The sequence below is a fragment of the Sorghum bicolor genome, chromosome 5, assembly GCF_000003195.3.
Source record: "Sorghum bicolor cultivar BTx623 chromosome 5, Sorghum_bicolor_NCBIv3, whole genome shotgun sequence".
Lineage (NCBI taxonomy): Eukaryota > Viridiplantae > Streptophyta > Magnoliopsida > Poales > Poaceae > Sorghum > Sorghum bicolor.
The window spans coordinates 65,952,727-66,024,029 of NC_012874.2; the positions used below are offsets into that span (position 1 = coordinate 65,952,727).

General features: G+C 42.5%; 5 protein-coding genes and 2 long non-coding RNA genes across 11 annotated transcripts; 3 read left to right on the plus strand and 4 right to left on the minus strand.

Moving 5' to 3' along the window:
- Window positions 4,476–5,770, minus strand: LOC8074355 (xylanase inhibitor protein 2). The gene has a single exon (XM_002451023.2). It carries the CDS (start codon window positions 5,551–5,553, stop codon window positions 4,645–4,647), a length of 909 nt encoding a protein of 302 aa, XP_002451068.1. The 5' UTR covers window positions 5,554–5,770; the 3' UTR covers window positions 4,476–4,644.
- Window positions 9,330–17,308, plus strand: LOC8074356 (vacuole membrane protein KMS1). 2 transcript variants are annotated; one of them, XM_021461425.1, is made up of 8 exons: window positions 9,330–9,688; window positions 11,156–11,367; window positions 11,609–11,678; window positions 12,926–13,228; window positions 14,983–15,140; window positions 15,414–15,530; window positions 16,380–16,565; window positions 16,660–17,308. In XM_021461425.1, the coding sequence occupies exons 1-8, from the start codon at window positions 9,613–9,615 to the stop codon at window positions 16,828–16,830; spliced, it is 1,293 nt and encodes a 430-aa protein (XP_021317100.1). In that variant the 5' UTR covers window positions 9,330–9,612; the 3' UTR covers window positions 16,831–17,308. The 2 variants fall into 2 exon arrangements, with proteins under 2 accessions (XP_021317100.1, XP_002449809.1); XM_002449764.2 differs by having other exon boundaries at window positions 9,331–9,688; window positions 11,600–11,678.
- LOC8066689 (transcription factor bHLH11) lies at window positions 18,058–23,227 on the minus strand. 3 transcript variants are annotated; one of them, XM_021461465.1, is made up of 5 exons: window positions 22,968–23,227; window positions 21,922–22,023; window positions 20,724–20,839; window positions 19,522–19,649; window positions 18,058–19,101 (listed from the first exon to the last, which is right to left on the minus strand). In XM_021461465.1, the coding sequence occupies exons 2-5, from the start codon at window positions 22,005–22,007 to the stop codon at window positions 18,598–18,600; spliced, it is 834 nt and encodes a 277-aa protein (XP_021317140.1). In that variant the 5' UTR covers window positions 22,008–22,023; window positions 22,968–23,227; the 3' UTR covers window positions 18,058–18,597. The 3 variants fall into 3 exon arrangements, with proteins under 3 accessions (XP_021317140.1, XP_002451069.1, XP_021317141.1); XM_002451024.2 differs by having other exon boundaries at window positions 21,934–22,023; window positions 22,973–23,226; XM_021461466.1 differs by having other exon boundaries at window positions 21,934–22,023; window positions 22,968–23,226.
- Window positions 46,027–50,108, plus strand: LOC8074357 (HVA22-like protein a). 2 transcript variants are annotated; one of them, XM_021460700.1, is made up of 7 exons: window positions 46,027–46,365; window positions 47,563–47,659; window positions 47,789–47,815; window positions 47,901–48,023; window positions 48,548–48,791; window positions 49,192–49,700; window positions 49,783–50,108. In XM_021460700.1, the coding sequence occupies exons 2-7, from the start codon at window positions 47,649–47,651 to the stop codon at window positions 49,784–49,786; spliced, it is 918 nt and encodes a 305-aa protein (XP_021316375.1). In that variant the 5' UTR covers window positions 46,027–46,365; window positions 47,563–47,648; the 3' UTR covers window positions 49,787–50,108. The 2 variants fall into 2 exon arrangements, with proteins under 2 accessions (XP_021316375.1, XP_002449810.1); XM_002449765.2 differs by lacking the exon at window positions 47,563–47,659.
- On the plus strand, window positions 52,133–56,734 carry LOC110435596. Its single transcript, XR_002453370.1, has 3 exons — window positions 52,133–52,441; window positions 52,593–54,752; window positions 55,218–56,734. It is a non-coding gene; the product is annotated as an uncharacterized LOC110435596 (long non-coding RNA).
- LOC110435595 lies at window positions 57,246–58,159 on the minus strand. Its single transcript, XR_002453369.1, has 2 exons — window positions 57,671–58,159; window positions 57,246–57,564 (listed from the first exon to the last, which is right to left on the minus strand). It is a non-coding gene; the product is annotated as an uncharacterized LOC110435595 (long non-coding RNA).
- LOC8066690 (F-box/kelch-repeat protein At1g26930) lies at window positions 61,423–63,755 on the minus strand. Its single transcript, XM_002451025.2, has 2 exons — window positions 63,547–63,755; window positions 61,423–63,381 (listed from the first exon to the last, which is right to left on the minus strand). The coding sequence occupies exon 2, from the start codon at window positions 63,237–63,239 to the stop codon at window positions 61,899–61,901; it is 1,341 nt and encodes a 446-aa protein (XP_002451070.1). The 5' UTR covers window positions 63,240–63,381; window positions 63,547–63,755; the 3' UTR covers window positions 61,423–61,898.

Here is a 71,303-nt window from a genome sequence, read left to right on the forward strand (position 1 = left end):
ACAAGTTAACTTGGATGCAGCGAAGAGATCCAACTTTATCAAGAAGCTACATGATGAGACAAGAAGAAATATTGAGAAGAAATCAGCACAATATGCAAAGCAAGCGAACAAAGGTAAGAAGAAGGTTACATTTCAGCCCGGTGACGTCGTGTGGTTGCATCTACGCAAGGATCGATTTCCCCAACAACGTAAGAGTAAGTTATCACCTAGAGGTGATGGTCCATTCAAGGTTCTAAAAAAGATAAATGATAATGCATACAAAATTGAGCTGCCACCTGAATATTCCAATGTTAGTCCAACATTCAATGTCAAAGACTTGCTTCCATTTGTTGGTGAGCCTGAGTCGAGGACGACTCCTTCTCAAGAGGGGGAGGCTGATGAGGACATCCCTAGCATTCATTCATCTTCAAATGAAACTCCACTTGATATAAGTGGTCCAATTACAAGAAGTAGAGCTAAACAATTGGAGAAGGAAATTCATTCTCAGGTGAACGCTAACCTTATGTTTAATAATCAGTTTATGTTGAATGATCCTATACTTTTGAGTTCTTGTTTCAATGTCCTTAGGAATGATGGAGGGTATGAACCAGCATGGGATGAAGATGGATTCAAGCCTTTGGACATCTGAACCAAGAAGCCTATCGTGTGCATAAATAAAATGGTGGTTCATTACTTCTGCATGAGAAGGCAACCAGAAGCTAGATGGCTGACCCATGGTACAAATTCCAAGCATCACCACGGACAGAATACAAGGAGTTACGTGGCATTCTACAGGTGGATGAAAGCATCTTTAAGTCTATGTTGCAGCCCATCAAACGGTTCATTATTTAGACTTCCCAATAAAGAGTTATGCTCATTTTAGTAACTGCTGCCAGAAGCTGAGAAGACGCGCGAACCAGCCACGAAATCCACTAGTGGATGTGCATGCTGTCATGTATTCAAAGCTGAACGCCCCTATCTATATATATCTCTTGTACTAGACAATGAAAGGACACATCTTGCTTGGTTAAAATTCAGAATACACAAACTCGTGGAGTTTTGTTTATGCGTGAGTCTTGAGAGGCTTGCAAAACTTGTTCTTTCGATTCCTGAGGGAGTTGTAGAACGCCGAACTGCGGTTCATCCAGTTTGTGCCTTCACGTCTATACGGCGTGATTGCGTGGGCTGTTCGTCGGTACGTGGAAGGGTGATTGTCTCGGTAGTTCGTCGCGTGGACAGCCTCGCGGTGCACTGCCTCTTCACCAGGTCACGCAGCGACAAGTTATCAAGTTCGCGAATCCTACGAGAAGATCGGGCCACAACGACTTGTCTCACGCTATCCCTAGGCGTGAGCTTATCAATGTGTTTGTTGCCTTCCGGGCAAATATGAGGGCCAGGTTCAAAACAACAAGTGGAGGCTTACCATCTATTGTCCAAATATAAAAAGATAATATCAAATATCAATATATTATAAAGGCAATATATAAAAAAATAACTAAATAAAATAGTGATTGTGCATGGAATTTATACCAGGCAATGATCTTCGTCTGGCGTCCTAATCTGGGTCCGATTGTCTAGGATTGCTACTAGGTCTCGACTCTTGAGCGACGAACAACACCAAGGGCGAGGAACAAGTCCAAAAGACGAAGCCACAAACTCACGAAGGGTTACAAACTTATGTGAAGAAGAATTACCGGCCATAGACTTTTCTAACTCACGACCTTGGACTTAATGTGCTTTCTCTCGAAGAAACTAGCAGACCACGTTTATTGAGTCTCTGTGACTATTTTACTAATGAAAATAAACCTAAAGTTATTATATATACTTAGAACAGTTAGTAAATATTGTGATCGATAAATTTTAGGGGCTCAGTTCAGTCGCACGGTCCGCACGGGCTCTGGAACGCCCCTGGTTCTTCAATAATGCAAACTAGCCTTGAGGAACTGGGTCGTTGAGTGCCGGTAATACAATAAGGGCAATACTACAGAGTCACTTTCCAAAGACAACCAAAACAGTTTCCAGAGACGGACAGCATGCCCCCGAGCTGGCATCACTGTTAATCAAAATTTCCAAGGGCAGAGTGCCCATTTCCTGAAATTAATCACCAAAAACAAAAACGGGCCCACTGACAAGCCCGAGCCAACAACCATAGCCGCCGCTACCACATCCTGTGCCGCCAACGGATCTCGACTCGCTGCTGCCATGCTTGTCGGATCTAGACCAACCGTCGTTGGATCGATGCCATGCCGCCGTGCACTGGCCTCCTCCAGCCCACATCTGTCAATCAATTTCAAGAGGCGGTCATGTTTAAGTGTCTGCTAAAATGAATAGACCGTCTCTAAGTTTAGAATCTATATTTCTAGAGACGCTATGTAGTTTTGCCTGCCTTTGTAAATAAAACTATCAGTCTCTCCCAAAACCTTTTAAGTAGTAGTGGGAGGAGAACCCATGGAGGGTAAATTTTTTTTTCAACCAATATTACAAATATAGGGTGAGACAGAGACACTGAGAGACCGAGAGATGAAAGAGCAGAGGGAGATCAAGAGAAGAGAGTGAGAACATGCGCTACGAGAGGGGAAATCTTGGGGTTTGACCTATATAATGGGCCAGCTAGGGATCCATGCACACTTGCCATATGGAATGAGTGGGAGGCCCGATCTAAGTCGCTTTGGAAATCCATGAGATGCTGAGGACGCCGAAGCAGTTGCCATCTACTCTCTATACTCATTTTTTAATACACTATAAATTTCTCATTTTATCAACAAAAATAATTAAAAAACTCTAAAATTCACTATGGCTCTAAACAATGAAGTGTGCTATTCATGCTACAAATTAACGGTGAATACTAGTTTTTAATAGATAATTTAAGCTTTCTTTATCCAATTATGCAAGCTTTAAGTGATTTTGACCTCAAATTGCTTACAAATAAAAAAACAATAAAACACCATATATATTGTATATCACAAAATGAGATAAGCCAATGAGAAAATATGAGAGCATCAAGTTGGTAACCTTTAGAACTGAAGAATCGATGGAGAAATCGATGGATGAATCGAAGAATGGATGGAGGAAGCAAGAACACTGGCTTGAAATTTGAATGAAAGCTCGGGGAGGAAGAAGCTGGCTGGGATATATAGGGTGGAGCTTTAGTGCTGGTCAGTGAACATAACTGAGACTAAAGGTCCATTTCTAACCACGGGTCCAAACACCAGCCGAGACAATAGCTTTACTCCCGGTTTGAGCCAAGGAGCGGGACTAAAAGTTGACCTTTAGTCCCGGTTATTGGTTCCACCCGGAACTAAAGGTCCCCCTGCCACACCATCATGGCACAGTAGTTGTTGGGCTTCAGCCTTTAGTCCCGATTAGCGGACCTAACCGGGACTAAAGGTTCTTCTAGTCTCGGACGCACAGAATTTTGGGACTAAAGTCAATTTTGGCAGAGGGATCAAAGGTCATTTCTCTATTAGTGGAGACATACTAGGTTCTCATGGAAGCCCAGCTTGATGATGATGCTATGGAGATAGCTTCACTCGACACGGTCGTAAGCTTTAACCATGTCCAATTTCACTGCACAGACACCAGTTTTGCCCTTCTTTTTCTTCAAATAATGAATATTATCAAATGCACCAATACATTATCTGAGATAAGTTGCCCCAAAACAAAGGCCAAGTGCTCTTTGGAAATTATCTCGTTGAACACCATCCTCAATCGGTTAGCGATCACCTTAGAAAGAATTTTATAAAGGAAATTGCACAAAGCTATATATTGGCCTGAATTGCGAAAGCTCCTGTGGGGTTTTCACTTTAGGGATCAGCACGAGCATTGTCTCATTCACAACAGACGGCATATCACCGCCATTGAGAAAAGCAATCACCGCCTTGCATATATATCGTCACCCAATAAGCACCAATGCTTATGATAGAAACCAGCCGTGAAGCCATCTAGCCCCGTATTTTGTTTACTTTCAATTCACCATGAATAGTGCTGATTTCACTTTTGTCACTGTGAAAGGAGATGTTTTAGAAGTGGGCCACTCAGAAAGTCAGGAGTCAGAAGGCTTGCCTCCATAATCAATTTACACAAACGAAACTGTCTTCTAAAATGGTTGATTGCCTTTTTTTTTGAAAGTAGCTAGACAGTTTAGGAGACAAAAAAAAAGACCGTACCATATCTCTGTTAATAAAATAGCATGTTTCTCCTAAAATTATTTTTTATTTTTATCATAATGTTAGTTAAATTAGATAATTTTAACTATAAATTGTGACGTGAAGGGAGTGGCTATAGCTAGGTAAGAGAAAAACAAGCAAAGTTAAAACTCAAAGACTATATATAATAAGTGAACAGCATCATCAGTCACTGATATTTTTACATTAATTGAATTTGTACTAGTGTGCATAGTGCATACACACTAGTTACTGTCGCACTGTTTCTGTGGTCAACTAATCAGTAAAAGTAATCAGCTCACAAGTCACTGTACATTTACCGACAGTAAACACTGAAGAGCACAAACACATGGAACCTGTCTCTTAATTATTTCATATATCAATCACAGACCATTATTTGTGGATCACATTATTATATTACAGTTTAAAAAAACAAGCATGAAGCTTATTATTAGGTGATCAACTGATCATAAACCGGGTAGAGATCGGGAAGATTAATTAATTAGCTGCTGCTGATGTAGTGGTTCATCTTGTCGTAGTACCTATCCCAGATCATCAGTCCTCCATAGTTGGGCACCTTCTGCGCGAACTGCAGCACGTTGTAATACAGGTCCTTCTGGAACATGTACGCGTCCTTGTCCGCCTCCGGCGACGCCACGACGCCGACGAACGCGCGGCTGGCCGGGTACGCCGCCGCCCACTTCTCCCACGCCTCCCTGTCGGACCAGGTGCACTTGAGGTCGCCGTAGAGCCGGACGTGGACGCGCGAGAAGAGCCCCGTCGCGAGCGCCGCCTGCACGCCCGGCCGGTCCGGGTACGCGCACCGCACCGTCGCCGTCAGCGTGACGCCGAGCCGGCCGCGGTGGTAGCGGCTGTTGTAGGCGTACAGGCGCCTCGCCAGCTCGTCGTAGTGGTCGTGGTCGCCGGAGGTCGACTGGTCGATGTAGAAGTCGACGCCGTCCAGCGCCGCGTCGTCGCCGAACGGGCGGCGTAGTCCGGGGCGGGAGCCGCCGAGGTAGGCGTCCCACAGGTACGCGGCGAGGTCGGCCGCGGATTGAGCGGACGGGAGGGAGTAGTTGGCGGCGGCGCCGGCCGCGGCGATGGAGAGGAGCACGAGGATGCCTTTGGACTGGCAGTGCTTGACGTCGTCGCCGACGCCGGCGAGCGGGTGGCCCGAGAGGTCGAGCGTGTAGGCGCCGTGGCCGCCGAAGCCGCGGAGGAAGGAGATGATGACGGTGGTGTAGGTGCCGGTGTCGCAGGCCTCGCGCAGCGTGCCCTCGGCCTTGTTCCGGCCCCAGAACACGGCGATGTCGCCCGGGCCGGTGGCCGCCAGCGTGCGGCCGGATGCCAGCAGGGAGAGGAGGGCGAGTGCTAGGGGGAGGAGGATGGACGGACGCCGTGTGAACGCCATTGCAGCCTAGCCTTGTAGGGTACTTACGGACTACGGACGTACGGTGGTGTGTGCACTGTGCGATGGGTGAAGAACTGAAGATTGCGAGCGCGCAGCACGTATTTATGCATGACGCATGATGATTATCCGGTAGCTAATCCACACGTTAGTGTTGTAGTCACACACTCACACATGTGTTCTTCTTCGTTGATGATATTATTGTAAAAAAAAAAAAGGTTTGCAGAAGCATCGTCAAGAGTGAGAGAGTGGAGGACAGGACGGACAGCACCGCAGATAAGGTTGCACATGCTGACCCATGTGTAATGATATGTCGGTGATCGACGACGACGATGACGTTGACCAAAAGGCGGCGGCTTTGCCAGATAGCCGGCGTGGTTTGACTTTGACTCCTGCGGCGGCCTTCTATGATATGATGATGCAGGACAGCCTGGAACACAACCATTTCCGACTACTGTGCCATTCTTGTAACGAGAGGTTGTGGGGAAAAGGAATGCTTGACACAAATAATGGGGAAAAAAATCAGTAAGCACAGTCGGAACAACCATCGCGATAATATGCATGCATATCAGATTGATTTTGTGTGACAGAGGTGGATACCAAATTCAACTGCCTTCAAAAAAGCAAGACATTAACGGAGGCGGACACTTTTTATTTACCGGACATATTCACTCGCCTCCAAAATTTTGATTTATCGAGGCAGACTCATTTAAACAACCGTCTTAAAAATAATCTATTTATAGAGATAGTTGTCCTAACGCAACCGCCTTCGTAAATCAAATTTTAGAGGCAGTCGCAATATAAAAGCTCACCTCCTCAAATACTGAGGCTCAAATAAGTTCAGAAGGCCCGTTACCAACACTCAAACCCTATCTTACCCCTTCATCCACCCGCGGACTCGCCTAAAGCCTCGTGTGGCGCTCTCACTCGAACGACTCTGCTCCATCTTGGGCAGTGCCCCTTCCCACTCCTCTTTGTCGTGTCGCTCGCCCCTTCCACTCCTCTTCCTCGCACCCCCTCTCCTCTAGATCATGGCGTCGGCAGGCAGCAGGCATGGCGAGCTCCCTCTCCACTCTAGCCTCCCTTCCCCCCCCCCCCCCGATGGCTAGCGCCTCTCCTCCCTCGATAGCGCACGGGGGCAAGCCCTATCGGCGGCAGTGGCGCATGGGGTACAGTGCGGCGGTGGCTCCGCGCCTCTACTGCATCCATCGTTGTGCAAGCGGCACATCCGGTTGGGCCGGGGCGCCACCACCTCCCTCCTCCCTTCCTCGTCAGCGGCGTAGCGGGCATGGTGGCAACCTCCTCACCCATGTAGCGTTGCAGCAAGCTCGAGCGGCGCCCTTTTCCCTTATGTGCTTGGATCTGGCGGAGGCGCTCCTCCTGGTGATCGATCTGGTGGTACAGCGGCCCGATCCCCTGACGACGTTCCTCCTAGTGGCAAATCCGGTGGTGCAGCAGCCCGATCCGCGCGGCAACGCTCCTCCTGGTGGCGGATCCGGTGGTGGATTGGTCGAATCCTGCAATGTTGTTCCTCCTGGTGGTGGATCCGGTGGTGGATCGGCTAGATCCAGTGGCGGCGCTGCAGGCATGGATGGGCTCGTCGTTGGGCTCAGGAACGGGCTCACAGTAGGCTCATTAACTTTTTTTTGTTTGGTCGATTGATTTACCGAGGCGGCCGTTTCTATGGTATCCGCCTTTGTAAACAGATTAACTGAAGCAATCAAGACAACTGCCTCCATTATTCCGCTATTAACCATGACCATTCATTGAAGACAGATGACCTTGCATACCTCAAAAAAAATAAAATATGCCCGCATATCAAAAACACCCGCCTCTGCAGAAAATTTATGCAGTAGTATATATGCATCTAATGTACTGTATTAGAGAAATATACTTTTGTTTCTAAGTATTCCTCCTAAATTTAAGCAACAGTTTTTGTGTGTAAGCCCTTGTTTAGTTCACCCTCAAAACCAAAAACTTTTCAAGATTCCTGTCACATCAAATCTTGAAGCACATGCATAAAGCATTAGATATAGACAAAAATAAAAACTAATTGCACAGTTTGTCTGTAAATCACGAGATGAATCTTTTGAGCCTAATTAATTCATAATTGGATAATATTTGTCAAATAAAAACGAAAATGCTACAGTGCCGAAATCCGAAATTTTTACGGAACTAAACAAGGCCTAAGATGCATACACCTGGCACATGTCAAGAATCTACAGGTGGAGGCGGTGGCGGTTGTTGCCGGCAGTGATTCCAACCTCAGATCCAAGGGCGTCAATAGATGGGAGCAGTAGTACGTCAAAGCCAAGCCTAAAGAATGGGAATATTAACATGTTTGCAAAAACATAATTACTATTTTCTAATTTATTATAAAAGAAAAATATTGTTGGCTGATAGAAAAAGTACGACTTAATATGCGAACGCGCTGTTAAATTTCAAACCAAATAAACCTAGATTCCAATTCTTCCAAAATAAAGGATTCAAACAATCCCTTATTATTTTTCTTTATATATACTTCCTTGTGGTTTAAAGAAAGTAAAAATATCGGATACGAATAATCTCAAATCTCAAATCTAACTAGATTTCAATTTCTCCCTTAACTAGATCTATTACAATAATATATTACTGTTGACACCGTTTTTGGACACGTATCCAGGATCGGTAGAGTGTAGGTCGGTAAGATACAGTGGCAGTACTTGATCTGCGGGAGAAGCTGCCGATGAGGATGGTTGCTGATGAAGGGATAGTCGAATATGACTAAGTTCATAGGTGATGATGTGTTTGTGCCGATGGTCGGTGTTAGCTTGTGCCGATAGCTGTGATAGGGAGGTCTGCCGGTGATGTGGAAGAAAAGCCTGAAGGTTGCCGATTGGCTAGTGGAGGTATCCTAGTTTGTCACGGAAGGATAGTTTTATGTTTTCCTTAGTTATTTAAATTGTTTTGTACACGGATTCTGTTTTAATTTGGAATTCGAGTTCTAGTCGTGTCTGGTTGTAGCTCTTTGAGCAGGGTATAAATGTAGACCCTAGGGCATTGTAATACACACATCTATCAATCAATCAAACACAAGTTTCTACTCATATTCTAGTATCTACTTTTTCGACGACTTCGTCATATTTTCCTTTTTATTACGAGTTCTTAGGAGTTCGTCGACTTAAGCTCGGCGTATTCTCAAGTTCCGCGTGAATACCTCTTGACCGTGGCATCCGGGCGCATCGCTGTTGTCGGGACCAAAGTATTCGAGTTATCACCTTTGCCGATAGTAAGGTCAAATCGGCTAGCACGCCTTAACGTTTAAATCGAGTATTAGCCCTTTGTGTTTGCAGATCAGCTTTTGCATCAACAATTACAGAATTAATAATCTAATAACATTTATTAGGGATTATATATATATTGACAGAGAAAATAATAATTTTCTCTTTTTTAGACTATGATTATATAATATTTTATAAGCTACTCCAATCACTGTCAGTTTCATATTTTACACAGAAAACTGAAAACGAAATACGGAATGCTGCCGGTAACTCAAATCAAGAGCACATAGTCGAATATGCATTAAAAATAACTGATATAAGTTCAAAAAAAACTGATATTTTTTTTTCTCGTCGGTACATAATTTTCCATCCGTTACTAGCACAAGTGGCGGGCCCCACCAAACAACCAGCGTCCAAACGAGGAGGCGTGAAACAAAAATAGAAACCGGTTTCTCATCATTCATTAATTAAAAATAATAATTAATAATAAATAAAAAAGGGTGCGGCTTTGTCATATCCGTTGCTCGCAAAACGCCCCCACGCCCCACACGCCGCCGCCGCCGGCGACCGTTGCGAGGGAGCGGAAGGAAACCGCCACGCCACGCCACCGTCCCGGCGCCTGCCTCTCCGATCTCGAACGCGATCCGTCTCCTCCCTGCGGGGGCCGCTCGGGAGTCGTCCTACCTAGGAGCTCCCCGTGTCAGATCCGGGCGGGGGCGGGGCGGCCCATGGTGGTGGCTCTGGCGCCGTTGGTACGCGAGATCTAGGGTTGTCGAGCGCCGCGGGGGTGGGAGGCGGAAGGATGGGCCGCCGGAAGATGTCCGCGGCGGCGCCGCCGTCCCGGAGCTGGTCCAACGTCGGCGGGAGCGTCATCCCCGGTGAGATCCGTGTCTTGGTTTATAATTTAATAATGCGCGTGGCGGCGTTACGGTGTCGTGGATCGAAGCTTGGTAGCTTATGTTTTTATTGATTGGATTGGAATCGGTGTGTAATTGGTGGGGGTAGGGGAATGAATAGGCATGTTGAGATCGGGGATAGGGTAACCTTGGAAGGGGTTTCATTGGTGTGTGCATGGTGATGCTTGTGTTGGGGACGAGGACGACAATGATTTGCTTGTGTATTCAAACGCGGATCACTGCATTGTGCGTACTTTATATACCACGGCATATCATTGTGCTGTTGCTTTTCAACGTGCACGCCAGTTCAGTTTGATGTTTATGTAAGGTCAGGAGCTGTGCTACTAATCAGTTATATAGTAGAGAGAATTGAGTTACAGGGGAGTTTATTATTGCTATGGAAGGCCATTCTTTTGCTTGGTAATAATTGTGGACAGTGCATATCAGCGTATATGTTTGTGAAAAGTTTGTAGTTTCTGCATGGCCATTCTGCAAGTAATATCTCCTATACCATCACTTGAGGTGAACTTGTCATTGCCAATGGCCTGTTGCAAATGACATGCAGGATCAGACCCCAAATGCCATTGGCTAGCTTAGTGGTATAGATGAAAAGTATGCTTCAAATTAGGATGGAAATTCCATTATGTAAATGTCTTCCATTTGATACATGTGAATTTGTATTAGAGGGAATGCATTAATTTAGTATTGATCAAAACACATATTTGATGTCATTGTAGCAAATATTCTTGTTCTCTTTTTTTTGTGAATTGCGAGTCTGTATTGATGAATAGCTTAGTTAGTTATTTATGATAGTATTTATGATAGTATTTATGATAGATGAATTGATTGCTGAAAAGAACTGAGTAGCATACCAGTCACTATGAATTAGCAGCAAAATTGGCTGTTAAAAGGATTTTATATCTGCTATATAGCATGGTGTGCGCACAACTCAAACTATGAAGGGACATAATAGCTCATCAATTTGTCTGTGGTGCACTGTGAATTCATGACCAAAGTGTAAATGTTCATCATGTTAATGAGCCTGACCACCCTGTTTCGTAGCTGCAGCTGTGTAAAATATAACTTTCATGCTGTCACTTTCCCAGCCATCAGTGACTCAAAATAGTGTGGAAAAATTCCTCCTTTTATCACCTAATTCCAGCCATCAGCCATCAGTAAGTTTGCAAAATATTGTCTAACCGTTGCCAATGTAAACCATACAGGTCCTAACTGCTTGCCTACACTAAACCTCTGTTCCCTCCAGATCAAGGCAACTTGCAGCAACAAACAATCTATGTTCTCATTTTTCAGTGACAAGATGAATTTTGTTCTTGATAACCAGACATATTACTAGAGTTTAAGTAATTTAGTTTTTTTTTTGGCATTTAGCTGATGACTGGTGCTGTTGCTCTGTTTTTCTTTTATCTCATGTATTTATTTATTTTGCAGAACTCCGAGCAAAACACAAAATGGACTTGGAAAATTTAACGCTGACAAAACAACCACTCAGAACATTACATCTTTTCCTGTTAGCCATGTTACAATACTTGAAAAGAGTAGCAAAATATATCCTGAGTAAGGGTGGCTTGTTCTTTCTCTTAATTGTTTTGGTGGTAGCTCCTGGAATCTTACTCGCTATTTCAGACGGCGTGCATAAGAAGGTGTGCTCTCATTCAGTCATTCTAATGCTCTTTTTATTAATCTGTGGGATAGGCTACTCATTTTCATAAGAACACCTGTTAATTTTTTTTGTCATAGAGTTTGCCCTATAATGCCTAAATATTCAAGGAAGATACATACTCTGAAGATCTGTATCTTTGTGAGATAATATTTTTTTATAGTATCTTGTTATTGTTTTTGAACACTAATTTAGTTTCTCTGACATGTATGCAGCATGTGCAGGAGTTCCTTAATTATGCTAAATTTGTGTTGTGGTGGGTTTCATTAGGTGTGGCTTCGTCAATTGGACTAGGCAAGGTTTTTGCACCTCTCAACATGTTGGAGTAGTTACTTATAAAAGAAATAAAACAAAATTAATTAAATGTTGCTGGAGTTTATTCATCAATCTCTTCGGTTATCATGTCTTAACTGTACAGTCTTTGGTATGCTTGAAGACTTGAAACATATGTATTTCAATAAATTTGTAATCAGGCAGAAAAAAAAAGTACTTTATTTTTGTCTTCATTACTGAATCTAGTGTTTTCAAGGAATGTTATGAACCATCCTGTTCCACTTAGTTCATGTTTGCAACCTTATTAGGACTTGAAAATAAAAACAGTTGAAGGTGACAAGTGAGCATCAAGTGCCAGATTATATATATCTAGTACAGATAACATAAGAAATAACTGGCACACGCTTAAAGCAAATAGTGATTTTACTGTTTGCCTTTTTTATGCCCTTTTTTTTTTGCTTCTCAATATATTGTCATGTGATCCTTGCCAGTTTGCAGATTTGTTTTCTTTTTGGTCTATGTTTTGAGTGATCCTTTCATCCAATTACCCCCTCTATCTCAGCATATAGGTGCGATTTGACTTGGTGCGGTCTTTAAGAACATATTTTGACCTATAATTTCTCTTATAATATATAATTTATAGGAACAAAAGTTTTATCATTAGAAAGTATTTCTAAATACAAATCTAATGTAACTACTTTTGTAATACAAACTTTTGATATAATTAGGCTAATTGTTAGTCAAAGATAACAATACGTGCATGCCTTATATTCGAGGACGGAGGGAGTATTAAAATTTGTGACCATGGAGTTTGTTCATTTGCACCAGATCCTTCATTATTTTGATACACAAGATTTGTTTGCTCTCCAATAATTTTACTCTGTTGGGAATTTTTTTGTTGCATGTCTCTTATCTGTCTGTGCAGAATGGCCACAATGCCACATCAAAATAGTATTCAGAAAACAGATGCCTTTTTTCTTCTCTTTCTTTGGAAGGTTATTTATGGCATCTGTGGATACTTAGTTAGCCTCTTATTATCTTGTGATTTTGTCAAGCTTCTATAATGTTATTATTACTTATTAGGTTAATGCAAATGCAAGTAGTCATGCCTTTTCTGCTGCGCATGTTCTGCAATCTGTATGCTATTGGGATTTTAATACCTTAGTGCTTGTTAAGGTTGGAAATGAACACATCTAAATTTGGAATGTTTATTTCTGCAACAGAGAGAACTCAGTTTAGAAGCTAATGATTTAAATTTTAACATGCAGGTTCTGGTTTGCATACGTTTGTGCTCTATCTAGGTCCTCATATTGCTCTGTTCACTATTAAAGCTGTTCAGTGTGGTCGAATTGATTTGAAAATGGCTCCATATGATACCATACAGCTTAAGGTTGGGCCGTCATGGCTTGACAAGAAATGTTCAGAATTTGGACCGCCTGTGTATCCAGCATCAGCTCATTCTGTTAGGATCCCAGTCTTTGACTTACTACCTCAGATACAACTGGAAGCAGTTCTTTGGGGCATCGGGACTGCACTTGGCGAGCTTCCCCCTTATTTTATATCACGAGCAGGTAAAATTGCAATGCTTTAGTTTCCTTCTAAAATTAAGTAGTATGTCCTATTATATTTTAGAGTGGGCCAAGCACAGTAGCTTCTGCACTTGTGGCCTGGAGGTTCCAGGTTCAAACTAGGCTCCTTGCAAAATTGGCAAAGGGTAAGACTATCTAGAAAGTGGAAACCCTCCACAGACCCCACCTAGTGTGGGAGCTTTCATCATTGGGTGGTATGCCTTTTTAATGATATTCTGTTATATGCTGTACAACTTTTGCTAATCGCTGCACAAAAACAGAAATGCTACTAGGCTCTGTACTGCTTCTAACTGAATTATTTCAACTGCAACAGATACATCTTTTCTACATACAGTTTTACTATGTAACATTATGGTTTTTCACTACATTCATTTAACATTTCCCCCCTTTGAACAAGCAAGAGGGTTACTTATCATTTCATTAAGAGGAGAATACACAGAGGGAAGACACCCCCCCCCCCCCCCCCCCACACACACACACACCCACCCACCCAAGAATCACACCTCCCAAATATCCTTGATCTAGGAGGAGAATGAAGTAGCCCCAGGAAGGCAACCAGCAAGACTAGGGGCATTAGCTCCCAATAAACAAGCTAGCAACCATCTCCTGGAGTGCTTTTGCTTCATCAGAACACCAAAGGATAAACTTTTTTACTATTGCCTGCAGCACCACTGAAATATTCGTGAACATGCAATCATTTTGTTGTTTCCAAATCTCCTAGGACACTAGAATAATGAGAGTTGAGCCCCTTGATCACCCTGGGAACTTCTTTGATTGCCTGACACCACCAGCTTGAGAATCTGGTTGCACACAGTTGAGCCTAGTCTCTGAAGGGTTATGCACCAGACTTGATGGGCAAAGACACAAGGGATCGACATAAGTTGGATTGATTCAATCCACCTGGTCACAAAGGGGACAGGCAGGCAGATGAGGTGATCGGCCATCCAACAACGATTGTTTATTGAAAGCCAAATGAACCACTGTCAGTCTCTGGACCTCGCCAATGTCTGGCCAAGGTGAAACTCAGAGCAGGTGGCATGACTGGCAACAGGGAGTTGTGCTGCCAGTTCTAAAGAGACGCCTTCCATGGATTTCCTGACTGCCAAAGCCAAGGTAGCCATGACATCATGATACGACGGCTTCATCTTGGGGCCTGGTGTGCCACGACTAGGAGTAGGGCTGGCGTCGCCCCAGTGCTCTGACTTGGAATGCCTGGTTAGCTGGGGCTTGCCGGAAAAGGAGGTGAGGGAGGTGGACGGCGCTTGAGGGTTGGGTTGGGTTGCCAGTTTAGCAGAGGACACGTCAGAGGAGGTGGCTGTGCCTAGGATGGGTGTCCGTGGGCTGCTGTGGGGAGATGAGACGCCACAGAAGAGGACATCCCTACAGTTCAGTGTTCTATCTACACCATACATTTAACTTTTGACTTCATGTTCTTCTAGAGGCGCCTAATAGTACATGCTATATTGTGTTTTTGTTTTGTTGTTTTCTTAAATTCCTAAAACTGGGAGCAGGGCCATGCCCATTTTTCTTGACATTTTAGCTGTTTAGTATTTAGGTAACATTTTGGTCTGTGGAGCTTCAATTGTTTGATGGATTTTAGGAAAAACCATTTCTAGAAGTGTTATTCCTGTGATGTGAGTTCTTGGGAAGTGTAGGAATGCTAGTTCTGCCATTTTTGTTTCTATTCCTTTGATTGGTTTAAGCTACCTATCCTAAATGGACATCTTGTCATGCAGCTCGCTTGTCAGGAAGCAAATCAAAAGCTGTTAAGGAGCTTGATGTCGCTACTTCCAAACAAGATGGGACAGTAGCCTCCACTCTTAATCGTACCAAGCGTTGGCTTCTTTCTCACTCTCAACATCTCAACTTCTTCTCTATCTTGATACTTGCTTCGGTTAGTCCCCTTTCTGCCATCCTTTGTTACCAATTTCTTCATTGTGTATATCTTACAACCGTATTTGTTTTATTAAGCATTTGACTTTGTGCCTTCAAAATCACCTTTGGACCATTTGCAAGGTTTAGCTCCACATTTTAAAGCTATCTAGATAAATGGCACCAACAAATAAGCTTACGGAACATTTCTTGTACAACAGTTACCATAAGTTTCCTCTTAACAGGATTTTCATTGAATTAAAAACAAATTGCCTAATTTTGATGTCCTTGTTAGGTTCCGAACCCACTCTTTGACCTTGCTGGTATTATGTGTGGCCAATTTGGTGTACCTTTCTGGGAGTTCTTTTTTGCAACTTTGATTGGGAAGGCCATCATCAAGACTCATATTCAGGTGAGGCATCTAACTTTATACTTCTATTTATCTTATTTAATAATCGATAATTGTGTTTATTGTGATTTGGGTGTGCCTTTTGGTCTACTTGTTGCCACACTTCCATTGTTTTGGCTGTGTGTGCATGTTCAATCTTTTGGAGAATTTTCTATTGCTAGCGTGGTCTTTTTAATGTTTGGGAAGACAGTCTTTTATTAACTTAATTAGATAATTAGATGAAACTATTCTTCGATGTGGTATTGTTTTATTGCTTGTGTGATCATTATTGTCCACTTGGATTCAAATTTTGAAATCCTACCAACCATCTCAGCAAAAGCCCATCAGGATAAGTATATTTAGGCTGCATGCCAATCTTTGATTTTTAGGATGTGGACATTTTAGAAACCTGGGTATCATTTCAGCACAAAATATGTCAGTATTTGCATAAGTTGATTTGATATATTAGGAGGATCAGTGCCTAGTAAGTCTTGTCCTATTCCTCCCTATAATTTGTTCTTGACTTCCTATTCTTTTTACAAGAATTCAACAAAAACTGAACCAGAAAATGAAATAAACCTAATGTTAGTTCAGTAATGAAATATAATGTGATGAACTGGATTCGGTTTGATTCTCTAGGTTTATTTGGTATCCATAATTGTAGAAGACTAAAACTACTGAAGACTATTATACCTGAAAAACCAGTGAAATTAATTTTGAAACCTCTCTTGCTAAGGTAATTATGGTGCCTGACTTCCTAAATTTTTTGAGTCATTTTAGTTTCTCCATACCTGGTTTAGTGAGTTGTCAGGTGGTTTGACACCAATAGTTGCAACACCTCTTTTCCTGATATGCATTTTTCTTCTCTTGCAGACACTGTTTATTGTGTCCTTGTGCAACAACCAGCTCCTGTACCTTATGGAAAAGGAGTTAATCTGGATATTTGGTCACATTCCTGGGTTTTCTGCTACCCTGCCATCTGTGATTGCCAAACTCAATGCTGCCAAGGACAAGTATCTATCACCACCAACACCAGTCTCACCGTCCTCACAAATGGAGGTTAGTATCACCATTTAAAACCTGACTGTTTCAGCCTCTCTTAGTTATTCATCTCATTTTTCTTATTGGTTCGATAAATTTACCATGTACACAGGAGAAACAGTGGAATTTCTCTTTTACATTGGTTTGGAACTCTATAGTGTGGCTTGTGCTTCTGAACTTCTTCATTAAGATAATCACGTCAACAGCTCAGGATTATCTCAAAAAGCAGCAGGATATGGAGATGGAACTGATTTCTGATTCCCCGACCCTGGAACAAAACTGACTACTGGTGCAACTAGTGGTGTTTATTTCAGCTGCTAGCTGCAAAAGATTCTCCTCTGTAGCCTTAACAACTGGCTAAGCCCCTGCAGATGATTCCAAGTTCCAACAATTATCAATTAGTACTAGTAGTTATTCATCTGTACAGTCAAGGAAAACATGGGCTTGGTAACTGGCCGGGTGATGGCTGTGAGCCTGTGCTGGCAGTTCATGGAGGAGAATCATTCTATTCTTTTTTCGGACATCTACACGGATAGACAGTAGGGATTGTTTATGAATCACGGTTGGCTTTTTGCCAAGATTTAGCGCCCATAGCTGTTTCTATTTATTTTGGAATTGCTATAGAAACATGTAAGGATTCATTCAACAATGATACGCTCTGTTGTCAAGTTTACTGTGTATTTGGTTTGCAATTTGTGCCCGGAAAGAGCAAACTATAGTTCATCTATTTCCTTTTGGCAAATAAAGCCTCCTATAGAACACATTGCTTGTCAAGCGGCCACTGGTCGTTGTGATGAATGTCACTAGCCCGAATTTGGCTTGACATATCGTCTACCTGAAACACGATCTTTTTGTATGCACATCCACCATCAACAAAGGTAAGTAAACTGTGCTCTATGCAGCAATCTTGGATAGCTGGATTTGGGACGGTGATCTTCATCGCGGTGTTCAGAACTGTGGATGACCTCTTCACCTGCATTTGTGACGAAGCGAGGCTTTTAGGCCTTGTTTAGTTCCCAAAAAACTTTTGCAAATTTTTTAAGATTTTCTGTCACATCAAATCTTATGGCATATACATGGAACATTAAATATAAAAATAAAAAAAATAACTAATTGCACAGTTTGCTTGTTATTTACGAGACGATTTTTTTTGAGCCTAGATAGTCAATAATTGGACAATATTTATCAAATACAAACAAAAGTTATAGTATCTATTTTGCAAAAAAAAAAGAACTAAACAAGGCCTTAATCGGCGCACGGCTGTCGTGACGTTGTGCTTTGCTGGGTGCATAGTTCAGCACTCCGTAGCAGCTGATGCTACCGGGCAACATCTGTATCCGGTTCCTTTTGTCCTTTTTTTTTAATAAAAAACGCACGGTTCTCCCGAATATTCAGGGGGAAAACAATACGATGACAAAAAAATGGATAATAAAAATAAATTAAACAAAGATTTAGGACCATTTCCATGATAAGAATAAGTAGAAAACTTTTTTTTTCAGGTCAGAACTGATAACAAGCCATGACTGCAGAGAACTTTCTCAGCAGAAATCAGCTTTGTTTGTTCATAATGCTCAGAGTTACATCGTCGTCAGTAGCAGTGCCACTGCATCAGTCTGGGCAATCTGCTCTTCTCATTGTTTGAAACATGGCATGATTTTACTCGAAGATTACATGTGCAGGGTAGCAGGAAGATAACAGATCAAGGCATGATAGCCATCAAATTGCTTTTCTATTCCAACTAAGGAGCACACTATCTGTAATGTAATGCTAAGGTGTTCTGGCTGTCCATCTCACAACTTACAACCTCATGAAAAATGTACATATAGCAAAAGGCCGGTTAGTTCCACCTTACAAGATCGATCAGCCTGCATCACAAGTATAGCCAGCCACACATGTTCTCAAGTTTCTAGAACAAGCGCTACAGAGTGGTGATTCAACGCAGAGCAACTACAACATTAGTTCTGACTTCTGAATCAGTAGAGGGAGGGGATTCTTGGTATTTACAGGGCAATCGCTGCCACCAGACACTGTTCCAAGTGTTGTCAGCTGGCTAACCGTTCCGCTGTTCCTTTCTGCTGCGCGGTACTACACCGCTGCTGCTTCCTTCCTGAGACGACTGTGGGAGGCTTAGGCAGAGCTGCCCTGGCAAGGAATCTGTCAGGCTCGACGATGCGGGCTGGTCGCTTCCTAGTCCGGAACATCCACGCTCTGGTGAAGATGATGCACCTGGAAACAGCTGCAGCTCCCGAGGTTGGGGTGCATAGCCTTGACCGGCATCGGCAGAGTGGTCCCGACTGTGTAACAGAGTTGCTGCGTTTGTTGGGTGCGCCATGGACACAGAGCTTAAATTCGGAATGTTGCTCCATATCTGCTGCGGCATAGGGTGAGTTGCCAGATCAGGACCTACAGTGTTCGCAACTGGTAGTGACATCCCAAGGCTGTTTTGATTGAGGCTGCTGTTCCTCAGCCTTGTACAGAGCTCATTTTGTAGTTCTGATATTTGTGATTTGAGCGAATTGTTCTCCTCTTCCAGCTCATTCTTCTCTGAACTGACCTGTCAATAAGCGTACTTTAGGCGTAACAGGTGAAATGCAGATAGTAAGCTGAAACATCTACCAAAGAACTAAATCAAGCAAGTGCTATCAGTAGTAGTCTCCAATGGTAAATATGAAGCATTAACAGGAGTTAATTGAATATATCAGTGAGTTTCGCATCTACTACAGTCAGTATCAGTGAAACAGTTACAGGATTCACAGCAGATATGTGTCCTACTTTTAGAAGAGCAACTCAAGCTAGATTTTTATAATTCTGAACAAGTAATAACTGTAGAGGGCTTGGTGATTTTTTTAAAAAAAATGTGCAATAAGATCCATTTGGTCGTTTCCATCAGTTGAGAAACATAAGAATTCATGCAGACTATAGCATGTTGATTTTTTTTACAAAGAGTATACAATGCTTGAATTTGGAAACTCACATATTGGCGTTCCGATACAAGAGCAGATTGTTCCTTCCTAAGAGATTCTACTTGAGTAATTAGATCTCGCAGTACTCGTGCAGCATCACCTAACACTGTAGCTTTTCCAGTATTTTGTCGATCAAGATCTGTAATAGCAGAACTGTGGATCAATGGCTTAGATCTGTAGCAAAATCAATAACCCTAACATACAGACCTGTAAAACTAAGGCAATGTTCTGCCAACAGGAACACATGAAGATGATTATGCAGTCATATTTACTGACACAGAATACAAAGAAAAAAGCATCAATATTCATCATAAGTCTGCAGTTTAACAGATGGCATTCCGTACCTGTCATCTGAATAACATGATTGCATGGTACATCAGCAAGAATTACCCACAGTGGTGTTCCATTCAAAATACAGCATAGTATTAATAGCTAAACCATACATTAATTTTGAAGAATTTGGCAGCCAGATTAGCAGTTCCTTTCATGTCAACAACCACAAACATACTCAGTAGAAATGGTGCTAAAATGCTGATGCCAGAGTAAGACAAAGCTAGGATGTCCATAATGGCATGGTTCCTTCATCAAGGTCGATACTATGATGACCCGTAAAGAAAATGGAAACAACAGAAGAAAAGGATTAAAAAAACTTTTTAGGGGTTAAATAACAAGTTGATGACAACTTTTGGCTTAGTAACATTAATGTATGATGCACCGCTCAAAGGGAAGCTTGAAATAGAGAAGAAAGTGAGCAGTTCACATGGAAATTTTATTTAGCAATTTAAAGGAAGGGATCAGTAGACCTTTAAGACAACAATGAAGGTATATATGACATGAGTTCTCTAAGGTGATACATTAGGTCTGTTTGGTTCGCAATCTGGCAGGCAGCGATCCTGGCCGCCAGGTGACCAAAATTGATGACCTGAGATTGTTGCCTGGCAGGCTAAACAGCCTGGGCACGGAACCAAACATGCCCTAATATACCAAATGATGCAGATATACTATGTACTGGATCCTGTAAACATAATATAAGCTAATATATGTTATAACTTCAGTCATCACTGAGAGGGCACATCATGCTGGCCACCATTAACAGATCAGCTCAAGTGGAGAACAGAATTATGGAATCTAAGCGCAGATACTGATATCTTTCTGAAGAGCGTAAATTGTTTCTATTACAGATAATCAATGGTTAATGGCCTATTATACTAACCTAGCATACTGCCCAGCTCAACAAAAAGGTCATTCAACTGATCACGTTTAAGCTTCTCTCGTTCAGCTTTATGTGTTTTCTTTGAGGGGTTTTCCTGGGACTTTTGGTGAATAGACCTGCAGCAGAAAATTGTTCAGAAAACAGGAAAATAGTGCAGCGGGAAAAAAGATGAGTAGGCTGAGTGAGGGAGTACACAACAAGAGAAAATAAATATTAGAAAGAGTAGACAGTATCTTATTCAGAACAATCTGAAGGTGCAAATGTAAAAATAGGTCAAGTAAGACTACGGAAATCTTAACTCCCCTAGAATATAAACTTCAAACAAAACATATACTGAGTGTCAATAGCATGCAAATTACTACAACACTCATTAATTTGAGTTAATTGAAATTTAGTACACTAGGATTCTGTTAACACTTAACAACTATGAGCTTTATATATTGCAAACTTTCTGTTACAATTTTTCTTGTGAGTTCAGAAATCAAGACTCGAGAAAAAATGAAAGAAAAAGGAGCCACAACTTCCTGTGGTTTCGTACCACTTGAATTCATGGCTAGTCTAGCTTCTATATCCATACAGGTGAGAGTGAGAGTGAGACTGATATGCCTATGGGAACAAATGATGCTGCTTTACTTATGAGGTAGTGATTATTAATAGGCATACAACATCTGTCTCTCTAACAGATCATAACTTCATCTCTCTCACAGATCATAACTTCAAGTTATGGCCCTTTACTGGCCTATTAAACAACTCCATATGACATGAAACTGAGCAACCAGCATAATGATTAGCCAAAGAACCGGTAAGACAAGAATTGAACTGAACAAGAGGAATGAATGCAGACAAAGAAGATTCAGTCATATACTAGTTAAATCATATTTATGTACCTTCTGCAATATCTATTCCTAGATCACAGTCTGCCTTATATTTTGCTCATTTTGATCGGATCTTAAAGCTTGCAGTGGATCAAATGAAGAGGGTGGGGACATAGTAATCATCTGGTGGACTGTAGATGCTAGCATTTTTATGTACACTCAATATGGGTAGCTAACTAAGAGCAGATGTAGTAGTAAATGCTTCTATATTATATACTTCAGGCTCTAGCAACAAATACGGCCATGCACACTGTGGGCCATGAGGTAAACTGATTATTGCTATGAAATTAGTTGTATAAAACGGGATGCAAAAAAATAAATACTTTGAGGCCAACCCATGAGCAGGCGTCTCAGAAGCAGCATTTGAACTGCCAGGCAGTGAATCTGCGCTTTCCGTGTCAGCCACCATGCCAAGAATATTGTTCCTGTGTCACAAAATTGAGTATTTAAGCATTAAAAGAGTTAAAACCACGTGTAGCAACAAAGGGCAACTAATCTAGGCCACAAAGCATCACAATTCAGAACACAAATTCAATCCACATAAAAATGTGAAGTTTCCAAGGAAGCTGTACCACGGAAGCATCAATTGCTCACAATACCACAACGAGCTAAACAAATATGAACAAGAAGCACCACATGTCTGATTGACGACGATGAAGTGCAGATAATCACATAAAAAGATCAACTCCATGTGTGGACTATGGACAAGGATCAGATCAACAATAATAAGTCTATCTGAATCTGCATAAAAAACTCAATACAGCTTTCTTACAAATAAAAACGATGTTACAACTACCAGTTGCAAAATTAACCTCACCAAATTGGCCAGCTTTACCAATCCAAGAACACAGGAACAACATAGACAGTCCAAGAAACCATATCAAGCTACCTACTCTTCCTCTTGACTGAACAATAACAGCAAAAATCTTAAACTTGCTCATGCATCATACAGCCCATCACGAAGTGAAAGCCAATTCGATCCATCTAATTATTCTCATTGGAAAATACACAAAGAAAATCCAATACAGAAATTTAACAGCATATAAAAATAACGACGGTTGTAATACATCATTACTCGAGCATAGATAAGATGAACAGCAGTACAGCATCCCCTAAAGCCCTGACCGAGAAAAAGAAACCACGCGCGTTCCTTCTCCCTCGCCACAGTAGCTAGCTAAACCAAATTGCTCAACCTATCGAATAACTACAAAGACACCAGCTTTCACACTGTGAACCCATCCGACTCTGACACCCAGACACCGATAAGAGATAAGAATCAACTTTTACCCCCCCCCCCTCCCAACGCAAAGAACCGAGCTTTGATCCCCCCCATGCCCACCCAAATTTAGATCAAGAAACGATCGGGTACCTCACCTCAGCCTCGACGGATCTTGATCCGCAGACTGGTGGTCGGTGGGGAACGGGGGACTGGCGGCCGCGGACGGAGGGATGGAAGGTGGCCGGATGAGCACGGGCAGCAACAAACAGGGGACGACGGCTGGCTGGGGAAGTGGAGAGCTAGTGCGGCCGGGGAGGGAAGGGAAGGAGGGAGGGAGGCGAGCACACGCACGCGGGGGCGCAGCGAGCGTGTGGCGGCCACCCACCCGCACACTTGTGTGACCCAGGCGGCAGCGCGGCGACACATGGCGTCGCACGCCGGCCCCACCGGCACGGGGTCGACGACGTAGATATGGATGAGGAAAAAAAAAAGCTTCGGTATAGGATTGGATTGGGACCGGTGATGAACTAGCTCCCAATGGATTGGGATGGGATGGCAAAATGTCTTCCATTGTGACTAAGCCAGATCCCTTCATGATTTGTGATTGTTGTGCCACGTTAACGTCATGACGTGTAAACAACCGAGCTCGAAAAATGTTTTACTTAAATCTTTATATCTTTATCCTAAGTGACACAAGGGGGCTAATGGCTAGCTATGCTAAAAAGTTAATCTAAATTAGCTCTAGTACATCCAAACAAAAGGGTTAATAATTTACCTGATTTTTTAAATAAGTCGAAGTTTGTTCGCTTGAGCTTATCTGCCGAATCTATCAGTCGTTTAGTAGTGTTTTTCTCTTACAACAAATCAACGAACAATACTTTCAGTCATGCCTTTTTAGCCAAGTGAATAGACTTTCAACTAGTTATTAACCAACTAGCTAGCCAACCATAGCTACTTTGGGCTAAGTTTTAGCCCCAACTAGTAACTAGTCATATGTATTCAAACGGACCCATATTATATTATACTAGCAAAGCATGTTGCATTGGCATGTGTATCTTGTTATGGGGATAATTAAATGACCAACTTTAGAGTGGCAAAAACATATTTGTCATAAAAATAGTAATTGCACTACATTTTTGTTGATATGATATGCTAGACCATTGCGCTAGTGTGGATGGTGGTGAGGTCCGGACATAAAGGCACGTGCAAAGTCCATTTTGTCCTTGTCCCTTTCTAACTTAATGGTGTCTCCTTGCTCTCGATGTTATGTTTCTTTGTGTTTTTCATTCTAGGGGATGCATGTGATGTAGATTGTGTAGTTAGATATTTCCTAACTCCCCTTGTTTTTATATGTATGAATATGTCAGGATTGATCTTGGCAATGCATTTTAAATATAATTGTTAGTACACACAAGTTAGAGATTATGGAGTGGTTGACATAGAAGATCAAGAACGTCTGAACTTCGGTTTGAGAATAGCAATGTGTACTCCCTTTTTGGTTTTGTTGATGGTATGGCCAGCAAAATCATTTGGGCGGCAGCCAACAATTGCTACTCCCTCCGTCTCAAATTATAAGTCATTCCAAGAATCTTAAAGAGTCAAAGTTTTTCAAGTTTGACCAAATTTATATAGCAAAATAATAATATTTTTGGTACCAACCAAGTACCATTAGATTCTTTGTTAGTTATATTTTCATAGTGTACCAATTTTATGACATAAATCTTTATATTTTTCTCAATATTTTTGGTCAAACTTGAAAATGCTTTGACTCTCCAAAATTCTTGGAATGACTTATAATTTGGAACGGAGGGAGTACTTTGGAGTGTTGACAAAAACAAGTTGATGGACATGGTAATTTAGGCTCTGTTTGATTGGCATAGTTAAAGTTTAACTCGCGTCATATTGAATGTTTAGACATATACATGGAGTACTAAATATAAACTATTTATACAAAACTAAAAATACAACTAGAGAGTAATTTACGAGACGAATTTTTTAAGTCTAATTAGTCCATAATTGGACACTAATTGTCAAATAAGACGAAAATACTATAGCTGTTAAATTTTAACACCTCCAACCAAATACCCTTTAAGCACATCCAGATGTGGTGTGATGGTGTCATAGCTGCAACAACACCATAACCTGCTCTAGGCCACCAGACGTGGATTCTCATAAAAGATCAAGTATAGCTATATAAACAACAATCTAAGCTGAATGTTGGAGTGCATGGATCCAGGAGCACAAGGACCTGCTAGTAGATATTCTACCATATGCTATCACAGAGACGACACCTATACATTTTAAGAAGAGAAGAAAGATTTCTACTACTTTGTCACGGTTGGTACTTCCAGCTATAATCCACCAGCTCAATACAACTTTTGAGGATTACATCAGGATTAATCTTTATTATTAGTAAATAAAATAAGGATTATTAGTATGTTATATTATTATTTAGTAATTATGATAGTAAGATTAGTTTTGATAAGTGTTAATAAGTTGATTAGTGCATGTTTCGTGTGCTAATTAGGATATGAGTGGTGCTAATTAACTTACTTTACTTTAAATTAGTGGCTGTCACAAAATTAGTATTAGTGTATATTTATTAGTGTCTAATTAGTTGTTATTATTTTAAAATAATACATATAATTAGTCGATTATTCTCATCACAAAAATGACTCTCCATCCATTCAACCTAACATACATCATGGATATCCTTGTCTCAATACATGGGCGGATACAAAGAGTATTCCTGGTATTCCCAGGAATACCCAACTTTTTTTATACACTTCTTGGTATATATATATATATATGTATATATATATATATATATATATATATATATATATATATATATATATATATATATATATATATATATATATATATAATATTAGCATTTCTATGTTAAGGAGCTAATAAAATTTCTCTCCTATTTTTTGTCTATCCTTGTATTTCTTTTTTCACACATGTTCTATATTAGCTTGATTACCAAACTTATTCTATTTTTTTATTTCTGCAGCACCTAATTATTTATCTCCTGACCACATAATTAATTCATGCCATCAAATAGCAGTCAAAATCATATCTTGCTTCCAAACTTTTTTTCACGATAAATCGGAATATGCACATGGCAACATGTATAATAAAATATTGTTTCGTGTGAGTGAACAAGGCATGAGTGGGAGGCAATTCCATAATCCTCATTTCTAAATCTCGAACCCTACCCGACTAAGCATGATGTGGTGGCGGCATTGCTGGTTGCCGGTATCCCGAGCTCCTAGCGGCACGTGGCGTACGACGTGTAAAATAGATAGACTTGCATTGCATGCAATTGGTTGTAACAAACCAGACGTGTACCAAGATTGAGCTACAAGTTAGGAATTAGTTATTATACATATCAAGGTTGTTAGGGATCCTAACTTGTAGCACATTCGGGTACAATGTAATCTATATATGTACTGCCACCGGTGGGGCTGTTTCACCGATCAATTAACACGCACTCACCGTGATCCCAAGATAGGGACTCGGTGTTCCACTATCCTGCGCCTCTGAAACTTTACATGGTAATCAGAGCCATTATCCACCAAATCACAGCGCCATGTCTTCCTCTAGCTCCTCCAACAACTCCAATCCCTTTTCCAGCCATGCCGTCACAGAAAAGCTAGGGAAGGTGAACTATGCACTATGGAAGGCACAAGTTCGCTCCGCCATACGTGGTGCTCGCCTCCATCGATACATCAACGGAGACCAAAAAGCTCCAGAGAAAGAGCTGGTCTCCACCACCGATGGGAAGGAAGTCAAGGCGCCAAATCCGGCATATGAAGAATGGGAAGCCAGGGACCAAACCGTCCTGAGCTTCCTCCTGTCGTCGCTCTCCAAGGAGGTGGCGAATCAAGTCTCCACATGCGAGACTGCAGAAGAGGTATGGAATACCATCGAGAAGATGTATGCATCACAAACTCGTGCTCGCATCGTCAACCTTCGCATCGCCCTCGCCAACACCAAGAAGGGCAACTCCTCCGCCGCCGACTACTTCGCGAAGATGAAGGCGCTCGGCGACAAGATGACAGCGGCCGGACGCCGCGTCGAGGATGAAGAACTGGTGGAGTACATACTCACCGGTCTTGGAGAAGAGTACGCCTCTTTTGTTACAGCCCTAACAATTAGAGTTGAACCCGTTTCTGTTGAAGAACTCTACTCACAACTCCTAAATTATGAGACTCGTATGGATCTAACCTACGGTGGAGGTGTTCCTGGAGTGGGTTCGGCAAATACATCAAGTCGTGGCCGTGGTGGACTCTCCAGAGGAGGAGGTCGCGGCCAAGGTGGTCAAGGGAGCCACAACACTCAGCGCGGTCGTGGCCGGAGTGGTCCTTCACGTGGTCGTGGCAACTACAACAAAGGAGGTGGTCGCGGTGGATTCAACACCGCCAACACTCAACGCGCGTCACCGCTGAAAGGTCCTAATATGGCTAGAGGGGGGTGAATAGCCTATTTAAAAAATCTACAAACTCACTAGAGCAAGAGGTTAGTAAAAAACAAAGCGTAGCTTTTTGCTCTAGCTCTAAAAGAGGGTGTTTGCAAGCCACCTATCCAACAATTCTAGTTGCTATGATCACTAAGCACACAAGCTCTAGGTCTTCTACAAGTTACACTAGTGAGCTTAACTACACAAGACAAAACTAGCAACTAAAATTAGTTACACTACTTTGCGGTAAGTGAAAGGAGAGGAAAAGATATTTATACCGCCGTGTAGGGGATGAACCAATCACCAAATATATCAACAATCAAGCACCGGGAGAATGCCAATCAATCACAATTGAGACACCGATTTTTCTCCCGAGGTTCACGTGCTTGCCGGCACGCTACGTCCCCGTTGTGTCGACCAACACTTGGTGGTTCGGTGGCTAAGAGGTGTAGCACGAACCTCGTCCTCACTAGGACACCACAAGAACCTACCTACAAGTGAGGTAGCTCAATGACACGAGCAATCCACTAATGTTGCCTTTGGCTCTCCACCGAGGTAAGCACAAACCTCTCACAATCACCGGGAGATGGCCACGAACAATCACCAACTCGTGCCAAAGCTCCTCCGCAGCTCCAAGCCGTCTAGGTGGCGGCAACCACCAAGAGTAACAAGCAAACCCGCTGCTCAACGATCACTAGTGCCACTAGATGCTCAAACTCTAAGCAAATGCAACTAGGATCTCTCCCAATCTCACTTTGGATGAACAAATCTTGAACAAGGTGAGTGGGAAGTGTGGGAGTATGCTCACAAGGTGTATCAACAAGTTAGAGAGTCAAGAGAGTGAGCATGAACCGGCCAAGGCATATAAATAGAAGTCCCAAGCTTCAACTAGCCGTTGGCAGTTTATCCCACTGACTGCATTCACACCGGACGCGTCCTAATTCACACCAGACGCGTCCGGTATTGACCAGACCAGCGTCCGGTGCTCCTGACCGTTAGAAAAGTAGTCGTTGCCTCTGACACTGACAAGGCACCGGACGCTCACTTTTGAAATACCGGACGCGTCCGACCTCATACCGGACGCAAACTCAGAGAGCGTCGCAAAACTTGAGTCAACACCGGTCGCCACACCGGACGCACACACCGGACGGTCCGGTGTGCACCGGACTCACACCCAGAGAGCTCTGCAAGAGGAGTTTGCACCGGACGCCAACTCGGACGCGTCCTAGTTCACACCGGACGCGTCCGGTGTGCACCGGACGCAAACTCAGAGAGTTTCACCGAGAAACGAACTCACCGGACGAGGCACACCGGACTCTACGCGAAAACTGTTTTCGCGTCCGGTGCCTCAACTCGGACGCGTCCGACCTCATACCGGACGCGTCCGGCCTGAACGCGCTGCACACAAAGATTTCTAACTTCTTCCCTTGCTTCCATGTGCCAACACCAAAGTGTCTCCACACTTGTGCACGTGTGTTAGCATATTTCAAAAACATTTTTCAAGGGTTACTTAGTTAGCTCACTAGGTCCTAATGCACATGCAAGGAATCCAATCACCTAGTGGCACTTAGACAACCGTTTTCACAACGAGATTACCCCTCTTAATAGTACGGCTATCTATCCTAAATGTGATCACACCCTCTATGGTGTCTTGATCACCAAAACCAAAACCCTAAGCAATACTTTTGCCTTGATCTCCATAGGGTTTTGTTTTTCTCTTTCTTCTTTTCCAAGTTGAGCACTTGATCATCTTGTGGTCATCACCATCATCACCATGATCATCACTTGCTCCATCACTTGGCATGTACCAACCTCATTAAGTCTACACACACTTAGTATAGAGGTTAGTACTAGGGTTTTATCAATTATCCAAAACCAAACTAGGGCTTTCAATCTCCCCCTTTTTGGTAATTGATGACAACCCTTTTTACAAAGATTTTCAATAAAATTTTCTTGGATTCATGTTGCTTGCCCAAGCATTTTACCATGTGCAAAGATTATGGACTAGTTTCATAAACCCAAATTGGTAGCAATTGCTCCCCCTACATATGTGCTAAGAGTTTGGATTTGAAAGCTTGCACATATGCTTGAATAGGAAATATAGGAGTCAATTTCTACCAAATGATGCTAAGGTGTAAAGAATGGACCTTTGAAGCGTGATACCAATCGGAGTTGCCAATATACACCATCCTTAGCACCATTAGTAACTAGCCATTCACAAAACTAGAACACCTCGTGAGATCAACATTATAAACAAGGTTCTAGTACCACTTGTGAAACAATTAAAGGTCTAGTTACACTACCTATGCATGCTAGTTTTTCATTTCATCAATCAAATTTACAACTAGCAAACACCACACAAGCAAGGTATCGGAGAGAAAGCTTTTAAAGCTAATGCAAATGCAAGCAACCATATGTTATGCACATTCAAATGCAACATACAAGTTTATGAGCTTGCTCCCCCTACTTGTGTGCTTCAAATTTTATTTTATCCCCTTCTTTTATCATGTTACTCCCCTATCTTAAATCTTTGGGAAATTTTCTCCCCCTTTGTCATCAATGACCACAAAAGGTGAGCTCAAATTTTAGATAGGTTAGTGTGAAACCATGTGAAGTGAGATCATTTTACCATTTTGATCCAATCTAGATTACTTGCCTAAGATATTTAACTCGGTTTGATCCAAGGACAAGCTTCTTCACACCTCCAAATAAGGGTTATCTTGTACCATGTTGAGTTAAACACTTATAGCTCATATTTTAGATCAAACACTAGGATTGCAAGCCCATAAACATGTCATATGCTACCACTAGATCAAGTCAAGCATAGAAGCAATAGTGGTACCATACAAGCATCAAATTCATTTGATTTTCATGAATGAGCCTAAGACATGTAAGGAATGACTAGATGCACTAAGCAAGTCCTTAGCATAGCATGGATGACATGTCAAACAATTTTACCTTGCTTTGCTCGAAGGAGAGGCATGTCATAAAGTGGGGGTGCATCAACACATATTTGAGAAGTCAAGTATGTTCAATTCATTCCTTAGCTTGCAAAACCTCTTCTCATCAAGTGGCTTGGTGAATATATCGGCAAGTTGATCATCGGTGCCTATACTCTCAATGCAAATGTCCCCTTTTTGTTGGTGATCTCTTATGAAGTGATGGCGGACATCTATGTGCTTTGTTCTTGAGTGTTGAACTGGATTGTTGGTGAGATTCACGGCACTTTCATTGTCACATAGCAATGGCACTTGTTTGAAATTGATTCCAAAGTCCTTCAATGTTGCCTTCATCCATAGAATTTGTGCACAACAACTACCGGCCGCAATGTACTCCGCTTCGGCGGTTGATAGTGCAACATTATTTTGTTTCTTGGATGACCATGAGACAAGTGATCTTCCCAATAGTTGACATGTGCATGATGTGCTTCTTCTTTCAACTTTGCATCCCGCATAGTCCGAATCGGAATATCCGACAAGCTCAAACTTTGCACCTTTGGGATACCACAAACCAACATTTTGTGTATGCTTCAAGTACCTTAATATTCTCTTTGTTGCCTTCAAATGACTTTCTCTTGGTGAGGCTTGGAATCTTGCACACATGCATAAACTAAACATGACATCCGGTCTTGATGCGGTTACATAGAGTAGGCTTCCAATCATAGACCGATACAACTTTTGATCCACCATATTTCCACTTGTATCACTATCTAGGCTTCCATTTGTTCCCATTGGAGTGCTAATTGCCTTTGCATCATCCATTCCAAACTTCTTGAGCATGTCTTTTATGTACTTGCCTTGACTCACAAATGTGCCATTCTTCAATTGCTTGATTTGAAGACCAAGGAAGTAACTAAGCTCTCCAATCATTGACATCTCAAACTCATTAGCCATCATGTTTCCAAACTCCTCACAAAATTCTTGGTTGGTTGATCCAAATATGATATCATCAACATATATTTGCAACACAAACAAGTCTTTGCCAATCTTCTTGGTGAAGAGAGTGGTGTCAACCTTGCCCATCTTGAAACCTTTAGAGAGTAAGAAATCTCTCAATCTCTCATACCATGCTCTTAGTGCTTGCTTCAAACCATACAATGCCTTTCTTAGCTTGTAAACATGGTTGGGTTTCTTGTCATCTTCAAAACCGGGAGGTTGCTCAACATATACTTCTTCATTGATATAGCCATTGAGAAATGCACTCTTGACATCCATTTGGTATAGCTTGATGTTATGTGCACAAGCATAGGCCAACAAGATCCTAATTGCTTCCAATCTTGCAACCGGGGCATATGTTTCACCAAAGTCAAGACCTTCAACTTGAGTATAGCCTTGTGCTACCAATCTTGCTTTGTTCCTTACAACTATCACATCTTGATCTTGCTTGTTGCGAAAGACCCATTTAGTACCAAAAACATTATGATCATTAGGCCTCTCAACTAACTCCCATACTTGATTTCTCTTAAAATTGTTAAGCTCTTCATGCATAGCATTGACCCAATCAACATCTCTCAATGCTTCATCAATCTTCTTTGGCTCAATGTGAGACACAAAGGAGAAATGCTCACAAAATGATGCTAATCTTGATCTAGTTTGCACTCCTCTTTGAATATCACCAATGATGTGATCCAATGGATGATCTCTTGCAATATTTGTTGGTTGAAGTATTTGCACTTGATTACATGTACTTGGTTTATCATGAGATGATGTACTAGCTTGTTGATCTTGCACTTGAGTACCACTTGTACTAGCTTGATTTTGATCATGAGAACCACTAGCTTGCACATTAGAGGTAGGAAGCACTTGATCTTTGTCATCTTCAACATCAATCACCTCTCTTGGCCTTAAATCACCAATATCTATATTCTTCATTGCATCGGCCAATTGAGTGCCTCTCACATCATCTAGATTCTCTTCTTCCTCTTGAGAGCCATTGGTTTCATCAAACTCAACATCATGCACCTCCTCAAGAGTACCACTAGCCAAATTCCAAACTCTATAAGCTTTGCTAGTAGTGGAGTAACCAAGCAAGAAGCCTTCATCACATTTCTTTTCAAATTTACTCAATCTAGTGCCTTTCTTCAATATGTAGCACTTGCAACCAAAAACCTGAAAGTATGCAATATTGGGCTTTCTTCCATTCAAGAGCTCATATGGAGTCTTCTCCATCATTGGGTGACAATAGAGTCGGTTGCTATAGTAGCAAGCCGTGTTGATTGCTTCGGCCCAAAAAGAATGACTCACATTGTACTCACTCAACATTGATCTTGCCATGTCAATCAAGGTTCTATTCTTCCTTTCAACAAGACCATTTGATTGTGGAGTGTACTTGGCCGAGAATTGATGCCTAATGCCAAATTCATCACAAAGCTCATCAACTCTTGTATTCTTGAATTCACTTCTATTGTCACTTCTCACTTTCTTGATGGTTGTTTCAAACTCATTGTGTATTCTCTTGACAAATGATTTGAAAGTTGCAAAAGCATCGCTCTTGTCACTAAGAAAGAATACCCATGTGTATCTTGTGAAATCATCCACTATCACAAATCCATATTTGTTTCCACCAATGCTTGTGTATGTGGTTGGTCCAAATAAGTCCATGTGCAACAACTCAAATGCCTTGCATGTACTCATGATGCTCTTCTTTGGATGAGTGTTGCCAACTTGCTTTCCGGCTTGACATGCACTACAAAGCTTGTCTTTCTCAAATGTGACATCTTTCAAGCCTCTAACAAGATCATGCTTGACTAACTTGTTTAATTGTTTCATTCCAACATGACCAAGCCTTCTATGCCATAACCAACCCATGCTAGATTTAGTGAGCAAGCATGTTGACAATTGAGCTTCACTAGCATTGAAATCAACCAAGTATAGATTCTCATATCTAAAGCCTTTGAATATCAAGTTTGAGCCATCTACACTTATGATCTCTACATCATCAACTCCAAATATGCATTTGAAACCAAGATCACAAAGTTGAGCTACGGATAACAAGTTGAAGTTCAAGCTCTCTACTAGTAGCACATTGGAAATGCTCAAATCATTGGATATAGCAATTTTACCAAGCCCTTTGACCTTGCCTTTGCCATTGTCACCAAATGTGATACTATCAACACCATTGTCATCATTTGGATTGATTGAATTGAACATTCTTGAATCATCGGTCATGTGTTGTGTGCACCCACTATCAAGCACCTAATGCCTTCCTCCGGCTTTATAGTTTACCTACAAAACAAATCAATGTTTCTTAGGTACCCATACTTGCTTGGGTCCTTGGAGGTTAGTGACTAAGCTCTTTGGTACCCAAATGGCTTTCTTCTTTGGACCCACAATTGGTGTACCAACAAACTTAGCATGCACACCCTTCTCACCCTTGGTAAGCACATAACAAAAATCAAAAGGAATGTAAGGTACATTAGCAATTTTCTTGTTCTTGTTCATTTTATTGCAATTAAGCTCTAGGTGCCCAACTTGCTTGCATTTGTAGCAATACCGACCATTGCTCTTCACAAAGCTAGGCTTGTGAGTTGCAAAAGCTTTCTTGCCCTTCTTGGGGGTATAGCCTAATCCCTCTTTATTGAGAGAAAACCTTTGGCTACCCAAGCACTTTAGCAAGCGGGCCTCACCACCATAGGCTTTGCCTAGGGCGTGAGTGAGCTCATCCACCTCTCTTTTGAGAGTCTCATTCTCAACTTTTAGTGAAGCATCACAAATGACACTAACACTAGAAGTAGAGGTAGAGTTGGTGGTGGTGGATGAAGACCTACAAGAAGAGTTAGTGGCAACAACAATAGGTAGATTGGGTGATTCTTTAATTAAGTCACATGTTGTGCCCACATCACATGATACAACAAACTTTTCCTTGTTCTCTTCTAACAACAAGGAGTGAGCTTTCTCAAGCTTGGTGTGAGCTTTGCCAAGCTTTTCATGGGCTTCCACTAGCCTCTCATGATTAGCATTGAGCTCATCAAAGGATTGCTCAAGAGCTTTTAACTTCTTGGCCAATTCTTTGCACTTCTTGTTTTTAGATTGAATAAGTGAATCGGCTTGTTCTAACATGTCCATGAGTTGTTCATTAGTGAATTCATTTTCATCATCACTATCACTATCACTATCATGTTCATGTTCACTTTCACTTTCACTCTCATCATATTGTACCTTGTGGCCCTTGGCCATGAAGCATGAAGGAGTGTCGAAGAGTGATGGCTTGTTGTTGATAGCAATGCTTGCAAGCGCCTTCTTCTTGGATGACTTGTCATCATCACTAGAATCATCATCTGAAGAAGCATCACTATCCCATGTCACAACATAGGATCCACCCTTCTTCTTCTTCTTGAAGACCATCTTCTTCTCTTTCTTTTCTTTCTTCTCCTTCTTGTTCTTCTTGTCATGCTCATCATTGTCACTATTGTAAGGACAATCCGCCACAACATGATCGGGGCTCTTGCACTTATAGCATAGCCTCACATGCTCCTTGTTCTTGAAATTGTCCCTTCTCTTTCTTGTATGATAGCCCTTCTTCTTCATCATCTTGCCAAACTTGCGGACAAAGAGTGCTAGTGCCTCATCATCACTATCATCATTGGAGCACTCCTCATCACTTGATTCTTCCTTCTTGGCCTTGCCCTTGTTCTTGCTCTTGGATGAAGAGCTAGCTTTGAATGCTACACTCTTCTTCTTCTTGTCATCATCATCCTTCTTAATAACCTCATCATCATCATTGTCATTGTATTGATCTTCGGTCATGACATCTCCAAGTACCTCATTGGGAGATACACCCGTCAATCCACCTCTAAAGATGATTGTTCTCAATGTCTTGAACCTCTTGGGCAAGCACATCAAGAACTTGTGAATAAAATCCTCATCCTTCACTTTCTCACCTAGGCCCTTGAGATCATTGATGATGACTTGGAGCCTATAGAACATCTCCGGTATGGACTCATCATCCTTCATCTTGAAGTTGGATAGCTTGTCCTTGAGCATATACAATTTGGCACTTTTTACCGTTGTAGTGCCCTCATATGTTTCTTCTAATCTTGTCCACACTTCACTTGCTTTCTCAAGATCTTTGACTTGTTCAAACACTTTTGAATCAATGCCATTGTAAATTGTGTTGAGAGCCATAGTATTGCATTGTTTGTTGGCTCTCTCATTGTCGGTGGGGTTGGCGGGGTCAAGGATCATAAAATCATTGTCCGTGACTTCCCACACTCTATCATTGATTGATCCAAGGTACATTTTCATTTTTCTCTTCCAATAGTCAAAAGAGCTTGTGCCATCAAAGAACGGTGGTTTGCCCCCAACATGGTTGAACACTATTTGAGCCATAATTTGAGCACCGAGGTTGTTAAGCCTTCACAAACGGTGACCATGGCTCCGATACCACTTGAAAGGTCCTAATATGGCTAGAGGGGGGTGAATAGCCTATTTAAAAAATCTACAAACTCACTAGAGCAAGAGGTTAGTAAAAAACAAAGCGTAGCTTTTTGCTCTAGCTCTAAAAGAGGGTGTTTGCAAGCCACCTATCCAACAATTCTAGTAGCTATGATCACTAAGCACACAAGCTCTAGGTCTTCTACAAGTTACACTAGTGAGCTTAACTACACAAGACAAAAATAGCAACTAAAATTAGTTACACTACTTTGCGGTAAGTGAAAGGAGAGGAAAAGATATTTATACCGCCGTGTAGGGGATGAACCAATCACCAAATATATCAACAATCAAGCACCGGGAGAATGCCAATCAATCACAATTGAGACACCGATTTTTCTCCCGAGGTTCACGTGCTTGCCGGCACGCTATGTCCCCGTTGTGTCGACCAACACTTGGTGGTTCGGTGGCTAAGAGGTGTAGCACGAACCTCGTTCTCACTAGGACACCACAAGAACCTACCCACAAGTGAGGTAGCTCAATGACACGAGCAATCCACTAATGTTGCCTTTGGCTCTCCACCGAGGTAGGCACAAACCTCTCACAATCACCGGGAGATGGCCACGAACAATCACCAACTCGTGCCAAAGCTCCTTCGCAGCTCCAAGCCGTCTAGGTGGCGGCAACCACCAAGAGTAACAAGAAAACCCGCTGCTCAACGATCACTAGTGCCACTAGATGCTCAAACTCTAAGCAAATGCAACTAGGATCTCTCCCAATCTCACTTTGGATGAACAAATCTTGAACAAGGTGAGTGGGAAGTGTGGGAGTATGCTCACAAGGTGTATCAACAAGTTAGAGAGTCAAGAGAGTGAGCATGAACCGGCCAAGGCATATAAATAGAAGTCCCAAGCTTCAACTAGCCGTTGGCAGTTTATCCCACTGACTGCGTTCACACCGGACGCGTCCTAGTTCACACCGGACGCGTCCGGTATTGACCAGACCAGCGTCCGGTGCTCCTGACCGTTAGAAAAGTAGCCGTTGCCTCTGACACTGACAAGGCACCGGACGCTCACTTTCGAAATACCGGACGCGTCCGACCTCATACCGGACGCGTCCGGTATGCACCGGACGCAAACTCAGAGAGCGTCGCAAAACTTGAGTCAACACCGGTCGCCACACCGGACGCACACACCGGACGGTCCGGTGTGCACCGGACTCACACCCAGAGAGCTCTGCAAGAGGAGTTTGCACCGGACGCCAACTCGGACGCGTCCTAGTTCACACCGGACGCGTCCGGTGTGCACCGGACGCAAACTCAGAGAGTTTCACCGAGAAACGAACTCACCGGACGAGACACACCGGACTCTACGCGAAAACTGTTTTCGCGTCCGGTGCCTCAACTCGGACGCGTCCGACCTCATACCGGACGCGTCCGGCCTGAACGCGCTGCACACAAAGATTTCTAACTTCTTCCCTTGCTTCCATGTGCCAACACCAAAGTGTCTCCACACTTGTGCACGTGTGTTAGCATATTTCAAAAACATTTTTCAAGGGTTACTTAGTTAGCTCACTAGGTCCTAATGCACATGCAAGGAATCCAATCACCTAGTGGCACTTAGACAACCGTTTTCACAACGAGATTACCCCTCTTAATAGTACGGCTATCTATCCTAAATGTGATCACACCCTCTATGGTGTCTTGATCACCAAAACCAAAACCCTAAGCAATACCTTTGCCTTGATCTCCATAGGGTTTTGTTTTTCTCTTTCTTCTTTTCCAAGTTGAGCACTTGATCATCTTGTGGTCATCACCATCATCACCATGATCATCACTTGCTCCATCACTTGACATGTACCAACCTCATTAAGTCTACACACACTTAGTATAGAGGTTAGTACTAGGGTTTCATCAATTATCCAAAACCAAACTAGGGCTTTCAACCGCCTGCTGAAGATGACGATCGTCCCCTGTGCCAAGTCTGCTACAAGCGGGGTCACACAGCTGAGAAGTGTTGGCACCGATTTGACGAAAACTATGTGCCAGATCCGAAGCTGGTAGCCGCCGCCATGAGCTCGTATTCAGTTGACACCAACTGGTATACTGACACAGGTGCCACAGATCACATTACAAGTGATCTTGAAAAGCTGTCCTTCAGGAACAAGTACCATGGAGGGGATCAAATCCACACCGCTAGTGGATCAGGTATGCATATTAGTCATGTTGGTCATACTACACTTCATACCCCACATCGTGACATTCATCTTAATAATGTTCTTCATGTTCCTCAAGCTACTAAGAATCTTGTTTCTGTTCACAAACTAGCATCTGATAATTCTGCCTTTCTAGAATTTCACCCTGATTTTTTTGCTATCAAGGATCAGGCTACGAAGAAAACCATTCTTAAAGGGAGATGTCGTCAGGGCCTTTATCCCATTCCAGCCATTCCAATAAAACAAGCTCATGGCGCTACTAAAGTCTCCATATCCAGATGGCACAATCGTCTAGGACATCCCTCCTCAAGCGTCATGAAGCACATTATTAGTTCAAATAATTTTCATGTTTTAGATGAGTCACCCAATGAGTCAGTTTGTGATGCCTGCCAACAGGCAAAGAGTCATCAACTACCTTATTCTAGATCATCTAGTGTTTCCAATGCTCCTTTAGAACTTGTTTTTTCGGATGTTTGGGGTCCTGCCATGGAGTCCGTTGGTAGAAAAAAAATACTATGTTAGCTTTATTGATGATTTCAGCAAGTTCACATGGATTTATCTTCTAAAATATAAATCTGAAGTCTTCCAAAAATTCTGTGAGTTTGAAGCTCTAGTTGAAAGATTGTTCAATCGAAAAATTATTGCCATGCAAACTGACTGGGGAGGCGAGTATCAAACGCTCAATTCCTTTTTTGCAAAAATAGGTATTACTCATCTAGTTTCCTGTCCTCACACACATCAACAAAATGGTGCTGCTGAGCGCAAGCACCGGCATATAGTTGAAGTAGGACTCTCACTATTAGCTCACGCCTCAATGCCCCTCAAATTTTGGGACGAGGTTTTCCTATCTGCTACCTATCTCATCAATCGCACTCCAAGGCTTGTCATTGATAATTCCACGCCACTAAAACGTCTATTCAAAAATGATCCCGATTATTCCTTCCTACGTGTGTTCGGATGTGCATGTTGGCCAAACCTCAGGCCATACAATGCCCACAAATTAGAATACCGCTCCAAACGTTGTGCTTTTTTAGGCTACAGTCATCTTCACAAAGGTTACAAGTGCCTAGATATTTCCACTGGAAGGGGCTATATATCCCGGGATGTTATTTTTGATGAAAACGTTTTTCCCTTCTCTGAATTACATCCAAATGCAGGTGCCCGTCTTCATTCAGAGATTGATCTCCTTCATCCAACTCTGACAAACTCTGGGGCAGAAACTGTAGTTGGCAATATGACTAATACTACTCACCATGTTTCTGTCAGTCCTTGAAGGGTCGAGATGGCGGACTAGAGGGGGGTGAATAGTCCTTTCTAAAACTTATTGCGCCGGCTAACCGAAACAAATGCGGAATTAAAACTATCGGTCTAGCCAAGACTACACCCCTCTATCTAAGTTCTCTAGCACCTTGAAAAGATTCTAAACAAGCAAACAATGTGCTACCTTAGCGAGAGCTCACTAACTAATTCTAGAAGCAAGGTCACACAAACCTATGCCACTAGTACTTTGCAAACCGGGGGAGCTCCTACACAAACTAGTGAGGCAAAGCGCACAAAACCTAAGCTCACTAGCAAGCTCAATAACAAGGCAACTAATGCCAAATTAGAGAGCGCAAATTACTTAGCTACACAAACTAAGCAATGTGACTAACAAGGTTACACAAACCAAATTAGTCACGCAAGGGAACTACTTCTAGCTACACAAGCAAGAAGGTAACTAGCAAGCTACACAAGCTAACTAATTACAAGAGCAACTACACAAGCACAAATATATGAATGTAAGAACAAGCTTGTGTTAGGGACTTGCAAACCAATGGGAAGAATAATGTTGACACGATGATTTTCTCCCGAGGTTCACTTGGTTGCCACCAAGCTACGTCCCCGTTGAGACAAGCTCCAAGGTTGCCGCCGGTCCTCTTGCTAGTGGTGACCCGCAAGTCACACTCTCCCACGTGGAGTGCTTACCACAAGCTCTAGCACTTGACCCGGCCGGACCACTTGTCGCTCTTCACGTCTCGCTCAACTAGAGTTGCTCTTCGCGATCCCCGCGGGGTGAGCACCGTACCCCTCACAATCTCTTCTCCGGAGCACCGCACAATCTCCTTGCGTGCTTCGACGGAGTCACAAGCCACCAAGCCGTCTAGGAGGTGGCAACCTCCAAGAGTAACAAGCACCACCGGCTTGCAACACGAACACCTAGTGCCACTCGATGCAATCTCTCAATGCAACGCACTAGAATCACTCACTCACTATTGATTCGCACTCTTGCAAGCACAAGTGAGTTAGAGGCTTTTCTAGCACTCCCCAAGCATGGACACTAAGTCCCAAGGGTGCTCAGCACCAGCCAAGGCCGGCCACCACTTCTATTTATAGTTCTAAGGGCTAAACTAGCCGTTGCCCCTTCACTGGGCAAAAGTCGTGAGCACCGGACTCACTATAGGTAGCACCGGACGCTGGAACAGTGCGTTCTGTGCTCCAAAAACAGCCACGTGTCACTAGCCGTTTGAACTTGACCGTTGCCGCCAACGGCTAGCACACGCACGCGTGTCTGGAACAGTAGCACCGGACGCTCTGCTGCTTCACACCGGACGCACCCTGTGCGCACCGGACTCACACGCAGAGAGCAACGCAAACTTGCAGCAGCACCGGACTCTCAGCGTCCTGTGACACCGGACTGTCCTGTGCGCACCGGACTCTCAGCGTCCTGTGCCTGCAGTTCAACTTGTTAGGTTGCTAACTTCTAGCTCCGAACTCCAAATTCGATGATCTTGGACATTTTGGAAAGCTTACTTAGAGTACTATCCAATATATATGAATACTCAATCCAAATCAACATGGATCAAAGCAGTATTCCAATCTAAAAGCCATCCTAATGTCCGGAGAACACCGAAAGACTTCTCTCTCTTCTCCAAGTTGAACAAAATCAACTTCAACACCTTCTTCTTTGCAAAGTGTGCCAACACCACCAAGTGTACACCACCATGTGCATGTTTGTTAGCATTTTTACAAATATTTTCCCAAAGGAGTTAGCCTCTCAACTTGCCACGCCACTCGATCCTAACACGTATGCAAAGTTAGATCGCTCAAGTGGCACTAGATGACCGATATGCAAACAAGTTTTCCCCTCTTGATAGTACGGCCATCTATCCTAAATCCGGTCATAAATTTCTCTACACACCTATGACCGGTGAAATGAAAATGCCCTAGATTATACCTTTGCCTTGCGCTTTCCATTCCATCTCCTCTAAGGTTGATGCAACACATGCACCAACCAATCACCAAATGATATGATCCACTTCATATCATCACGTGACCGTATTGGTTCATCGATCTTGACCTCACTTGCTCTTCACCGTTGCCTCGGTCCATCGGCGCCAAGTCTTGCTCAAGCTTCACCGTCACACGCGGTCCCTCGCTTCAAAGCCTCCAACTTGCCCTTCACTCTTGCAACCGGTCCATCGAGCCAAGCCTCATCTTGATCTTCTCCACCTTGGTCACATGACTCCATGTCATGTCTCATATGCAATGAGCTCCTCCATCATATCATCACCTGTGGACTAATCTCCTGTGTATCTCACATAAACACTATTAGTCCACCTAAGTTGTCACTCAATTACCGAAACCAAACAAGGACCTTTCAGTCCTGTAGAAAATGCAGGACAAGAACTGGCCGAAACAGAAGATGCGACGCACATGCAACATCAGGCCCCAAGCGTCAGTCACGAGGATGATTCGGCAGACTCTTTTGACCCTGTGCCATCTCCTACTACGCTCAGCAGATCGACTCTCGTCCATGCACTAGCCAATGGGGGCTCGGCTCCTACTCCTGATGGTACCGTCGCCACAGCCCCGACAGTGCCTACTCCGAGCGCATCTGAACCGACAGCCCTTGCTTCTAGCCAAGGGGGGGCAGAATCCGGTGTCGTCTCTGTGCCATCTGCAGCTGCTGGACCTTCTGCGCCATCTTCTTCACAACACCAGCATCAAACACGACTTCGCAGCGGCATACGGAAAGAAAAGGTATATACTGATGGTACCGTTAGATACTCGTTTCTAACTACATCTGGTGAACCTTGGAATACAGAGGAAGCTCTGGAGAACAAAGATTGGAGAAAGGCGATGGATGCAGAATATGAAGCATTGATGAACAATAAGACATGGCACCTGGTTCCACCTCAAAAAGGGAGGAATGTAATAGGATGCAAATGGGTGTATAAAATCAAAAGGAAAAAGGATGGAAGCCTGGACAGGTATAAAGCAAGGCTTGTAGCAAAAGGGTTCAAGCAAAGGTATGGAATTGATTATGAAGATACCTTCAGTCCAGTCATAAAACATTCCACCATTCGTATTATTTTGTCACTAGCCATCTCTAGAGATTGGAGTTTGCGACAGCTTGATGTGCAAAATGCTTTTTTGCATGGTTACTTGGAAGAAGAAGTTTTTATGCAGCAGCCGCCTGGTTATGAAGACCATACAAAGCCTGGTTATGTGTGCAAATTAGATAAGGCACTCTATGGCCTAAAACAGGCTCCAAGAGCCTGGCATGCTAGACTCAGTAACAAGTTAACAAGTCTAGGGTTCCAAGTATCCAAAGCTGACACATCCCTATTCTTTTTGAACAAAGAAAGTTTGACCATGTTTGTGCTTGTCTATGTAGATGATATTATTGTGGCTAGTTCTGCAGAAAGAGCTACAAATGCTTTGCTCAAAGATTTACAAAGTGAGTTTGCATTAAAAGACCTCGGTGACCTTCACTATTTCCTGGGTATTGAAGTCAACAAAACACAGAATGGAATGGTGCTAACACAAGATAAGTATGCTTCCGATTTACTCAAAAGAGTTGGGATGTTTGATTGTAAACCAGTGGCGGCTCCACTCAACACCAGTGAGAAACTATCACTCTATGAGGGATCTCCACTCGGGCCTAAGGATGCAACACATTACAGGAGTGTAGTTGGTGCATTACAGTATCTGACTCTTACAAGGCCTGACATATCATATTCAGTGAACAAAGTATGCCAATTTCTTCATGCACCGACCACTGTACATTGGGCTGCTGTTAAGAGAATACTAAGATATCTGAAACAATGTACATCACTTGGTCTAAAACTGTCCAAGTCATCTTCTACCTTAGTTAGTGCCTTTTCTGATGCTGACTGGGCTGGCAGTGGAGATGATAGGAGATCAACAGGAGGTTTTGCTGTCTTCTTTGGATCTAATCTTGTGTCTTGGAGTGCACGCAAACAGGGAACAGTGTCAAGGTCGAGCACAGAATCAGAGTACAAAGCCGTAGCTGATGCAACAGCTGAAGTGATGTGGATACAAACTCTACTTCAAGAATTGAAGGTCAGTACTCCAAAAGCGGCAAAACTGTGGTGTGATAATATTGGTGCAAAATACTTGTCGGCAAATCCTGTTTTTCATGCAAGAACAAAACATATAGAAGTTGATTATCATTTTGTCAGAGAAAGAGTTGCTCGTGGACTACTGGAAATAGATTTTGTGCCTTCAGGTGATCAGATTGCAGATGGTTTCACGAAACCATTGTCAGTTCGGCTTCTTGAGAATTTTAAGTACAATCTCAACATGACCAAGTTGTGATTGAGGGGGAGTGTAAAATAGATAGACTTGCATTGCATGCAATTGGTTGTAACAAATCAGACGTGTACCAAGATTGAGCTACAAGTTAGGAATTAGTTATTATACATATCAAGGTTGTTAGGGATCCTAACTTGTAGCACATTCGGGTACAATGTAATCTATATATGTACTGCCACCGGTGGGGCTGTTTCACCGATCAATTAACACGCACTCACCGTGATCCCAAGATAGGGACTCGGTGTTCCACTATCCTGCGCCTCTAAAACTTTACACGACGCGGGCGCTGGCCTCTATGTCTACACTACGCCTACATGGTGATCGGCGAGGGCGCACGTCTAAGCCTAGGCAAATTACCCGATACCCATTACCCGTACCCGAATTACCCGGATCCAGACCCGAATTATCCGAACCCGAGGTACCCAATCCTAAATTCAGATAGCGATTTTGATTACCCGAAATTAGTTTGGGTAATTCGGGTAATATCCCCCGGTATCCGAATTACCCAAACATTTGTCTATGTCTTTGTATTTATCATGTGTTATTAGTTAAACATTAAAACTTATCAATTTATTAGAATATAATTGTCTTTGTTTGAACAAGTGACCGTAATATATTATTCTCTACAAAATGCTATTGAAATTCTATACAAATTGCTGCTGAAATTATATATAAATTGCTATTGAATTTTTGTTTAGTGTGTTGTCTTATGAAAATTTGGGTAAATCGGAAATACCCGAACCCGAATTATCGGGTACCCAAGGTAGTGTTTTTTCGAGACTAATATTGGGTAGCAATTTTTATTATCCAAATTTTTAATTGCCTGAATTACCCAACCCGAAAAAAGCAGGTAATCCGAATGTCCTAGGCAAAAATCAGGTAACCCGAACACCCAGGCTTACACACGTCAGCCATAAAATTAGAGGCAACAACTGAGCGACAACCCACTAGACACGAGCAACGAAAAACCCAAGATTCATATTCAACTTCGTCCTCCAACCAAGTGCATACAAAAAGAATCTATTTTGTATTTGTTTCCCGTGAGTCGAAAGAAGGCTAGAAATACACAAAGGCGGCTGTGAGCCTGTGACCCAAATATGAAATTTGTTAAGAGGAGGCTAAAAATGTAAAAAGAAATGACGCATATGAGAAGAAATAAGCACGTATCAAACACCAAATCTGGCATTTACTATCCCATGACTGTGGTAATTATGCCCCATAAACAGTAGCTTACACCATAATCGAATCCATGATCAAGAACACCGAAATTCCAGCTCATGCAAGATCTTGGGAGATACAACAGGCAAATAAACATTGGGAAATATACGCCGAATGAATAAAATAAACCGGCATGCCCGGCGGATTATCCATCGGCTGAGCTGTGCGGCCAGTGCTCCTGTCCTTCCTGCTTCGAGTCTCATCAGCGGCACGCAGGTGCGTGGGCCAGGGCAAAGGAAAATGGAATCCCAGCCGTGCAATTATCAGTTACGTATACTTTTTCACTTGTACCCACATACTGTCACCGAATTGTATTTTAGTCCTTTTTTGAACCCTTTAAAGCAGCAACTAATTGTTGAAAACTATAACTTCTTTTGCGCTTAAAGCCACTAATGGAGTATGAATTACATATAAGGTTTTAGCTAACACTTTATATGCATTACTTTTCCTATGTTTTTTTTTGGCAAGGTGAACAATGAAACATGGTTACAAGTAGCAACACATTACTTTATTTGGTCTATAGTGTGTTTTGTATAGTTGTACTGAGTAGTCACAATATTAACGCCATGTTAATGACCAGGATATCATCTGCTGGATCCGTTTCCAAATATCTGTCAACTTTGACCATTCAAACTTGATACGCACTAAAAATGTTCAAAAAGACATATGAACAACTTTTGAACAACAATGATTCAAGTAAACATCCCATGATGGAAAAAAAGACTATGATAGACAAAGAAAAAACATCTTCATCAACACTACTTTAGCAGTACTTTTCAATAAAAGAACAATATTTTTTTTACAACATTTCAGCATCAACATCAGCATAAAACCAAATTTCAGCGAAACAAACAGACAGATGACGACGAAAGATACAAGTCAAAATATGCTAATATAGTGGCATAGAGATGGGAATACCAAGAACACCACTCACAGCGTAGTTTATGTGCTTTGCTTGGTTGTGTCACTCATAAAACTAGTATATTGCCCGTGCTAACGCTACGGTTATATCTAGAAAAAATAAATCATAAAAGCAAGTCAGTTTATGGAGCTCCATGTTGCTTCTAAATATTGGTATAATAGTAATATAATAATGGTACTGATACTTCCAAAAGAAAACTATTGCATAGAGCAGTATTGCATAGAGTAAGAATCTGTAAAGACTTGAAAGCAACCAACCGATTTTATTAAAATAAGTTTCAGGGGCCTCGTGCTCTGTTTGGCTCTACTAATTAATTGAAAATTAGTAAATCCCACGGCATTATCTTCTATTCTAAATAAAATAATTTCCAGGGCCCTATTTGCATAACCTTCTTCTCCTCTGTATCCGTGCTGGTGCTCTGCTCTCCACGCCGGTCTCCCGTCGTCTCGTCTGCTGCACTCCACCTCCACTGTCCACTCCACTCCACTCTCCAGTCTCCACCGCACTTTCCTCTCTCCTCCCCTGTTTTCGCTCCCCTCGAGACCCCAAAAGCACCGAAAGGGGGAGGAAGAGAAAGCGGCGGGGTTCAACTGTTCAAGAACGCCAAGACCCTCCTCCAGGATTATCCCAAACCACCCCCCCCCCCCCCCCTCATTTCCAGCCTCTTCAGTGGCGGCGCCGATTTGGAATTCCGGCGACGGCGATGGGCTCCGGATCTTTGCTCAAGGTCGTCGCCAACAACTTCGACGTCCTTGCAGGGTCAGTCAGTCAGTCACTGCTCTGCTCTCTTTTCTCCCCCTTCCTTCATCTATTAGTTTTTTTTTTAAAAAAATATCCGTCCCTGGAATGTCTGTTTGATTGATGGCGCGCGCGATTCTGGATGATTTAGACGTTCGGCATTGTTGAAGTAGCATTCGTGTTGTTCTTGAGATGTGCTCCGGGAGTTCGTATCGATTCAGACTTCGATTCGGCACAATGGCGTTAGTAGGTTTTAGTCGATTCGAGAACACTTGCGCCTGACAAGGAATCCTTCTTGGTATGGTTCAGTTTTTTCACCGGTAAAAATCTTGCGCCTCCTCAATCAGCCTTGTGAATCGCCATTTCTTTTTGTAGGAAAAATAATGTATTTTTTTTCTTTGGCGAGTTTCTTTAGTATTAGTAGAAAAAGACCCATTGATTACAGGGGATCTCTTGGCGGTCTGGAATGCATGCCGAGTTTGGGTTTTTTGCAGTGTTCATTTCTCCGTCTCCGGGTCTACATTTCCGCCTGCATCAGCATATTTCTCTTTCAATCCGATTCACAACTTTTCCGGATGCTGCAATCCCTTGCCGGAACGAAAAGTTAGGCCGTTATGCACGAGCTGCCTACCTCTGATGTATAGATCACCAAGATTGGATTCTGAATTCGGCTGTTGAGTTCTGTCAGTCCCTACCTTTACCACCTCAGTCCTTTATAAAAAGGGGATGATACTTTTAGATTTGTAGTTTTGCTAGTGCCTGCAATTGTTTGTTGGCCAATTCCACTTTTCCAGAATGGTTTCTGGTATTCCCTTGTCTAGTTCTTACTATCTTTTTGGCTGTTTCACATTCCTTTCCACGCAGACGCAGCAAGTTAGGTCACATGCTGAAGAGTGGCTCGGCACAATCTGGTCCTGTTTCTTATAGTTTACTGGATCGTGGGTTATGTCTCGTAGTGACTCTGACATATCATTAAAAATTGGGTGTACAGTTCTGGGACCAGGATTTATTAAATTTTAGCATGAATCCATGTGTGTTGTACCAAGGTATACCGAGCTTCATTTATTGATTTATTCACGAAGCTAAAATGTCTCGTTCAGTACTGTGATCAATAATGTTGCTATGTTTGGACCAGCATGTTTTGACGTTTCTTGATGTTACTGTGCTGTAAAATGTAAAAACTTATCTAAGCAAACAAACTTGTCTAATGTATCACAGGTGGTGAATAAGTTTCTTGTGAGTTATTCATTTTCCTCCCTGTTGGAGGGTACTGATGGTTTGCTGCTACTAACAGTCTATGATACATGTATCACAGGTGGAATAGTGCCACTCATTTCTGAATTTACCGTTTCCTCTTTCTGAAAGTTTTTTCCTTCTGGATCATAAGCAATGATTATGAATCGAAAATGCATGCTTTAACTTCAGTTTGTTTGTTTTCCTGCAGGCCTTTGGTGGCACTGGCTTATCCTTTGTAAGTTGCTCATGACTTGTACTTTACTGCTACAAACTCAACTTCTACGAGTAAAACACAAATTAAGTGTTATTACAACTTACAGGTATGCCTCCGTTAAGGCAATAGAGACCAAATCTCCTGTGGATGATCAACAATGGCTCACATATTGGGTCCTGTACTCATTAATAACATTGTTTGAACTCACATTTGCATCAATTATTCAGTGGTAAGTACTGATGTGTCTGTTATATTGTTTTAAGTGCAGTTTACTATTCTGTGTGAAAGTTGGAGCTTATTAGTTGTTGATATATCTTAGGACTTTCGGACAAATTGGGCATATATAAACATAAGCATTAATTCATTTGCACTATCAAGCCCTTGTACATCTTACTCTTCTAATCCTTGCTTTGTTTCTAAAATAATGTCAGACTACACTGTTCTATTTCAGGTAAGATAGACTGATGGATTGTCATGAATCTTCACATATATATTTTTAATTTTGAACAAAATGATAAAGAAGTGTCTGGCTCCTTCTTGGGTGTCAAAAGCATCCATGATGTGTGCTGGAAGTTGCAGGGGTTACCACCTCTTGATTAAATTCTAGGAGTTGGTGATTTGTAGTTAATAGTTGCATGGGGTTTTGCATCTGATCACAAGATTCTTAATTGTAACTTGAACATATGTATTTAAAGATCATAGTGGCACATCGGTCACTAAATTCCATGGCTTTCCCATGCTTGACTTTGACAGGCTTCCTTTCTGGCCTTCTATGAAATTGATCTTTATTTGCTGGCTTGTCTTGCCGTACTTCAATGGCGCAGCCTATGTGTACCAAAATTATGTGAGACCTGCCTTCATAAAGAACCAGATGGTCAACATTTGGTATGTCCCTCAGAAAAAAGGCCTGTTTGGGAAATCTGATGACTTCCTCACAGCACTTGATAAGTTCGTTGAAGAAAATGGGACTGATGCGCTGAAGAAACTGGCTAACAAGGTACAGGAACCATATATAGTTGTCCCCACTTTGTGCACTTAACAACATTGCAAAATGCTTACATTGAATTTGAGGCAGTTGTTCATGCTTGTTCCCAGTTGACTGTGATCCTTTGGTGATGATAATCATCACTATGTTTATGGTGACAGCATTTTGATATGTGATGCTTAACTTGTCTTTAGTCTAAAGTTTGATGGTTATACCACCTCAGCTAGCTAACTCATTGATATCTGTCATTCTAGTTCAGCTTTAATAGTGAAGCTAGTTGTTTTTGTGGCTCCTGTGGACGTGGACCATGTGATTTTTTTCTTTTGATAAAACGAAGCTGAGAATAACCTTCTTTTGTTCCAAATGACAATAAGGCTATTGTTGATGTAATGTGTTGTGATCTGTATTGCAGGCTGGCAAGTCATTTAAACAGTCTGGGAAATCATCTAAAGATTCGAAAGAGTCAAAATCATCCAAGGAGTCGAAAGAAACAAAATCATCAAAGGATTCCAAAGAACTGAAGCAGTCAAAAGATGCAAAGCAACCCAAGCCATCAAAAGATTTGAAGGAGCCAAAGTCACCAAAGGATCCAAAGTCACCCAAGGATTCCAAAGAACAGAAGAAGGCAGCACTCAGAGATCCGAAGAAAGCAGTGAAGGATTCTAAAGAACTGAAGAAAGCGCTAAAGGATTCGAAACAACAGGAATCGCTGGAAGACCCAAAGGAACATACAGCAAAGAAGGCCGGCAAGCGTGTGACGTTCGCCGAGGTGGAGCCTGAGAAGGAGCTCAAGGCCTCGAACAGTGACTGGCACCCATCCTCCGATTTCCACAGCGCGTACCCTGAGCAGAACTCGTGGGCGAGCAGCTTCATGATCTTCGAGGACGAAAACAGTTACTGGAACCGAGGTCACCCAGACTGGTAAACACTTTACACTTCTGAATCATCATTGTATAGTTTCACATTACTCATGTTTATGACGATCATCTGCCTTTTTGTGTAGCTGAGATATCAAATGTATCGAGGTGGACATTTTTTGGTCCATTTGCGGTGAAAGAGCTCAGTCCATCTTCACCCAAGGAAATGGGGGTCTCACTCGCATTGTGATGACTTGCGAGTTGCGCCTGCCGTTCACTCTGACTCTCTGTCATGTAACATATTTGTCCGAGTCCGACATATATACCTGTAGGTTGCAATGTAGAATTATGCAGTATGGATGGTGAACCTGTGATGCTGTGTTTGAGGCGGTGAACCTCGTTAGTTAGGAGAATTGAGATAGTAGCAGTGTGTTGCTAAATCTTATCTGGTGTCTGGATGTGTTGCTTGCTGCTCCTTGGTGCATTTCCAGTATCTACAATGTGCCACAAAAGTCTGACCATGCTGAAAAGATCCTTCAAATCGTGCGAAATTGCTGATACCAGTGCCACACTGGAACCTGAAATCTTATTGAAAATAACTAGCAGAATTTTAAGGAATTTATAAAACAGTTTAGACTAGTATGATTCTAGGAAAACGTATTTTCGTTTTGAACAATGGACCCTTTTTCACAAGAAACTCGGTAACTAAGGCAGTCTCAACATGCACATTAAATATGCTGATTAAATATGCTGATGTGGCGTTGTATTAATAAAAAGAGAGATGATAAGAGTTATCTTCATGAAACTTCTATGGACTGTTTTCAAAATATGAATGTGTTGGAAAGAGTCATGAAATTTCCATTGAGGATGGCCTAACGACCCTTTTTTCACAGTTTAGACTAGTTGTATGACCATGCTGAAGTTTTTATTCCTATTGAGGATGGCCTAAGGACCTTTTTTTCACAGTTTAGACTAGTTGTATGACCATGCTGATGTTTTTCTTCACCATGGTTTTGCAGTCAATGGATTCTAACACTTTTTCTGATACTTTCTTTATTTTTTTCTTCTTTTGAGCCTTTGATATTAGGTTTCTTAGTACCACAAGTCTATAATATCATCTAAGACTATCTCCAACAACCGTCACCTAAAATACAAGATTCATTCTAAGTTTGAGTAGCGCTATAGGTAAAGGATTTCTTACCCATTTTTAGTCTTCTCTAACGACAAGACTTAAAAGGAAAAGTTATACCTCTCCTGATAACGGGTCTTAGGTATTGTGTTGGAGGCCTATTTTAGGTTAGATCTCCTGATGGGTCTTCTATTGGAAACAGTCTAAGAGATCTCCAAGAGTTTCTAATAAAATCTCCTAATCTATAATTTTTTAGCAAGAATAGAAAAAACCCATCTCTAAGAGTTTCTAATACCACCTCCCAACCTTTTAGCACTTGCAAAAAAATCACGCAAAGCCCGCAAAGATGCGTGCCCCCACCACGCACGTTTCAGTCTCCTAATCTAAAGGTGGAAGGGTGTAAAAAGATCTAAAAAATAAGAAAGAATTCTTGATGTAAATGTACAATAGACAGAATATATAAAAATAGTTGACACAATTAAGAGTGAATTGTTAAAGGGAACATATCTGGTGGAAACCACAACCTTCGTGAAAACCTGTGCAAACCACGGCAAAAAAGTCGTATAAATTTACCTAAAAAATCACACATGTAGATGATATGATGATACACAACTTTGTAAAATATCTTGTCTAAACTCGAATTCGTTTGTGAGATAAAAAATAACAAATTTCAAGCTAGAAAGCTGTCCATAGGTTTTGTTAGAAATTTGTTATTTTTATATATCACAAATGATTTCGAGTTTGGACAAGATATCTTATACTCTTATAAAGGTAAACCCCACTAGAAATTTCTCTCAACATGCAAGCTATCAACATCAACAATCCACTAAACTTGCAATTATAGCCAACTAGAACATATAATTATGATAGTCATCTCTTCATCTACCAACATGTATTTAGCTATGTTCATATTGATGTGTGACATTTAACAAAATTAATTTAAGATATTTTTATTCATATGACTATAATATAAATTGTCTAATTTTTTTTAAATTATCTGAAATTCCCGCAGCAACGCGCGGGGTATTCTCCTAGTTTTATAAAGTTATGTATCATCATATCATCTGCATGTGTGATTTTTTTTGTGAATTTAGACAACTGTTGCAGATATCCTTATTTATTTCTTCCGTTACTTCTTTAGGAGTTAGAAAACACTATGTTTTTTGGGAATAAATTATTAGGTATTCTTGGAGATGTTCTAAATCCCTAGAAATAAAATCCTCCAATCCTCGAGACCAAAGTGCGTATTGGGCTAATTCTCAAAAAAAAAAAAGGGTGCGCATTGGGCTATAAAGCGTGCCAGGCCATTGTTTTGAGAAAGAAATGATAAAGAATACTGGGCCATATAGGGTAATGGGCCGAAGCCTCTTTTCTCAGGCCCATAACAGCATCTCCGCCTCGGTGGCTGCTCTCGGTCTCGGTGCTCCCAGCCTCCCAGGGCGGCGGCCTCGTCGTCGTCGAGCAGCACCGAAGAAGTGAGGCCACCTCGCCTGGGAACCCTAACCTCCCATTCCCCAATCAACGCCCTTCCCCATCTCACCCGCCTCCCGCGGTCTCGACGGGAAGCAGTGGAGTGGCGACCCGCCGCAGCCGGCATACCGCGGAAGCAAGGAGTCAGAGCGGCAGCGGCGGCGCCGGCGCCGGCGAGCAGAGCAAAGAACCGAGCAGGGCAGCAGGTCTGTACTCAGCGCCCTAATCTTTCCTCACTACGCTTGGAAAATGCGCGTTTGATTTAGCTCAAGGAACCGAGAATGGAAATCATGATGAGAACACTTTCGAATGATGGGAACCAGTGACGCATCTCTTTGTTTGGTTGTTGAAATGCAGAGATTGGTTGCAGACTTACGAAATGACGAAGAAACAGAAGACAATGGGTTTGAAGTCTTTGTGGGGAAGGTCTGGAACGGCGCAGAAGACTGCTTCAACCTCGGTGCCGAAACCTCGGTCGATTTTGCTTCAGAGCTTGAGGATCATTTTGCGCCAAAGGGTTGGCTTTCCGGAGACATGAGAAAATCAAAGACTCCCTGAACCAAGGGAATTTTCATTGGCTCTTGAAATGGCTGGCAGGTAATTTGGATGGAACGAACAAGGCGGTTCTGCAGAATGTTCTGAACGATCCTGCGATGACTTGTCCGAAAATGATCAAAGGTCTTGTTAATGTTTGTGCCAGAGAAACTACTAGACTTATCAAGCAAGACCTTGGGGAGGAAAATTTTGCAATACTAGCTTGTTTGTTTACTGATGCTAGCCATAATGAACAGTTGGTTGTTTGCTTGCGGTATGTCGACAAGAAAGGAAGAGTAGTTGAGAGGTTTCTTGGGGTTGTACGTGTTGAGAACCGGAAGCCCTCAACAATTAAAGCTGCAATTGAATCCTTGCTCAGGGATCACTCTTTGAGCTGGTCTAGGGTCCGAGGACAGGGGTATGATGGAGCAGGCAATATGAGAGCCCACGTGAAGGGTCTAAAGAAAATAATCATGGATGAGTCTTCTTCCGCTCACTATGTCCATTGCTTTGCGTAGGAACTGCACTTGGCACTTGTTCCTGCTCTTAAGGAGAATGGTGCTTGTGCTGATTTCTTTCAGCAACTTGGTTTTTTGGTGAGCTTTCTTGAAATGTCCTGCAGAAAAGCTCAAATGCTTCAAATACCTGAAGCTCAAAAGGTTCTAGAAGGTTTGAATCAAGCGAAGTTCTCTAGTAAAAGGGATGATCCCAGCCAGGGATTTCATACTGTATCCCACCATTTGAAGCGTTCTCATCATGATTGGAGGAGACCATACTCACGGTGCAGAGGCTGTCAATGCTCTAAAAATATTGATATATTTTGAGTCATTTGAGTTTGTTTTCATGACACACATGTTGATGGACGTATTGGGATGCACATCTATCTTAAATAGATGTTTACAAATGAGAGACAGTTTTATGGTCAATGGCATTGAAATCATTGATATTACAAAGTGTCGGTTAGACAAAATGCTGGGGGATGATAAATGGGAAAAAAATCTTAAAGATGTCACTACTTTTTGTGCGAAGCATGACATCAAAGTCCCTAGCATGGATGATATTTATAAGCCAGTTTTAAACCAAAGGGGTTCTTGAGAAAAGTCATGAATCTCCATCATTACTGTGTTGAAATTTTTGCAAGCATCCTTGACAGAGCAGTAGAGCACTTCAAGAGTTAAATGACAGGTTTGATGAGATGAACACAGATTTTCTTCTTAACATGGCATCACTCGATCCAGCTAGTTCATTTTACCCATATAACAAGGACAAGTTACTTAAACTTGCTAGGTGTTATCCCAAGGACTTCTCAAGCACAGATTTGTTGCATCTTCCAAACCATCTTACACGGTTTATTGCTGATATGTATGAGAATGAAAGGTTTAGAAAAGTGAAAAGTAGTTGAGCTTTTTGTTATGCTTGTTAAAACCAAGAGCAGCCTCAAATATCCTATTGTTTACAAGCTTCTTAAATTGGTGCTGGTTCTTCCCATAGCAACTGCTAGCATTGAAAGGGTATTTTCTGCTACGGATCTTGTTGAGAATAAGCTGACAAATAGAGTGGGTGAACAATTATTGAATGATTGCCTGGTTATGTTCATTGAGAGGGAGGTTTTCATGCAAGTTAAGGATGAGGCCTTGGCATCTTGTTTCCAAGCCATAGTAGGAGCATAAAATCACAAGGAGCGTTGGATAGAGCTGGAGCTAATGATGAGTAATTCATTATGGACTGGGCTGCAAGATGGAGCTGTTATGGGTTTTAGTATGGTTGAAGGAAATCCGTAACAAAGCAAGTGACATGACTTGCTGACTATTATTGATGTCTTGATGAGAGGAGCCCTTGCCATATTATGTATGAAGTGTTGCTTTGCTGCATGAACTACTATGGGGCTCCTTGCCGAGGAGCAGAGCAAGCTTGACTTGACCATTGCTCTTTACTCCAGATAACGTACTTGTCAAGGTATCTTCAGACTTGTATTAAACGCAGGTATGCCAAACTCTATCCACCATACTCTGAAATTTTTGTGATGATTGACACCTTAGTCACATTTGTGTTTCTCTTGGTGTTTTTCTGGTACAGAGACTGCACGTTTCTCTCTTAGATCTTTGCAATGTTGCTCCGTATCTTGATCAGTAGCATTGTTGTCAGCTGTTTATTTCTGATTTATTGTTTTAGTAGCTGCACAATAAATGCTCTCTAGCAGTTGTTGGTTAGTTTGGCACTGCATATTGGCCCTTCTAGGCTGGCCGTTGTCCGTGTTCAGATGCTTTTCAGTCAGCCATTTTGTTATACTTGGTATCCATTCTAGTTCATATTTCCTTTCTAGCAATGTCATGCATGCAAGTTCCTTTGGTTTAGGGGTATAGGATCACCGATCACCTTATTTAGACTTAAAACATACTGGTCTGTACACTCAGTACTGGCTGATTATAAATTATAGTATTTTGTTAGGTTGGACTGCAACAGTCATGGCCAGATGATGGGAACGCCTACAATGTCTCATGACGGTCTCATGAAAACTTACTGATGCAACATTGTTTTCTGATGCTGAGCGCCAATAGTGTCTGTTTGGAAGATTTGTCCACCGATACCATAATGCAGAAATGATGTTACTTTTGGACGGTGGTCCTTTAATCATTTACATTGTCAAGTCAGTATCTTTTCTGAACATCAATAGTAGCTTTTGGATCGCTGTGCTGGTTTGGCAGGCAAAATTATCAACATCCTCTTGCTTTTGGTGAGGGTCTGAGTCTGAGAAGCACATTGACCTGTCATTGGCAAGCACATTCAGTGCCCCCCCTTGTTAGGGTGAATGATCCAGAATCGGCAAGTTGGGCGGAGGCTGTGCTGTTGTTGAGGAAGAAGATGAGGAAGGACTGAAGATAAGATAAAAAGCGCGACTACTAGTTGCTTAACGGTGTGTGTAGCCATCTACTCGTCTTCAGATTTGAGTGGCAGGTGTAGCCCAGCCCAAGATCTGCTTGGGTTTCAGAGTTTCAGCAGGCTGTCATTCAGATGGATGCTTTGTTCATTTCGCTCTATGTACGCTAGCTCAAGTTTTGGTATCTCTGGAGCTGTTCCTTGGAAGTTGGAATGTATTTGCACTATGCTGTATAATTTTTTTTTTAGTACAGTTCAAGTCTAGCATGCTATATATATTTTGTTAAAAGTGGTGATAAATTAAATATTGGCAGGTTGACTTCAGGTTCAGACACCAGTGATGCATCCATGTCTGCCACTTCGATACCATCTTAACAAAAGCATTACACAAATTACTGCTCCCATCATCTTGTTGCCTGCTATTTTTTCACGGCCTCATGATTGGTGCCCATTTGCATTACCTATCTCAGCTCCTATTTTTGAACTACCAAGTGAACGTCCTGACCAATGATTGATGCTCTGTTCAGTTTACCGTGCTGTATAAAAACAAAATTACTGGTCCATTCATGCAGTGTTCATGCACTTTTCTGATCGGATGTGGAGACCAGAATAATACATATGTTATTCGAGGAGCACCGCTGCACCGCACTTTGCTGCCACCGTTTTGCCAAGTTGCCGCGGCGGCGAGTGCTGCCGGAGCACGCATCGTTTTCCAACAGGGGAAGTTCGGTGAGCCGGGGCTTGGTGTGATCCTCATGGACATGGACGGCCTGCTCTTCACAATCGTCCATTGCCTCCTCTCTCTCTCCTTTTTCCTCTCTTCCAACTTTTCGGATTGGACGCCACAGGCGAGATTGTACCTCTCATAAAACTGACGTCGCCTTCGGCATCGCCTTTCCTTCTTTTTTCTTTCCCCACTTTGCGCGCGCGCGGGTGCGACAACTAACAGCAATTGAGAAATGCTTATCTTTCTAGGGTTCTTGAGAAAAAGGTAGGAGGAGAGTTTTGTCTTGCTCTCCCAACTAGCCCCCATGCAACATCCACAGGAGACCTTTACATGGAATTAACAAATCTTGAGAGGGGTTTCAGTTGCTGGACTTGGTGATCATGTGATCATTGTGTTGCAACCACCATCAACTAACTAAAGGCCACATATGATTATGAATGGTACAATAGGATAGGGGGATAGGCACTGAGCCCTGTAGGTGGCTAAAAGATGTCTGAATGGATATACAGTAGGTTGGCAGATTGGTTTCAGTTGTCTCAGCCTCTCTCAGAAATGTGTAGAGGGCAATATGACAATATATTATGGAATGGATGTCATGTATTAATAAAGATAAAAGGGCAAGAGTGTCTCATTTAGGGGAGACCATTGGCCCCTTTGGGCAAATATTTTACGATACTAATATTTTTCCTAAGAATGTTGGATGGACATAAATAGACAGAAACTCAGGTACAAGGAATAATAGGTTTTCAAGGTCGTCGAGGAGTAATAATAATTCTCAAATTGGTGAAAGCCGGAGAAATTATTTGATGCTAAGCATGGATCCATGTGCATATATGCAGACTTCCAGGAGACGGAAGAACAAGTCATCCGAATAATGCAAGTGATGATAGCTCAACTGTCCAAGTACACTTTAGAGAGTTGCAGTCTCTGAAGACAAGTTTCTTCATTAAAGGGATATGAATACAAGAGAATAAGGTCACCTGAATGCCACAGCACCCATTCACTTTACCATTTTAGATGCAATGAGCACTCTGGTATGGACCACAAAGGAATTGCCAAAGGCATAAGATACTGCCAACTTGTAATTGTGTCCAATGCAAGAGCACCATTTTTTTTTCTTCCCAACAGGTAATGTTCGGTAATCTGCAATCATCCGTTTCATGACATGACAGCACCAACGAAGTAATGAGCCTGCGACAAAATTTCAAAGTCCCTATCAGAATCGCCTTTTTTCTTTGTACAGTAAATGGCAAGTGAAGGACAGCAAATGGCAAGTGAAGGATACACCAACACAGACATGAGTCCTGAGCCGCCTTCACTTGCATCTGCCTCGGGTGGAATTGATATGTTTGGTGATGCTTCGTCTTCTCAAGGACAAGTGCAACATCCACACAAAATAATTGAGTAATCGGTACATCCTTTAGCCTGGTGAGGTGCATCTCATCTAACACTGTAGATTGTGACCTGACAAAATTAATAAGGGTAAACGCATCATTGGACTACAAGCCAACAAAATATAGACACATCATGACCATAAAGCAGTGACATTAGCAACTTTATGCACCAAAGTAGGTGCATCAAGAACAATATAGAGCAGGATAAAATTCCTTAGCGATAACTTTATGCCCCATCTTGCTTTGGATGGGAATTTCTAAAATGCCAAAACAGCAGATTTACATCATACCAACTGTGACTAAATTGGCTTTCAGTTGTGTGTAAACAAGAAGCTTTTACATACCCACCAATGATTTTGCAAAGATTATTCATAGTGCTGAAGTTTTTCAATACTAACCATAGAAGCCTTCATCACCATGTAGCCACTGAAACAGACAGCTAATGGAGCAGTTACGTTTGGAGATTCTACCTACATGAATCCTGCAGCACATATGAATGAATGAGGAATCTGTGGTTAAACAATTAGTGAAAAAAAACAACGGTATGTAATTTAAAGAACAATCTCCATCAAATGTAGTGATGGATCTGATTCTTTTTCAGAGGCTTGTCGCACTAGTTAGTAACACTATTTGTTTGATTGCTTGTCCTTTCTGCTTCTGCCTTTTCTTGGTTCTCCAGGTGAAGCACAATGCCATATACTTGTTCTGTTCTTTAGTTTGTTCTCCACTGAAATTATCCTTAGAAAAGAAGGCACTTCCTCTTCATTAGCAGGGATGAAACCAAGATATTTTGTTCCATTCAAAGAACATAAGCATCAACTTTGCATTCTAGAAGTTGCTTTGGATGTAGAGCTGACTAGATGAAAGCCAACCGCTTCGTTAATATTGTGTTCAGAGTAAGGGAGACAGAAAATTGGAAAGTTGCTTATTTCATGTCAAGGTCAAACCAATAGAAACTAGAAGCATGCAACAGAATATATACCAAAAAAACTGCAATTTATGTTGCGAAGGTAATATAAGGTAAATGAGCCAACATGCCATCAAACTCAACAACTTGTCAATTTGGCTAATCAAATTGTCAATAATTAATAGCTCTAATAGAGTAATGTGATAGCATGAACTGAAAACAGCTACACCCTCCGCCCCAAAAAGAATGCACAATTCTCATTTCATGGGGAGTCAGACAATTTCAAATTTGACAAAATCTATACAAAAAGTAGTAATATTTATGATACTGAATAAATATCATTAGATTAATTATGAATAAATATGTTTTCATAGTAAACCTATTTGAAAACATAAATGATATTGATATTATTTTCTATAAACTTGGTTAAACTTAAAGAAAGTCTGACTTGTTCCAAACGTAGAATCACATTCTTTTTTGGACCGTGGGAGTAATAAGTAACTTAGTTCAGATAAACAACAATAAAGGTAAAATGTACCAGATTGATTCTCCTTTGAAACACAGCAGATAATTTACCTCTACTTCTAATCGGCACATTAGCACAATTTACCACAACCAAGATATGGGACCAGAATGCTATAGTGTGAATCATCATTGCCAAAGCAAATGCTAGTGCCACAAACCTCTCCTGTTTTGGCATAGTCAGAACTCAGAACTAATGGATACAAACAGGACTATATCCTAGTCACTCTGAATTATATTCCAAATGAATGTGCTTAACCAAATATTTTTTTCATAATTTTATGTCAAAATGCTTCATAGCATTTATAAAGAAAGAAATAGTACAGGGGAAAAAAATGTTCTAGCATTTTCTATCCTAGGAGCTAAAATGATGAACTAACTGCAGTCCATTTTAACCATACTTTGCACCCAACTGATTATATTCCAGTATTCTACAGTGTAGAAGAGCAACACAAACTGGCCCACAATAAGTTCAGATCGAGTCATTTACTTACATGTAGTGTTTATGGCAAAATGAACCTGAGGCTCAGATAAGCTATGCCATTGAACTAGTGGTCCTTATTGATAGGAAATGTTTTACGTCTTATCAAAAAATAATAAATGTCACAACTGTTTAATGAAACTATAAGGTTCCATAATTTTAAGTGTATAACCCTCACAATTCAAGAAAGAACTACTGGCCTGAACTCACGACATATCTCTGAACCACTAATAAGGATGATCATTGTTTCAAAAAACTAATAAGAATGATCCAAATAGTCAGACTTAAAAGCAATGGCTATTAACTTCAGTTCAGCTGACAGAAAGCCATACAGACATATGATATCCGCTGAAGGGCTCACACATATGTGTCTGATATATGTCCTTCATCAGAGAGTGGGCCCAGAACACACATATGTCAATCTTCTGCTCATCCTCCTATCGATTTTGTTATATTTGAATGGACCAACACAAACTAAGTTACACAAAACCTATATACTAAACATATACATGACTAATCACCACACCTATAAGCCACGAAGACAATGGGTTGGAGCAGGAAGAACATATGCTTTTAAGCATTAAAGAGATTGTTCAATAAGCATGAAATGCACTATTAAAAAGAACAGAGCCACCTTGTATAACCAGAGCGATGCACAAGTGTAAATAAAAAGTTAAGAAAATAATCATTGATATCATCAGTTTTCTTAGTGAGCACTAGAAATAAAAGGATAACTGCCTTGAGTTGTTCTGGTGTCCTGTGACATTAGGGACATGCCTTAACACCTAGGCATAACCAGGATCTTGTGATGTCCTGTGGTGTTGGGGACACACCTGGACTCCTAAGCGACACCTGGCATGCTATCAATTCAGATCCTCAACAGAATGACCCCCTCCGCCCTCTTTTTTTTCGTAAACCACTTCACTAAGATCATTATCCTAGAAGAAACAATGCTCTACAAAGGCAGACTAGGTGTAGAAGTTACAGGTCACTGATTTTTAAGCTATCTCTGTTATAAGGAACAAAGCATAGGAACTCGTTTATACCATTTCTTTAATACTGATATGCTTTTTAAGACACTCCTACAGCTTAGGTACTGACATGCTTCCAGTGATATACGTAGCCACGATCAATCCTGTGGTACAAGGTAGGTGATACAATACAAGGAAGCTAGGCTATACATGGATAGCTATCCTATACAATTGATCCTAATGGATCCTTTCCTAATACAAAGCTATCAACGTCCTTTTTTTTAATGGACAGAAGGATATAACATCATTGTCAACAGAACAAAGAGGCACAAACTTGCACACTCATTACAGTAAATAATTGTCTTTTCTGCTCACCACTTAAAGCATCTAGTTCAAGTCAATATAGAATAATTTCAACATTGTATCCATACAATATAGACTGACTACAATATACCATGTTCGAAACATAATGTAATGCATCACGGTAGTAATAATACTAACGTTACTGAATTATTGTAAGTCATAAATCAGAAGAAATGGTCAGTTAATCAGAATTATTGCAAGTCTAAATGGCAACTAATGTCCCAAGACATTCACTTGTTTTCCAAAACTAAAATGTTAGCTCACAGATGATCAAAAGCATCTTTCCACACTCAAGAAGCTAAATTCAGACAGAATTTACATTATCAGACACCATATTTAGGATAACAAGGCGCAATTGATGACTCATACTCTACAAATCTTGCAAAAAGAAAAAAAAAATTGCATCAAATAGAAGGTAATGATTCACAGTTGCTCCGTCACAATTAACCAAGAAAAACAAAGGGAAAGGCAACAATTGTCAACAGAGACATATTTCTTTCTTCCTTCCTTTATTATTTCTTACAATCTATGGGCAAATGATTTGCCAATGTAAGGCTATTCTCTGGAGCTAAAAAGAAAAAAAAACTTTGATCAAGGTACCCAGGGAAGATCAAAATGTTTGAGGCTGCACCAAATTATTAAATCTAATACTGCACTGCATGTCCCACTTTCCGGAAAGCAGGCCCTCCAAATGGAATTAAAATGAAGAGATTAGACATAAGCAAGTAAGAAGCTACATGAGAAGTTCTATTGGATCTTCAGCTTAGCCTAAAATGCCAGTGGGCAGAAGTTACCCATCAAGGAGTAAACAGACTCAGCAGAATTTGCCTTCTTTATCCTTCCTTTTGGTCAAGATGTACAGTTGATAATGTAATAGCCCTGGTATGTCAACAACTCATCACAGCACAATTGTACACAAAGCTTCCGGAACGGCGGGTGCCAATGATCTTCCAATCTGGCGGCTCATTATTGGGTACCCAGGAACAAATTTCAATCACCCCACCACCACCAACACTCATTGCACCAATTACAATGAGCATATTCCCACAACTACGGAAAGCAATGCCCCAGCCATGAACTGATGTATACCTCCCAGGTAACAGTCCAAGAGTGATCCAGGCATTATTTTCCTTGTCGTATTTTCTAACCTCCTTCGTTGCATAGTCAGCAGCATAAAGTTCATTATTCACAACAGCAACAAGAGGAGGAGCACCGCTTCCACCATTAAGGCCCTGTGCCATGTCTGGGATCAGCCGCCAGGTGCCGTTCTCCAAATCAAACTCCTCAGCACAACTGAGGACCTCATTGTGTTTCTCAGCTTTCCCACCAATGACATAGAACTTGTCATCCATGAAGAAACCAGAGCACATCTGCCGTGCCCTGTTCATGCTTGGGAGAGTGGTCCATGTCCGCATCTCAGAATCATAAAGCTCAGCAGAGCTCAACGCACCATTCTCACCAAAACCACCAGCTACAATCGCCTTCTCACCAAAGCTTGCCGAGCCAAACAAGCACCTCGGTGTGTTCATCATCTCTCCTGTCGTCCAAGAGTTAGTCAGAAGGCTGTAACTCAGCACAACATGGGCTTCCACCCTCCTCCCAAAGACGAGGATATTGGTGCCCACAGCCAGGGACTCCTTATCTGCAAGGGTGAAGCACTCTATGGGAGGCATGGAAGGGATGCTGAACCACCGTTGGCGGCACGGATCAAATCCTTCCCACTCGAGAACATTGCACGAGCAGTAGATCATCTGCTCGACAATCCCAGCCTCCCGCCTCAGCCTGTAAAGCTCCCCGGACCTCACAAGGGAGTAGAAAGACCGATTAACACATGCCACATCATAGTAGTAAGACCGGGGAAGACGGAGCAGGCATGAAATCGCCAACTCCCGGCCAATCACACCGATGAGCTCGGCCGTGTTGACTTCAACTTCACCACTCTCGTCAGCACCCTCCATCTCAGAAGCCCAGGATTTGGCTGCAGGAGTCCACGAACCACCACCGCCGATCTTATTATTCTTCTTCTTCTTCTTGCTGTAACAATTCACCAGACCCTCCACCACCTGCCCACCTCCCTTCTGCGCCCACCCCACCTGCAGGCTCTGAATCACACAGTTCCTGCTACTCACAGAAGGAAGCTCTCCAGAGAGGGTCAAACTCAAATCAGGGGCAGAGCTTGATGAGCTAGCTGATTCCAAGGCCAGTATCATGCGCTGCTCCCCCAACATGACCTGATCAGCCTCCGAATTTGGCAACCAATCTACAGCAATCCTACAGGCTGCATCAATCCTCCGGCGGCCAAATCCACAGGAAACCAGTTGCAATTGCAGGGGCGGGCGCAGTTAAGGGCATGGGTGCACACATGTACACCTGATATTTTTTGCAAAAGGAGACAAAAAAAAACGAAATCAGCAGGCATAACGCATGTATACACTTGCAATTACATCGAATCGGGATACAAGTATAGCTTAATAATTTACGGCTTGGGTGCCCAGTTTCGCGCAACAGGAACGCAAGGGGAGGGGTGGGGCGTACCTGGTGGTGCTCGTCGCCGGCGAGGGGGGGAGAAGAGGGCCTGCCGAAGGGTCCGGCGGCGGCCGCGGGCGCCCAGTCGGCGGCGGCACGGAGAGGGAGGGAAGGAGGGAGGGAGGGAGAGCTCACGCGGGCGGCGAGGTGGGAGGGGGCGATGGGAGAAAAGGCAGCAGGGCCGCAGCCCAAACGCAGGGGTCCGTTGTGCGTTTTGATTATAATCCCCCGTCTGAGATTTATAGATGCGCCGGCAGCCTGTTTAGGGCTAAGCGCACCCAGGAAAGGGAGGAAAAAAAACAACTTAGCGAATCATTGATTATTCTATTCTAAGCGGCGCAAAAAAAAAATAGCAAACTAATTTTGTGTTTTTTCTCTACTAATTAACAATTGTTTCTAAAAAAAGAAAAAAAGACTCGCTATCGCGTGATCACGAAGAGGTTGGAAGTTAGTGAGATAATGTGAATAGTTGGTGCGTGGAAGATGATGTTGATGGCTTGCATGTTACGATAGAACTTGTAGTGGGGATTAGTTAGTTTTATAAGAGGTATAGATAGATAAGAGATATAGATAATGTTAGTAGATTGTGTGGCACGTTGATGTGGATAACTAAATACATGTTAGTGGATGAGGTGTCTCGATAACGTGTATATTATGATTGAATGCTAGTGATGATACTTGTATCTAATAGTGGGCTGCTGAGGAGAATAACTTCCATATCAAGATAGAACTTATAGTCAGGTTTAGATTTTAAAAGATATAGATATAGATATATGGAATATAAAAAATATAGATATAGAGAAATAGAGATAGAGATAGATATGGATATAGATATAAATACAAATATAGATATAGATATAAATATGGTTATACTTCTAGCTTTAATTGTTGGAGATAGAGTAGTGATATCTGGTTGTAAATACTAAAGATAGGTCAACATTCCATGTTGTGTTTGTAAAATATTGTCGATGTTTTGGAGCGTGCTTGCGTGCATGCAGCGACGAAGCCAGCGTCTGTGCTACCCGTGCTCCAGCCCAGGGCTACCAGCCATGGATACACTAAACCCCCTACGCCATGGAGGAAGAAGAAGGAAAGAAGGGGCTGAAGAAAGAAGAAGAGGAATCAGCCCCCCCCCCCCAGCAAATCCTGGCTTCGTCGCTGCGTGCATACATGGGGTGTGATGACAATATATGTTGGGGATGTGCGTAGTGAGATTTCATGTTCTTTTATGGTAAATATTAGAGTCTACTCCCTCCATCCCAAAAAGTGTCATTTTAGGTTTTTGTGCCACAATTTTAACTCGATTCGTAGAAAATACATGTAATATTTTTATCTCTAAATAAATTTGTTAAAAAATTAGACTTAAAGATCTTTCCAATGATACTAATTATATACTATAAATATTAATATTTTTTACTATATATTTAGTTGAAGTTATTTCTCGAGAAGCGAAAACGACATTTATTTTGGGACGGAGGGAGTAGGTAGGTAAACTACAACCTTTAAATTACAACTTATGGTGAAACAATGTATACTATATATAAAGGAATTCATTTTTTCCATACTTTTCTTTTATTATTAGAGATCAAATAGTTACATATCCATTCAACTAAATCTTGGATACCAATATATGGAGAATAAAAAATTGTATGTTGATGTTGCATCTTTCTATAATTGAAACCTATTCTCTCAACAAAATGTTCATGTTAAAATGGTTACAGTCTTGTGATTTAAATTTGGGATTATGGAAAAAAATGATCAAGTTTATATGTGTACCCGATAATGCACAAAATCCATGGCATGATACCATGCTAACTACATGAACTTTATCATAGATGATAAGTAATGGACGCATCCAATGTATTTACTTTTCTTCAAATGGTGTGATGACTTAATTGTTCTAGAAAAATGTTGCAATAGGTTTCATCATAGCTTCAAATGAAAGTAGAAATGTAAATTTGTAGTCAAAGATAGAATAGACAAGTGGAATAAAGTTGAATTACAACATATGAAAATTAAGAAAAGCTTGAATGAGAAAATAATAAAGAACTAAATGATGGACTTTGGAGGATTAATATACCATCAATAACAATGTGATGGGTTCTCTTAGTAAAATCTCTTGATGGGTGGAGGTGTTGATGCAAAAGCGGATCTGCAAACACAAAGGGCTAATACCCGATTTAAACGTTAAGGCGTGCCAAAAGATGTGTTGATGCAAAAGCAGATCTGCAAACACAAAGAGCTAATACCCGATTTAAACGTTAAGGCGTGCCAGCCGATTTGACTTTACTATCGGCAAAGGTGGTAACTCGAATACTTTGGTCCCGACAACAGCGATGCGCCCAGATGCCACGGCCAAGAGGTATTCACGCGGAACTTGAGAACATGTCGAGCTTAAGTCGACGAATTCCTAAGAACTCGTAGTAAAAGGAAAAAGTATGACGAAGTCGTCGAAAAAGTATATGCTAGAATATGAGTAAAAACTGGTGTTTGATTGATTGATAGATTTATGTTTACAAAGCCTCAGGGTCTACATTTATACCCTGTTCGTAGAGCTACAACCAGACACGACTAGAACTCGAATTCCAAATTAAACAGAATCCGTATACAAAACGATCTAAATAACTAAGGAAAACATAAAACTATCCTCCCGTGACAAACTGGAACAACTCCACAAGCCGATCGGCAACCTTTAGGTTCTTTCTCCGCGTCGTCGGCAGACTCCCTTGTTATAGCTATCGGCACAAACACATCATCACCTATGGACTTGGTCATGTTCAGCCGTCCCTCCATCGGCAACCATCCTCATCGGCAACTCATCCTGTAGACCAAGCACTGCCGTCTCGACCTGCCAACCTGCATTCTACCGATCATGGACACGTGCCCAAAAACGGTGTCAACACATGCCCCCCAATTTCAGAGTATGAAATCATTAATGCTCCAAAATTCCCTGCAGTAATGATGCTTTTCCGCAATCAATTCTCCTAATTTGGTAACCGATAACCTCAACCTGAACAACCTCAGTTTGATTCCTCCGCAGATTCCTCGAAATCCTCAACTTTCCAAATAGGCACCTCCAGTATTACCGTTACAGAGACCTGCCGATGGACTAACCGGGATACTCAGTAACGTATCTTATCCTCCCAAACGGCTATCTCCACTTTATTCGCCCATCGGCAATATTACCGTTACAAGGCGCTGCCGATGGACCGACCAGGAGATCTCGCACAGTAAAATATCTCTAGATAATGACCACTTCCTGTCAAATCACCTGTACAATCCCTTGATTATCGTGCGAACAGTTACCATATCTACCTGAGTACCCTCGGGTTTCACAGATACGGCGAAGAGATAAGTCAGATTTGCCCTTGCCCGTTTTGTCCTATAAATAGTTCCTTCTCGGGTACTCCTTCCTCATCACATCATTCTACAGCTCCAACTCTACTTTCCCGGCGGCGGCGCTGTTCGAGAGCTCCAGATCTCCACCGAAGCCCTTTCTTCACCAACTCCGAAACCTTCAGCCATCCTCTTCGCAAAGAGATGGCCATCAATTTCACCGTCCCTGAGGTTAGTTCTTCATTCCACCTTTTGTGCTTTTTCTCGCATCCTTGTTCATCCGCAATTTATTTTACTGAACATTTTCCTTTTTCTTTCTTTGTTCTTCTTTTACCTTCAAAACCATTAGAATCTGTCCAATAACATCGTCATCCCTACCGATCAGCCACATCTCCAATGTCTTGGTCCGTTAGGGAATCCAGATCCCACCGACCTTATTAACGCAGAAACCAACAGGATCCCTTTTAAAGCCGAGAACTTTTCTTTGGATCTGTGGAAGGACACCTTTCGTTCCTAGCCTAGTCCTACCGTGGGATGGAAGGATTGGTTCTTGAGAGTTAGCCACTCAAATGAGGTCCAATGGGGTGAGAGAAAGCTAGATCAATGTATCAGGCTGTCCATTGTCGATATGCATAGGAATGAATCACTGCTGATAGCTGCATCGTACTTCTGGCAAGGTTCGGCTAGGCGTCGACTAGGCGGCGATTAGGCGCGATTAGGCGCTAGGCGAAGCCCGTCGCCTCGACTATGGCCATAGTCGCGCTTCGAGGCGCTGGGTGGCGCTAGTCGGCGCGGAGGCGGGCGCGAGCGCGAGCGCGGCCAATTTAGGGCGCCAAATCGGAGAGCGGGAGAATTTCCCGCGTAGCCAGGCGCGCGCGCGGCCACGAAACGGAGGCGCGGGAGGAATAGAAGGGAGCGCGGCGCCATTCACTCGTCCCCGAGTCGGATTTGGTCGTCCCTGCCGCCGGTCCTCGTCGCCGGGCGACCTCCGTTCTGCCGGTCCTGCTCCTCCTCTGCTCCTCATCTTCTCCTCCCCTGCTCCTCCAATCTCTCCCCCTGCTCATCCCCGAGGCCCCCCCGCTGGTCCTGCTCCTCCTCCCGCCGGTCCTGCTCCTCCCCTGCTCCTCCAAGTTCGTCCCCTGCTCTTCCCCGACGTGCCGCCGCTGCCCTGCTCGTCCTCGACTGGAACACCTCCCCGCCGGCCACCCCAAGTCCCCAAGGTGAGCTCCCTTCCCTCCCAGCTCCTCCCCTGCTCATCTCCCCCTCTTTGCTCTTTGCTCTTTGTTCAGTAGCATGCACATTAGCTGCTGCTCTTTGTTAGTATGTCTACTGGCACAAATACTGTGAGTCTGTGACTCATATATAGTAGTTATATACATATATATATAGTCAATAGTCATATATATAATATATATATAATTTATGGCTATATTGCCAAAACGCCTAGGAAAACGCCTAGGAGCGCCTAGGACCGAGTACTCCCGACTAGGCGCTAGGCAATGGGTCAGCGCCCCGATTACGCCTAGCGCCTAGTTGAACCTTGACTTCTGGTCAGACACACTCAATGCCTTCATGTTTGGCCACGGCCCTGCTTCCCCAACACTTGCCGATGTAGTCATGCTCACTGGCTTAGATGTATCCTCTGCCGATAGCACCCACTTTTTCGACACCAAACCTAGTGCTAAGGTAGAAACTCGTGCTATCGGCGGTTGGTCAGGATACATCCAAAAATACAAACGAACAGGCCCTGTCAACATAAAGGAACAGACCAGCTTCTTGAACATGTGGTTGGACAAATTCATATTCTGTGGTCGATCGGCAGGACCAACTTCTGTCTATCTAGCAGCAGCAGAAAGACTAGCCAATGGTGGCCGATTTCCTCTCGGCCGATATCTGCTTGGCGCAGCTTACCACCTCCTCCACCAAGTAGCTAAGAAACTCCTGCTCGGCCAGTCCATCAGCAACTTGGGTGGTCCCTGGTGGTTTATTAACATGTGGCTTAACCTCCACATGCACAAGCGCCTCGAGTTTAACCTCTTCGCACAGCGCTTCCCCAGGGATATAGCTGAGGATCATGAACTAGATGAGGAAGAATCGGCAACTCGCCCTCCTCTGAACTTTGGCGAGGCTGCCATAGTTCTGCCTGGTACAGGGGGTAATGCAGACCAGGTCAGCCGATTCTTCCAAACCCTGTATGAAGGCTTGACCAGAGAACAGCGAGCATGGTTGCCCTATGATGATCTAGACACCATGTTTCCTCTGGTTTTCCATCCGTTCAATGCTGCTCTCAACAAGGATCATGAAGTGATGATGGCACTGATCACTCCCAGAGCTATACCAGTAAATTTCTTTGGCAGTGGGAAAACCTTCAACCAAACCTATGAGTTTTACAACCCATCGGCATTATCTCATCAATTAGCTTTTGGCCAGCTGCCGATTGCACTTTGTTATGCCGATGTGATAAAGCCCAGGGAAGCCATCACTAACCTTCTCGAGTGGATTCGAGTAGCCCAACTGCCATCGAGTGCCGATACAGATGCTAATTTGTCGGAGTGGGTCCCAGCCGCCTTTATCACTCAGGTGTACAAGCAATGGTGGGAAGAATGGAAGGAGCACTTGTTCTGCAGGTCGGCCCTTACATACCGCGGCATGATTGATCCCTAGTACAAGGTCCCTGATGATGCCGTAAGTACCTCCAAGCCGATATTCTACTCTTTTTATTCTCATTCTCATCGGTAACTCACTTTCTGTGCTATGTTGCAGGTTGATAACACTCCTCCATCGGTCAGCAGGAGTGGCAAGCCGATTGATCTGTTCCCATCGGGCCCGATCTCTTCAATCGGCAACAACGCTCCCACTCTGGCCGCTACCATGCATCGAGGTGTACGCCTCAAGAAGGTTACCACCAGGAGAACTCAGATACCTCCATCGGTAGCTGCCTCTACCTTGGCACAGGCGTTCAAGGTACATTTTCAACTTTTCATACCGGTCCCACTCTTATATCTGTTGCACTTGTACTTACGAATCTTCCTTTCTGTATCAGCATACCAGTGCATCGGCAAGGACCAAAAGCAAAAGTACCGATGCCCCCCAGTCCAGTCAGCAGAAGAGAAAAGGTGTCGACGAAAGCTGGTCGGCAGTCTACCTTGGGGTATACCCACGGTAGTAGTTTATCGGTAGACGGTGCGCAAACTACGAACTCGATGGTGACGCAAGACTCGGACAAGCTTTTTATCCAGGTTCGGCCGCCGAGTTGGCGTAATACCTACGTCCTGCGTCTGGTTGTATTGATTTGTGTTGAGAGAATCGTGTGTCCTAGGGGGCTCCCTTGCCTCTCCTTATATAGTCTGAAGGGCAGGGTTACAGATCTGGAAACTAATCCTAGTCGGTTACAATTGTCATAGATAGTTCGATATCAATTCCTATTCTAACCGACTAGAATCCTGCTTGATCTCCACATCTTGCTTCCTTGCGCGAAACTCCAGGCTGTCGGATCAAGCCTTGAACTCGTCTCGTAATGGGCCAAGCCTCCTGGCCCAAGTCTAGCCGTAAGGGTATAGGGGTCTATCCCCCCACAGCTCCACTGTCGACGAAAGCTGGTCGGCAGTCTACCTTGGGGTATACCCACGGTAGTAGTTTATCGGTAGACGGTGCGCAAACTACGAACTCGATGGTGACGCAAGACTCGGACAAGCTTTTTATCCAGGTTCGGCCGCCGAGTTGGCGTAATACCTACGTCCTGCGTCTGGTTGTATTGATTTGTGTTGAGAGAATCGTGTGTCCTAGGGGGGTCCCTTGCCTCTCCTTATATAGTCTGAAGGGCAGGGTTACAGATCTGGAAACTAATCCTAGTCGGTTACAATTGTCATAGATAGTTCGATATCAATTCCTATTCTAACCGACTAGAATCCTGCTTGATCTCCACATCTTGCTTCCTTGCGCGAAACTCCAGGTGTCGGATCAAGCCTTGAACTCGTCTCGTAATGGGCCAAGCCTCCTGGCCCAAGTCTAGCCGTAAGGGTATAGGGGTCTATCCCCCCACAGCTAGTCCCCGAGCACCATGTATTGTGATGTAACACGCCGTCTTGAGCTTCTTCGATCAGTGAGGCTTGACGTCTTCAATAAGCAGGAAAGTCGTCCAAACAGTTGCAACAGTATTTTGACCAACTCAAAAAACAGTTGATCAACATTGACATCGAAGAAGCAGGTTGTTTGAAGAATGCATGGTGCTCTAAATTAAAAAAGATTTCTTTCTTGGTGAAGTGTGCCCACTTTACTTTTCTGAAAAGCATGGACTAAAAAAAACAAGCATATTCACCGCAAGGTGAAGTGTGCCCACTTAGTCCCCGAGCCTGGTAGTAGGTGACGTAGGCACGTGGTGCCAGGGTCAAAAGAAAAGTCCTCAAAGAAATTCTAAAACTGAGATGCAT

Coding starts and splice junctions, on each gene's coding strand:
- LOC8074355 (XM_002451023.2), bottom strand. CDS start 5,553: ATGGCGTTCACACGGCGTCCGTCCATCCTCCTCCCCCTAGCACTCGCC.
- LOC8074356 (XM_002449764.2), top strand. CDS start 9,613: ATGGGCCGCCGGAAGATGTCCGCGGCGGCGCCGCCGTCCCGGAGCTGG. Junction 11,679..12,925: donor GGCTTCGTCAATTGGACTAG/GCAAGGTTTTTG, acceptor TTTAACATGCAG/GTTCTGGTTTGCATACGTTT. Junction 13,229..14,982: donor TTATTTTATATCACGAGCAG/GTAAAATTGCAA, acceptor CTTGTCATGCAG/CTCGCTTGTCAGGAAGCAAA.
- LOC8066689 (XM_021461465.1), bottom strand. CDS start 22,007: ATGGTGGCTGACACGGAAAGCGCAGATTCACTGCCTGGCAGTTCAAAT. Junction 20,840..21,921: donor GCTCATGGGTTGGCCTCAAA/GTATTTATTTTT, acceptor TTTCTGCTGCAG/GTCTATTCACCAAAAGTCCC. Junction 19,102..19,521: donor TTGTATCGGAACGCCAATAT/GTGAGTTTCCAA, acceptor GCTTATTGACAG/GTCAGTTCAGAGAAGAATGA.
- LOC8074357 (XM_002449765.2), top strand. CDS start 46,310: ATGGGCTCCGGATCTTTGCTCAAGGTCGTCGCCAACAACTTCGACGTC. Junction 46,366..47,788: donor AACTTCGACGTCCTTGCAGG/GTCAGTCAGTCA, acceptor GTTTTCCTGCAG/GCCTTTGGTGGCACTGGCTT. Junction 47,816..47,900: donor GTGGCACTGGCTTATCCTTT/GTAAGTTGCTCA, acceptor TACAACTTACAG/GTATGCCTCCGTTAAGGCAA.
- LOC8066690 (XM_002451025.2), bottom strand. CDS start 63,239: ATGTTGGGGGAGCAGCGCATGATACTGGCCTTGGAATCAGCTAGCTCA.